Source organism: Salvelinus namaycush, chromosome 22 (genome assembly GCF_016432855.1).
Source record: "Salvelinus namaycush isolate Seneca chromosome 22, SaNama_1.0, whole genome shotgun sequence".
Lineage (NCBI taxonomy): Eukaryota > Metazoa > Chordata > Actinopteri > Salmoniformes > Salmonidae > Salvelinus > Salvelinus namaycush.
In genome coordinates this window covers 17,370,410-17,442,498 of record NC_052328.1, presented here as the reverse complement: position 1 = coordinate 17,442,498, position 72,089 = coordinate 17,370,410, and the positions used below count along the sequence as shown (strand labels likewise).

The window sequence follows — 72,089 nt, the reverse complement described above, 5'->3', positions numbered from 1 at the left end:
GCTGCCCACTGCACTGAGGCTAGGAAACACTGTCACCACAGATAAATATACGATAATCGAGAATTTCAATAAGCATTTTTCTACGGCTGGCCATGCTTTCCACCTGGCTATCCCTACCCCGGCCAACAGCTCTGCACCCCCCGCAGCAACTTGCCCAAAGATCCCTACAAATCAGCTGGGCTAGACAATCTGTACCCTCTCTTTCTAAAAATGATCCTCCGAAATTGTTGCAACTCCTTTTATTAGCCTGTTCAACCTCTCTTTCGTATCGTCTGAGATCCCTAAAGGGGGAGACACTCTAGACTCAAGCTGTCAGACCTATATCCATCCTGCCCTGCCTTTCTAAAGTCTTCGAAAGCCAAGTTAACAAACAGATCACCGACCATTTCGAATCCCACCCTACCTTCTCCACTATGCAATCTGGTTTCTGAGCTGGTCATGGGTGCACCTCAGCCACACTCAAGGTCCGAAACGATATCATAACCGCCATAGATAACAGACAGTACTGTGCAGCCGTTTTCATCGACCTGGCCAAGGCTTTCAACTCTGTCAATCACTGGATTATTTTTGGCAGACTCAATAGCCTTGGTTTCTCAAATGACTGCCTCTCCTGGCTCACCAACAACTTCTCAGATAGAGTTCAGTGTGTCAAATCGGAGGGCCTGCTGTCCGGACCTCTGGCAGTCTCTATGGGGGTCCCACAGGGTTCAATTCTCGGGCCGACTCTTTTCTCTGTATATATCAATGATGTCGCTCTTGCTGCTGGTGATTCTCTGATCCACCTCTACGCAGACGACACCATTCTGTATACATCTGGACCTTCCTTAAACACTGTGTTAACAAACCTCCAAACAAGCTTCAATACCATACAACACTCCTTCTGTGGCCTCCAACTGCTCTTAAATGCTAGTAAAACTAAATGCATGTTCTTCAACGGATTGCTGCCCGCACCCGCCTGCCCGCCTAGCATCACTACTCTGGACGGTTCTGACTTAGAATATGTGGACAACTACAAATACCTAGGTGTCTGGTTAGACTGTAAACTCTCCTTCCAGTGCCACGATCGTTGGTTGAATTAATGGACCAAGGCACAGCGTACTTAGAGTTCCACATGTTTAATAAATATGAAACTCACCAAAAACAATACAGAAGAAAACAAAACGTGACGTTCTGGGCTGCTCACAGGCAGCTACACAAAAACAAGATCCCACAAACAACAGGTGGGAAAAGGCTGCCTAAATATGATCCCCAATCAGAGACAACGATAAACAGCTGCCTCTGATTGGAAACCATACCAGGCCAACAAAGAAATAGAAAACATAGATTGCCCACCCTAGTCACACCCTGACCTAACCAAATAGAGAATTTAAAGCAGGGGTGTCAAACTCATTCCACGGAGGGCCTAGTGTCTGCAGGTTTTTGGTTTTTCCTTTCAATAAAGCCCTAGACAACCAGGTGTGGGGAGTTCCTAACTAATTAGTGATGTTAATTCATCAATCAAGTACAAGGGAGGAGCGAAAACCCGCAGACACTCGGCCCTCCGTGGAATGAGTTTGACACCTGTGATTTAAAGGATCTCTAAGGTCAGGGCGTGACATCCAGACTCACATTAAGCATTTCCAATCCAAAATTAAATCTAGAATCGGCTTCCTATTTCGCAACAAAACCTCCTTCACTCATGCTGCCAAACATACCCTCATAAAACTGGCTATCCTACCAATCCTTGACTTCGGCGATGTCGTTTACAAAATAGCCTCCAACACTCTACTCAGCAAATTGGATGTATTCTATCACAGTGCCATCCGTTTTGTCACCAAAGCCCCATATACTACCCACCACTGCGACTTCTGGTCCCCACAAGGATAGTAAAACCAAAACCAAAAACACACACACACACACGCACGCACGCACGCACGCGCACACACGCACACACACACACTTACAAAGAAAGACACTCTCAGGAAGATTCGTGAAGTTCCTCCTTTGTGAGGATTCTAATCGTAAATCAATCCAACACTTTCTATTTGAGCATTCTTTCTGATTTGTTGGCTAAGCAGTTTACTCTTCTTTTCCCATCTCTCTTTAAACACAAGTAATCACACTTTTTTTGCATATCTAAAAAATATATATAATAAAGAAAAATTCCTGAGGTTATTATCATCCATGCCAGGAACAAGTGATATGTCAAGTTGTAACACAACCCCAACATGTCAGTGTAATTAAGATAATTAAGCTGATTCGGAACAGGAAACACTTGTTTTGTGGTATATGGCTGTCATGAAAAAAATGCCTTGTAAAAACATAGACAGGCATCTGGCCTTTGATAGCTTGATGTAGATGATGCCTTTGTGAACCACAGTATTTGGCAAAAGTATGACATCGCTTGTGGCCTAATGATACAACAAACAGTACGATAGATTGAGATGATGTAATTAAAATGTTGACAAACAATGGAATGTTTATTGCATCAAGCATGGCTGTCAATCTCAGTGTCAAGTGCCTGCCCTTCACACTGTTGTCAATGTTCACCAACCCCGACCCCCTGCCTACCAACCAGAACGGAGCTGACCAGAACGGAGCTGACCAGAACGGAGCTGACCAGAACGGAGCTGACCAGAACGGAGCTGGCCAGAACGGAGCTGACCAGAACGGAGCTGGCCTGTCAATTACAAGACTGTTGGTATGGAAAAAGCTCTAAGAAAGTCAACACTTAATTGGTAAACCTGAACCTACATGGAGTTGCTGGCCCCATTTTCCAGTCACAGCCCCAGTAATGATGCAGTAATGTTTTTGGTGCTAACCATTTGCAGATGTACACATAGTGGGATATAATCTTACTGTATACTGTCTGTTAATTGAAGGACTGTTTAAGTGGAGGGTCAGTTGAATTGGTAGCTTCAGGAATGCCTGTTCTGTTCTAGGGTTGATTTTGTGTTTGTCAGGATGACGGTGCTGGCTCTACAGCTGTAGGATGACCTTTAACCTGTACTGTCTTGTTCAGTTTTGCACCGAGGTACGTCTGAATCCCTCTGAACTCTCTGTAAATTTGCATATTGACTAGTGACCTCGCGGGGAGGGGGTGGCTGGCAGTTGCTAAGGTCAGCTCTGCCTTCTCAGCCTCTCACCTCTGTAGTGTGCCTGAGAGACGGGTTCACTGGCTACAAACAAAGAAACCCCATCATTATACAAACTATGTTTATAAACTGTGGAGAACTACAAGTCCTCTTCCTTCACACTGTAGTTTCACTAGTTTTAATTTGGCATCTTTTTGGAGATTCTTATGTTGGAAACTTGGAGTATACTGTATGTGTCTGCTTATACGTATAGATCAAAACAAAGGTCAAAATGACCATCTTTCAACAGGTTAAACTAACTTTTCACCTGGTCTCCTCTATTTACTCAAACAAGTTGACCTCCCTGTTGCCATTGGAGTGATTGTCCACACTAGACAAAGGAGCAGGGGGTTAACAAAATATATTCTATCTCAGGCAATTTTTCACAATGAGGAATGTAGACTGAAACAACAGCAGCAGAGTTTCACAAGTGGCTAAAGGATGTGCTATAAATAGGGTTACAAAGGGAGGGTATATTAATGATAACTCTAAAAGTTTATCAGTAAACTACCTGAATTTGGGAAACTTTCAAGGATTTTATGGGATTTTCATAACATGTAAAATATATAGAAAATAATAATACATGATGATTTTTATATTACATTTTTTTTTATGACAAAGCTGTAAAACATTACCCTAAATATAACCCATCGACTTAGTGAATACCGTTGGTGTTTAATATGAGAGTTTCAGCATGAAATATATTTTACACACGTATTTATTTTACAATTACAGTGGGTGCATTGCAAACAACAGGCAGAATGTAGCGCTGAGCTACACAATACAACTGGATTACTTAAAACGTTACTAACGGGGGATGATTTACACTTGCATGTTAAAACAAAACCCTCAACAATAAATCAGCAGATCAGTTAATCTCCCATTGTTATCTTGTCAAATGATTGTGGTTTTGAAAATAAATGACCGTACCAGACACTTCTATTTTAAAGACAGTTGTATGTATTTAATGGATTACATAATCAGAAACAAATATAATAATAAGACTGAGTAGGCTACACCAACATTTGTTTGCCACAAATTGCCACAGTAGATTTGCCATAGTAAACAAGGAAATCCTTTATTTTATTTGTACGGAATGGTTGTCAAATATATACTGTAAATCTCCCTTAGTCTGCTCAAACAGTAATACTAAATTGGTCCGATGGAATAAGGCCTACCCACCAGAGGGCAAACATATCTTGAAAGACTTTGGTAGCAAGCCTAAGGTAACACCGACATCAGCTTTTAGGGAGTGGAAATTAGGTGACCAATAATGGTTGCAATTGAGATCAGCTGTAAGGATGCATTTAACGCATGGTGATGGTTTCACGAGAGATACGCTGGCAATAATCTTGTGGCCATTGATGGTTGCAATTGGCCCAATATGTCTTTGTTGTAAATGGTTTGGCTCCAAACTCGTGGCAGATTTGGAAAAAAGTAAATAGTTGGAGAAGTTGCAGAGTTAATCGTAAATTATGCTTTTGTGTATTGGTTGAGTCTCTCTATGCATGGTTTTAAAATTTTTCACATTTCACAGTATCAACTTCGCTGTGCGTTCATGGCTTCTTTCTACAGTCTATGGCTCAAGGAAACTGTGCAGACACGGTGATCTGAGCTGATTGGCCAGCGGTAGCCCTATAGGTGCACTTGATTTGCACTCTGGGTCTGCCAGGTAGGTGGAGTTCTACCTTCAGACACATGAAATGGTTCAAAATGCGAACACTTTGCCTAGGGCTGCTGAATCAAGTGCACCTACCGTCAACAGCGCGAGACTAATAAGAAAAATGAGGAAAGCAAGGCTTTATCGTTGGGTTCTTTACAGAAATGTTTGGTGATCGACTAGGAATGCCTTGATGATCAACCAGTCGACCGCGATCGACCGCTTGGCCATCATCACTAGAAACTCATGGGCAATATGGACACAGTTATAAAGATTAAGATTTTTTTTATATGAATACATTTAAAAAATGTATTCAAATATAAATTACCAATGTTACCATAGGTTGCCATAGATGACCTGTTAATTACCTGACAATTCTGGTAACTTTGGTAAATTACCGATAGTTTTGCCATCCTAGTTATAAAGAATGTACGTTTGTGCAGCCATCATGTTTGCTAGTGTTTTCTACTAGGAAGAAAACTATATTTGCTTGTAGTGCTAGCTAGACGATAAATACTGTAGCTACCATGTTTACGGCAACATCCTCATGACCACAGTACATACAATGTAGTTGTTTTTTATACACAAATACATGGTACAACACACATTACATACACAATCATAAGGTATATTAAATAAAACATTACATACAAGTACATTCAAATACAAGTACAATCTGTAACACTTGAATCTTCAAGTTTCTTGTCATTAGCTGTCATCAGCTGTCATAGCTGTCGTATGAGTAGGGTTTATGATGGAGGGTCCAAGTAAAGGCTTACTGTAAGGCCCAGTCTGACAGAAGAGATGCACATCAGAGGTACAGTCAGGTCCATAATTATTGGCACCCTTGATAAAGATGTTCAAATAATACTTTATAAAATAAATAATACAAATACTATACTATACTGTATACAAAAACATATATATAATTGTACACTAATATAATTGTTCAGAGAAAGAGATTTTGTTTAACAAGTAATATTTCTTTTTTTCAAAGATAGGGGTCAAAATTATTGGCACCCCTGTTTTCAATACTCTAGCACCCTCCCCTTGTAAGGATAATGACACTGAGCCTTTTTATAATATGTTTTATGAGATTGGAGAACACATTGGGAGGGATCTTACACCATTCCTTCATACAGAATCTTTCCAGATCCTTGATATCCTTCGTCTGCTCTTATAGACTGAACTCATCAATTCAAACCACAGGTTTTTAATGGTGTTCAAGTCCGGAGACTGAGATGGTTGTTGCAAAATATTGATTTTGTGGTCAATTAAACCTTTTACTGAGGATGTTGATTAGTGCTTGGGGTTATTGTCTTGCTGGAAGATCTACTTATGGCCAGGTGTCAGGACTAAGATCATCTTTAGTCCATTTATTTTCAATGGAATTAAGATGCTCTTAGTGCTATGATGCTTTTGGGAAACCTAGCCCAGGTTTTTGTCTAAAATGTCCTCATACTTGATTAAGTTCATGATGGAAGCAAAATAGCCACATAACATCAAAGATCTACCACCATATTTTAACCATAAGTATGAGGTACTTTTCTGCATATGCTTCTCTTTTTCAACGCCAAACTCAAAGAGATCTATTTTCATGTCTTCTGACCATAGCACCGCTTGGAGTTTGATGAATGGCATTGGTACTTGGATCAGAAGCGATGCTATGTTCAAATGACTTGAAAATAGAGCTATTTGGCTATTAGTCTCCCCGGAATTGAACCCCATTGAAAACTTGTGGTTTGAATTGAAGAGGGCAGTCCATAAGATCAGATGAAGGATATTAAGGATCTGGAAAGATTCTGTATAGAGGGATGGTCTAAGATCCCTCCCAACATGTTCTCCAATCTCATCAAACATTTCAGAAAAAGGCTCAGTGTCGTTATCCTCGGAGCATGGTAGAGTACTGAAAACAGGGGTGCCAATAAGTTTGACCCCTATCTTCTTTTTGTGTGACCAAATCTTTATAATGTTTTGCATTTCTTGTGGGCTACATGCACAATGCACAAATGCATATAATGGAATAGTTACTGCGCATCACAGAGCCAAAAAGGAAGAATAAATTGAGTAGCTATGAAAGAGAAAAACAAAGTGAGCCTCTACCCTCAACCTCCCACCTCATTACTCCAACCCCACCCATCCTACAGTACATGTCTCCCCCCCAACCACCCACCTCATTACTCCAACCCCACCCATCCTACAGTACATGTCTCCCCCCCAACCTCCCACCTCATTACTCCAACCCCACCCATCCTACAGTACATGTCTCCCCCCCAACACCCACCTCATTACTCCAACCCCACCCATCCTACAGTACATGTCTCCCCCCCAACCACCCACCCGGAAACCATGTTTTCCACCCCTTCCCACCCCCCTAGCAACCAGAAAACCCCTCCTCATACCACCCTTCCCCATGGGCCTAAAAGCAAAGCAAGGTGCCAATAAGTACAGACCTGACTGTACATGGTAAAGGTAGATATCATGGGGAAGGTTCTGAAAAGTACAACTTTTATCCTCAAGACACACTAGCTGTCCCACCTCTCCCTCTGCACATTTCCTCAAGGAGATTCAATAAAGTAAACTGGGAGGATTAGGTCACTTCTTCCCGCCTCCTCTGCTGCAGTCTGAACAGCTGTGCCAGTGTGTGCCGTACCTCCATGTTCCGAATACCGTAGGCAAGTGGGTTGATGCATGGCGGTACCATGAACGCCACTAACACAGTTAAAAACATTGAGCGCTCCGCCAGTGACAAATGATAAGGAGGTGTCATGGACATGGTTTTCCTTAGCACCAATCTAGCTATATTCCCCATGATGGGCAGCAGCTGCAGGAAGAACATGAAGAAATAGAAGGTGATGGTGTGACGGGCGAGACTATTGTCAGAGTGGAAGGGTTCCACGGCTCTGCGGGCCGCTTGGTACATGCGTCTGTAGCAGATGGAGAAGGTCAAGATGCAGACGAGAAGTACAACAATGATAGTGACTGTGTGGAACATCTTCATTGCCCAGTGAAGGCCAGGTAGTTTATCCATGATTATGGGATCGCATAGTAGCCCTGGAATGGCTCTGCCAAAAGAGGTCTGTCCAGAGAGTAGAAGACCCACTCGGACAACAGCTACGGTCACGGAAAGTACCCAGGTCAGCGCTATGGCCACATGTAGTCGCCTGGAAGTCAAGATGACCATGTAACGGAGGCCGTGGCATATAAAGATGAAACGCTCCACGGCCATGAGGGTCAGAGTGAGCAGAGAGCATAGGATGCCTGTGCTACAGACAGTGACCTGCAAAATGCACCAGCCTCCAAACACCAGTGTGTGCCTGGTCAACAGGCAGCGGAGCACGGTGGACGACAGAGCGAGAGACAGCAGCAGGTCACTGACGATCAGATTCTTCAGCAGAGTATAGCGAGGCCACCAGGAGAAGCTATCTTAGCTCTTCAGCGCGATCAGCAGGTAGCTGTTCACCATCACAGAGAAGAGGAAAAGAGTCATGAACAACAAGACCAAAAGGACCAGTGATGTCTCATTCTGTACGATTTGCCAAAAGAGACACGAGGAGACATGGATTTGCCTTGTTGAAACTGATGTGCTCTGGTTGAGAGGAGAGAGGACCATGTGAGAGCAGTTGGTAGTATTCAGCTCCTTGGAGTCCATATTGCAGTTACAACTGGGCTGTAGACCTGGCAGTCTTTTATTTGGACAGTATCTGTCTCCTTTTGAGCGACACAGATTAAGGAGAGTTTAGGGGAGGAGTTAAAAGGTGAAAAGGCAGGTGGCCTCGAGCATCCTTAAGCAACAGGACTTCGTCAATTTGTTAGCAGTAACTTAAAACCAATTAATTTTGGTCCCTTGTGATGTTGTTTATTCATAATCGCACAACCTACCTTTTCATCTTAAACATTTAGCCGCATGCAGTATTTGGTTCTGGGTCACAAGACCAGAACCAAATAATCAGTGAATTCAGGTGATTTGCAAGTGCAAATAACCACACTTCCATTGTGTTCTGGAAATCAGGCAGTGCCTTTAGGTGAGTGATGACTACTGAATATACAAGCAAGTACAAGTTTGACATGGACATTTACACCTCATTTATAGAGCAGCCGATAAGGACATTTTTTCAGTCTGTTAAAAATGGCAAACATCAACAAGACCAACGGCAACCCTCACCACTCTCATCACGGTTGTTAGCAATAGTAGCATCCCCACAGTTTCAGTTTGTTATAAGAAACTTGGATTTGGGCATTGTCTTCTGACAGGTGGAATCATTAGTACGCAACGCACAATCGCTCAATCGACGGAGCAGACGACTGTCACCCTGACATAAGACAGTGGGGTTTGGGCTGAATGATCCATCACAAGAACCATGGCCAGAAGAGACAGCAGATGGTATTGTTTGCATATGTAAAAAGCAGTTGATTAAACAAGGCTACAATTGTAGAGGGTTTACAACAGTGCTCAGGTGTCCACTGAAAATCATCATTATCCACAGTTTCACCTGTTTGGCCTGTGATCTTCTCGCGCATAAGCGTATTCAAGAGCTCTTGTCAGCTCTAGCTATGGCCATGTACTGTAACTTTGAGCTACACAATCAATTTCAGACACTTTGGAATGATTTGGACATGAAATATGCCACAATGTTTGTTGCCATACTGTCCTTCAGAGTGACTGGAGAATAAAAAGATAGAAAGAAAGAAAAAAAAAAGAAAGAAAGAAAGAAAGAAAGAAGAGAGATACTGACCTATAACAGCAAAAAAGATTTATAATAATAGATTCATCCAAGTGACAACACCCTCACCTCTTTATACAAGTTGAACCCACATCTTTATTTTCCCCAGAAGATGAAGACTAGGAATGGACAAATGGTGTTGATGGTTATATATAGCCACAGTTAATCATTATATTTGTCCTTATTGTCCTCATCGGACCTTGGACCTGGAACGAATAACATTCCCAGAACAACAAATGCAAGAAGAAGTGTGATCAAATGTTATTACTGTAATAACAAGCACTTGTGGATTGATGTTGACATACTGTACATAGTGATGCACAACCTACTAAATTGCATGCAATTTCACACAATATATGAATAAGCTTTAAGACTAGACCTCAAATGTTGAAGAGACATGAGGAGGCCTTTCTATAATAGAATAGAAAACCATGTGTGGGCAGCAGTAGCTTTTAATGAGCGGAGGGTGTTTGTGATCTAATTGACAATGTTCCAGTTTCATTGATACAGACGATTTAATGCAAGTCAGGCTCAGCTAACTGATTAATATATGGTGCTTCATATTGAACCGTGAGTCCCTCTAGCTCCCTCTGCTGTTCCTTCTCCTTACTTATAATGAGAGAGTTTCTGCACATGGAGGCGAAAGAAACCATTTCAAGCGTTACAATGTTGTACAGTTAATGAGAATTTATGCCTCAAAAAATTGCCCCGACCTCTTTTACAGTTGCTTGTGTCAGAGTGGGCGGGTTTTACACTCACCAGAGAAATTAAATTGTGAGGAGTTATGGAATATAGGATGTAAGTGGAGAGGTGGGGAGAGTGAAGAAGCATGAACCAGCATGAAATTGAATTAACATGGAGAGAGGGTTTGAATGAAATGATTCACCTTGGGTAGGATTTAAGAAGCTTTAGGATGAGGAGCAGAGTTCACAGAGGCCTAAAGGAAGGGGTCAGTGCAGTGTCAGGGATTTAACAGTCATCAGCAAGGGGCAGTGATTGGGCACTGAAAATCCGTAGTCAAATACCTTCTACAAATGTATCCTCCAACATCTATTAAGCCTCAGCAGTAGTTGTTGCTTCCATACAAATTATGTCTATCCCAATTAGAGCAGTAATTTGGAACAGAATTGTGTAAACCTTTGTCCATGTAAAAACTGTTATGCAATTTTTCTTTGTCAAAGTCAAGAAAAGTTGAAATGAAAATGTATTGCACCTCAATAGATGTACAAGCCCCAAAAAAGCTTCTGGAAACACAAATGTAAAAATACAATAAACCTCAAGAAAAGACACAGTTGGAAGAAGCTTTGCTGCTTTTAACTTCTTAAGAACTCTTTCCTCCCATTACTCTTTGACCCTCCCACTGCCTCCCTTGCGGTCAGGTGCATATTTCAGGCAGGTTGACATCGCCTGTAGTCTTTGATTCGCCAAGACTCACGCCTGCTGTAAAGGGGAAAACATATTAGGTAGAGAAGTTATTCAAATGTTATGATTTGGACTCTGTACCTAATAATGAAGCTGCAAAGGTCCTCAAAGGCCCTCTTCCCATGGTTTCCTTTCATATTCATCATTGACATGAGGCTGTTGGTCAGGATTCTGTATAGAACACCAAAAATGTACTTTACAATCAACACAGCATGACCTCATTTGAAAGTTAAACAAATATGGTAATAGTTTACCGGAGCATTGCTCTCTTCACTCGGTCCGGGGATGTCCCCCCCCAGCTTTGAGATTTGAGCGGTCATTTTATACTAATGCATTACACATGTACAGGATTTTTTCATCCAGTACTACATGGCAAAACAATGTCATTCAACTCATACCAATGAAACATTTCATTTCTCACCATGTATTTTTTGAAAATCATTCTCCGTTAGCTGCTCTTCTACCTTTAGTAAATCTTCCTCTGTCTCGTTCAGGTTGAAGTCAAATTCCTCAACCAGAGTAGGGCGACTTTCCTTTAAAAGGTCACATTTTAAAAATGTATTCTGAAACAAGGTATTTTAGATTGATCCACTTCCAAATATAACATTCTAAATGGAGAGTTTCATACTTGTGTCTGTCACAGGAAAAAGGTCTGATTTGGTGAGGGAGATCCCTCAATTAAGAAGGCAGAATGAGACCTCAAGCCTTCATGCTTCGTTGTTAAACCACGTGAGAGATCAAGATGATTCTCTGCAATTAAAGATTGGACAACATCATGGCAATTGTTTTTACAATTAGAATACCTTTCTCAAATGCAGCTTGTGCTGCTTTTAGCCTTTTGCTTCTTGGTAGCAGAGGCACAGGTTTTCTGGTGCATCAGGGCATATTTTGGTGGGCCTTGGGTAGACCTTTTCCTGAAAATTAAGGCTACCTTCTCACTAGCCACACATATTTGAAAGGATCACATAAAGTAATATGTTAAAATTGTCTCCCTGTCAATCAAAAGGCAAGGTGAATGTTCAGTGGCTAGGGACAAGGGGTCGATTAGTAATCAGCAATGCAGGCTACCATATTTACATAACTTGGAGGCAGTAGTGGCTGGAGGTGGGAGTTACATTCCTCATGCAATTCTAAACACACAATATAAAGAATAAAAACCATTCCAAGTAAACTGAATGTACAAACTGTCAATGTACTGTATGTTTTAACATACCAGTTCTAAATTATTTGAATGTAGTTCTCTTTCAGTTTCTCTTGGAGATTTCGACTTCACTGGCTTCTGTGATTTTCAACGTCTTCACATTGCAGTTTTGATTCTGAATGGTGGGGTGAGGGTTTGAACAATGTAAGTCAGTTGTAACAACCAGCAGTTTTGAATTATTGCATTTTCAACTATAATCTGGGAAAGGTGTCTTCCGCATTTAACCCAGCCCCTCTGAATCAGAGATGTGCAGGGGACTGCCTTAATCGACATCCACGCCAATTAATTGCCTTCCTCAATTAAATCTGGAATAAATCCGATAATCTGCACAACCAGAGTCTTCACCATACCCTGCTCAACGGTGTTGTACTCTCTGGGTGTATGCATAAGTGTGTGTGCATTTTTTGGAACATTCAGCCCCTCTTCTCTGAGAATTACCAATAAACTACATCTTGCTCCCCTGGTGAGGTTGTTTACATTAGCCCAAGATGCCAGCTTCACAAATATACCACCCTTTGTTGCAGTTTGAGATGATCCTGCTTCACACACTATCAGACGACCTCTCAATCTCATCACTATCAAACAACCTTTCAGTATGATCACATGTTGTAACACTGGAGGTGTCACTCAAGTTACCATCTACATCAAGTACAGTAGGTGGTGGCATGCACCTTTAACGTTTGTTTGCAGACCGCCACCTACTGTAGTAAACAAAAAAAATATTGCGATACAAAAATAAAATAAATCCAAAACCCCATCCCACTCCTTCAGTCTTAGTCCAAATCACATCCCTACACAGGCTCAGGGGCCTCTGAGGACCGAACATTCGTCGACAGGATTCCGTGTAATGCCTCCGCTGTAAAATCCCACAACAATGCCTACTTTCTCAGATTTTCTTCTTTGTTTGAGCTGTGTAGTTTCTAACCAATGCAATAAACAATGCAAAGTCCACCATTTTAACATGCAACATGTCAGGATCCTGTTGGCGAGTAACATTTACAGTTTTTTCTAATCCAACTACCATGGTTTCTTCAATGTTACTCCCTTCTTGCACTCTTCTCACCACCTCCAGATAGGAGACATGCTGGACAGCCCTTACTCTTGTCTGCTTGGTCTCCTTCACCCTAACAGGGCACTTCATGAATTTGGGCACATGCTCACCACCACAATTGCAGCATTTCGCCTCAACTGGCATACGATACTCTTCCTGTCTACATACAAATGGTTTACATTTATTACACTGCATATGTTTGGGCACATAGGTTCTTACAGGGTATCTGACATAACCCAAATATACTGTATATGTGAAGGAAGAATGGATGGAGTGGGCTCACTCTATCAACCATACGGGTCAGTCGGCGTGCACCAATCACGGCATCTACTTTTTCAGCTACATCCTTTGAACTCACGTCTAGCGCCACTCCAGAGATAACCCCCTTGATAGGCAATCTGTTACACACAACACATTCCAATCCGATATATTTTTCAGTTGCAAAGCACGCTCCTTCTGCTCCTTGGACACACAATAAAACAAAACAAGCCCACTTCTTGTTATCCTCACTGACGCAATCTTATCCAAAGCATCTATGATATTCATGGATGTCTAACGGATCTCCCAGATAACGCCATTGGTCCAAAACCCTCACTCCAACAAAAAAAAAGAGTCAGGTCAAGACTTGGCTTGACTAGATTCCACATTACCCCTCATATACCCCTCATATACCAGTAGTAGTCACTGTTCAGGCAGGAATAGTTGGACTGTGACTTATTTCAATATAGGTATCTGTTTGTTTAGGTTGATGGCATGACATTGAGACAGTGACGTTGATTCAAACATACCATTTTACAATCAACATTTAAATAAAGTCAAATAAAATATGTCTAATCAAATATGAAATTCAACATAATTTCAACCACCCAAGTATATTGAATATAGGATGAAAAACAGACATTGATTAAACAGTGAGAATATGCAAAAATGTCAACATCTAAAATATGATGAATATGTGGCGTAGATCTGATGTAGCATGTTAAATCTATTTACACACATGACATGAATTATGTTGCAATTTCCACATACATTTTTAACCATTCTATGTGGAATTTTCTACGCAATTTCAACGTACACATAGTTTTGATGATTACGTTGAAATTAGATTGATGTAACAACCTGTTAGTCAGGTTAAGTTATTGTATTTCAATTGAAGTTTTACCCTAATTTCAATGTTTGCAACGCTGGTGGAAATTGAAAACAGTACTGGTTGATGACTTTTTGCAAATCCAAATGTGTTTCAAACATAGATTCAACATCACAATACGTTGACAAATTACGTTGAAACAACGTTGATTCAACCAGTTTTTGCCCAGTGGGCATGCAAAGAGATAAAGAGAACTGCTGCAGGAATTGATGTTTTACCACATTGTAGCAAGTTGACTTAAACAAGATCAAATATCTTGTTATAAGCCATATGAGAGCTTTGGGATTTGACTCTGAGTGTAGAAATCACAGGCTGTGCAAGTTTTTGCATAATGGTCCTGCAATTAATGAAACAGGATAGCTTTGAGGAATTCATCAGTATATATCAAATCTCTCCGATGAATCAGTTTACAGCTTCATCTGTCAAAACTACACAGCCTCGGCATCTATATAAGTGAGTTTGAAGGAGATTTATCTGACAGAGCCTCAAGAACTGGCACTCTCAAATCTCTACAGTCCACATGAGAGCAAATTAAGAAAAGGGGTGTGTGCTTCCCCCTTCATCCAGTCTTAAATATGCAGTTCTGAGTATAATGTTGGGTCGTCATTATATTTCAAATGATTTGCATGATGTGGGTACTCTCCAGGGGGATGAAGGGGTTCCTGTGTTTTGGTGCTTTTGAATATTTGATGAGGGCGTAAGGTCTGTGAGCTGTCTCAGCTGGCACAGGGGGTAACACCCCGACAGGGGGAGGGGGGCGGAGGACCCTTCCTCTGATCCACCATAGAGCCTTGGTCCACCACCCCAGCTGTCAGAGAGAAAGAGAGAGAGAGAGAGAGGAACCCCACCCACTCACTGATAAACACTATAGTAATATGAAGGAGGAGACTTTATCAAATGTCCAGTTTGAACCCATTAGAGTACTTATTGCATTGACAACCATTTTATTTACACTTGTTATGGGACTGTCCTATACGTCTCAACAGATAGTTGTTTTTATTTGAATGAATGTTATCATTTAGTTGGTAGTTATTTTCTAGGAGGCTGTAGTAAATCACACTGCATCATGACAGGCCTCTTGGGCAGCTAAACAGGGAAAGGCATGAGCATGTACAGTATCTCCAATGTCACTGCCTAGGGTAAAAGACAAAAAGAAACAAAGCAGGGTTTCTGGGTTGGTGAAAGAGATGGAATAAGGAGAAAACAGAGAAACGAGGGAGAGAGTGAAAGAGAGTGGGCACAGAGTGTTACACTACGTACTGTCTAGGTTGGAAAGTGATGTCTGGGAGACTGAATGGATTAGTCCAGGACAAGGCCATTAGCTAATGAAGGCTGTCTGGGAAAGACAAAAGCACCACTCCCAGAAATTACCTTCCTTACCTAACACTGGATTTATCTGGCCAGTGGAGGGAGTCCTGACAACACTACAGCATCCACTATTATTGTCAAATACCATGCGTAAAATAGATCATTCAGTTTGGACCAGATGTGATTTTCTGACACAAACTACTACAGTACATAAACTATAGACAGTTCTATGAGGGAATTTAGAGTATGCCTGATCCGCTGACTTTGACGTCATGCAGAAGGGCACAATGAATCACTAAGCTGCCCTTATGCTCTTGTGCATTAATGTGAATAATGTCTCTGTTATAAGGCATGACATGAGGAAGGAACGTGTGAATACGAATGACCGCTTCTCTGTCATAAGAGCTGATGCACTTCTGAAGTGCTCCTGGATTCTTCTCTTAGAATACCCCAGAGGTTGATCTTATCTTGCTCTGTCCATGAAATAGAGTTATCTGAACTGTAGCTCCAATTAGAATGTCTGGTGGATAATTGAATTACGTGTTTTCTCTGCGGCAGGCACACGTGCTATGAATAAATGTTCTTGGTTTTGTTTCATCAGTCTAACAAAATAGGATTCTCTGTCTATGTATGGAGCATTTAACATAAAAATGATGTACTTATCAATAGAATGCATTTTATCTGGGTCTAGGATATCTATATCACTGAATAAGATGTATTTATTTAACTCTGAAGCTTAACCATTGGTCGGAATCTGTCAACAGGACACAATAGAGACTGTGAGACTAAATAGTCCCTCTGTGCCCAGTAACTCCATTAACATGACCTTCTAGACCATTTTCAGACCTTCCAGTACATTTAGCTGACTTGTCTGAGGCACAATCCCTAATAAGTTGTGTCAGAGAGACCTGGGTCTCCCCATGATTGTCTTGTGATAACGTGTCTTGTCTGGTCATGATGGATTCTGTTCATTGGGTTAAATTTAACAGATAGACGGCCATGTTGAAAGTCAATAAGAGGGAAACTATTTACAGACTTCTTTACTTAGTCGTCTTTGTCCCAGGTGGGACATAACTCGTAAACAAAGAACAGGCCTTGATATTGTGTCCACATTATTAGTACAGAGTGGAGGAATCAAACAAGCCACTAAAGCTTTGGACAATGGCATTGCCATTTTTACATGACAGTTTTTCACTAGACACCGCAACTGTCACGAATATTGATAAAGGATCCAAGTTGGGGAGACAAAATGTTATCATCAACCTTGGAGTGTAAAAAATGTATTTTAGTGATCTGTCTTACACTGCCACCTGCTGATCAAAAGCAGGCTAGCAGAAATTGAACTACCTATTCATGTGGCTCTTAGCCGGAGGTCTTTATGAGTTAATGTCCTCTGCTGGTGACTTCTATGCACATCCATCGACATGGGAATTCAATTATTCTTGGCATCAATTTGGTTTTGAAACTCCCCACACAGTATCGGTATGGATCATCTTGCTGACAGAAACTCTTAATGTGTACCAGCAGATTCTGGCACCGCCACAGTAATGGCTTCTATTTGTATTTCTATCTTTAATTGTATTCATTTACATTATGTGTCGCCAGTGTGGCCTCATTTTGCTACTTCTTATGAAATGAATGTCTCTTGCTCTGTTGAGCAAGTCTTGTCGATAGGATGGAATTATGATGTAATAAGATGTATTAAAATGAGGTCAGATAGATAGTCCAATCACAGTAGCTTACCCGTTGTAGTTTATATTTGCATTATGACCTTTATTCAGCAATCATTTTCTATTTCTTGTTCTTGTTCCTTTCTAAAGTAATCTTAAAAGGTCTACAAGGAGGCTGAATCCGTAAAGGGAATCAGTTTTTGCGTCATTGTTATGGCTTCTTGTATTTCAGTCTCAGTGTCTCCTAGGAGCTATTAGTCGACTGATGAGCTTTGGAGAGATTTAGGATTTAGAGCCTATTAGAAAGGAAGCGAGAAGGAGGGCTGGATGGAGGTAGAGAGCATCGAAAGGAGAGAGAGAGAGAAAGAGAGAGAAACATTAAATTCTACAACCACCTAAAAGGAAGTGATTCCCAAAGCTTCCATAACTAAGCCATCACCTGCGGAGAGATTAACCTAGAGAAGAGTCCCCTAAGCAAGCTGGTCCTGGGGCTCTGTTCACAAACACAAACAGACTCCACAGAGCCCAAGGACAGCAACACAATTAGACCCAACCAAATCATGAGAAAACCATAAGATATGTACTTGACACATTGGAAAGAAATTTAAAAAAAATAGAGCAAACTGGAATGCTATTTGGCCCTAAACAGAGAGTACACAGTGGCAGAATACCTGACCACTGTGACTGACAAAAGCATTGAGTATGTACAGACTCAGTGAGCCTTGTTATTGAGGGAGGCTGCTGTAGACAGACCTGGCTCTCAAGAGAAGACAGGCTATGTGCACACTGCCTACAAAACGTGGTGGAAACTAAGCTGATCAATTTTGATAAACTCCAATATCTACTGGGTGAAATACCACAGTGTGCCATCCCAGCAGCAAGATGTGTGACCTGTTGCCACAAGAAAAGGGCAACCAGTGAAGGACAAACACCATTGTAAATACAACCCATATTTATGTTTATTTATTTTCCCTTTTGTACTTTAACTATTCACACGTTGTTATAACACTGTACATAGCCATAATACGACATTTGAAATGTCTCTATTCCTTTGAAACTTTTCTGAGTGTAATGTTTTTTTAATTGTCTATTTCACTTTTGTTTATGATCTATTTCACTTGCTTTGGCAATGTAAACAACTGTCTACCATGCCAATAAAGGCCTTTGAATTACATTGAATTGAGAGAGACAGAAGAGTTGGGGTGGGGGAGGGGGAGGGATTGTGTGAAAGAGAAGGAGAAGGAGAAGGAGAAAGACGAGAGAGAATTAGAAAACAGAGGCAGGGACGGAGCGATAGAGACAAGACCGACAGTGTTCCGAACCCTCATTGGTTTTGAATGGTGTCAGCAATTTTTATCAAGAATTCTTTTGAACTTAACATGAATTGGGGTATTGAGAGTACTATATAGGTAGAGAACATTGAACAGAACAAGGCTACGTCAACAACTACATTTTGACAAAAATACAGAGAACCCTCTAGTCCCAAGCTCTGGTACTGTGTGAGAGAGAGACCGAGGGAAATAAAGACAGAGAAAGGGAGAGGGAGAGAAGGAAAGAGAACGCAAGCGCAGTGGTGAGAGGGGGAGCAGGGTGGTAGAGCAGAGAGAGAGGGAGGGAGACACAGGCTGCTCAGCTGACTGAAGCAGAGCTGGGAGAAGAGGCACGCCTGGCCTGAAGGAGGGCTGCTCTTCTCTCATTACTAAGCCAAACACACACACATACACACACTCACACTCACACACACACACACACACACACACACACACACACACACACACACACACACACACACACACACACACACACACACACACACACACACACACACACACACACACACACAGCCAGGGAGCCGGGAAATAATCCTAGGGAGACAGAGTGAGCGCCTGCCGACCTGCAACCATGGCCGACATGGGTGAGTAGAAAAACCCTTTCTGAAATCCTCTCTTACAGCGTGTGCATGCCAATGAGTGCGTTTAGCAATGGAGGCGTTGACAATATTTGGTGCCGGGTGGGGATGTACAGTGCAGTAGGGATCGACAAGGACGTAGCTCAGGCTAGACTCCAGGAGACAATGAGTTTTCCTTTCCTGTCTTGTGTTCAAAGGTCATAGAAACATAGGCTGACATTACCAGCTCAGGTGAGCCTGTTGGGATAGACAAAGGTAGCAGGGGGCTGTTGCCGTAGAAACCCTGGCGACGGGGAGAGGAGTGGACAGAGAGCCTGTAGGGCTGGAAATGTCTAAATGGAAGCGCACTCCCTCTGGTTGAATCAACATCGTTTCCACGTCATTTCAATGAAATTGATGTCTGTGCCCAGTGGGCTGTTGTTGGGATGTCAGTGGCAATAAGGACCATGGGGGGGTTCCTATATCGCTCGGTGGGACAGATTAACACTCTGCTGTAGGCAGCATTTCCCCTGTCTAGACACGCACACACATATACACACACACACTGACTGACAAATGGAAACAGGGAAATGTGGGTCTGTATGATAATTGACACTGTGCATATAACCCTGATAGCCCCCCACTGCAGACTCTATTTCCACACTGCTTACCAGGGATTAGCCAAAGTGATTACTCTCTGTGCTGTGACTCTTTCTGTGCTGTGACGCTCTCTGTGCTGGGACTCTCTCTGTGCTGTGACTCTTTCTGTGCTGTGACGCTCTCTGTGCTGTGACTCTCTCTGTGCTGTGACTCTTTCTGTGCTGTGACGCTCTCTGTGCTGTGACTCTTTCTGTGCTGTGACGCCCTCTGTGCTGTGACTCTTTCTGTGCTGTGACGCTCTCTGTGCTGTGACGCCCTCTGTGCTGTGACTCTTTCTGTGCTGTGACTCTTTCTGTGCTGTGACGCTCTCTGTGCTGTGACTCTTTCTGTGCTGTGACGCCCTCTGTGCTGTGACTCTTTCTGTGCTGTGACGCCCTCTGTGCTGTGACTCTCTCTGTGCTGTGACGCCCTCTGTGCTGTGACTCTCTCTGTGGCGCTGCTCAGAAAGTCTGTCAACAGAACAGCACAGTGGACAGCTGATGGTCACACCCACACATTGACTAGGCTCTGCCTTTCTCTCTGCTCTGGTTCTAGGCTCTTTTTTTTGTTCATATGGCTTTATTTTCAGATCGGTTAAATGAAGTTGGAAAGGGATTTACGGTCAAGACTATAGTAATCAATAACAGTCTTGGCTCCAAAGTATTGTATGACAACTCTTTGATTAGTCTACAAGTAGACTATATGGGGAGACCAATGGAGAGCCTGAATGGCGAGACCGCCCCCATGCACACGTGCCGCACCCACGCACACTGTGTCCCCTGTCACAACAACATCCTCAAGCAGAAAAGTGTGTGACGTGACCAAACACTGTCGTGCACCAAGCGGTCAGATATTTGCTAGCTGGAGGGGACAGAGGCATGTTAGAGAAATGATGTACACACACACCTTCCCCTCCTTCTCTCCCTAGCCTCTGGCACGGGGGACACCATTGCCAGACATCCCTTGCAATCTCTGATGTAAAACGGCTTGATGCGACTTGATCTCTCTGCCTGTGTATTCATATCTTCATGTGACTCTGGTCCTATACAGTATGTGCCAATATGTATTGCTGAGGTGCATTGCAGCAACATTTATTTGCGATCACTGCAGTGTGTTTGGGGGAGTCACTAGAAATATCCAGAATTCACAGAAAAGCACCTTTATTGTAGCTTGTGTTGGGTTTGCATTTATTGACAGTAGGCAGGATGATGAATGAGTGCAATTCATTTATACCAGTACTGACGTGTATGCGCATCGGCAAGCCACTTTGAGATTGGAATAGCCTGAAGATTCATGAGGGGTTTCAGTGTAGATGTTTTTGTGTGGGTGTGTACAGTGTACAACATCAGAATGTACAGTACCGGCATGTATTGTTTCTACAGAAATATTATGTAGTACATGTAAACAGTGTAGTTGTTCTGCAGGAGGATGTGACTAATATACAATGTGTGTGCGTGCATGTGTGTATGTGTTGCAGACTCTCTGACAGAGGCGTTGAGTGCCATCAGCGTGAGCACCGAGCTGGTAGAGCAGGAGTTGAAGCCTCATCTGGACACCCTGCTGGCTGTGCTACTGGAGAAGAGTGAGTTTGTACTCTACACACACACCACTCTACACACACCACTCTACACACACCACTCTACACACACCACTCTACACACACACCACTGTACACACACACACACACACACACACCACTCTACACACACACCACTCTACACACACCACTCTACACACACACACACCACTGTACACACACACCACTCTACACACACCACTCTACACACACCACTCTACACACACACCACTCTACACACACCACTCTACACACACACCCCTCTACACACACCACTCTACACACACACCACTCTACACCAACCACTCTACACACACCACTCTACACACACACCACTCTACACACACACCACTCTACACACACCACTCTAGACACACCACTCTACACACACCACTCTACACACACCACACCACTCTACACACACACACCACTCTACACACACCACTCTAGACACACCACTCTACACACACACACCACTCTACACACACACCACTCTACACACACACACCACTCTACACACACACACCACTCTACACACACACACACCACTCTACACACACACACACCACTGTACACACACACCAATGTACACACACCACTCTACACACACACACCACTGTACACACACACACCACTGTACACACACCACTCTACACACACCACTGTACACACACACCACTCTACACACACCACTCTACACACACCACTCTACACACCACTCGACACATACACACCACTCTACACACACCACTCTACACATCACTCTCTACACACTCACCACTCTACACACACCACTCTACACACACACACCACTGTACACACACACCACTCCACACACACCACTCTACACACACCACTCTACACACACCACTCTACACACACCACTCTACACACACACACCACTATACACACACACCACTCTACACACACCACTCTACACACCACTCTACACACACACCACTCTACACACACCACTCTACACACACACCACTCTACACACTACTCTATACACACCACTCTATACACATTACTCTACACACACACCACTCTACACACCACTCTATACACACCACTCTATACACATTACTCTACACACACACCACTCTCCCCACACCACTCTACACACACACCACTCTACACACACCACTCGACACACACACCACTCTATACACATTACTCTACACACACACACCACTCTACACACACCACTCTACACACCACTCTATACACACCACTCTATACACATTACTCTACACACACACCACTCTCCCCACACCACTCTACACACACACCACTCTACACACACCACTCTATACACATTACTCTACACACACACCACTCTACACACCACTCTATACACACCACTCTATACACACCACTCTACACACACACCAGTAGACACTGACCTCTGATTCATCAATCTCACTCCTGTCCTGTTCCCAGCAGTTAGCTTTTATGACATTGCTTTGGCCATGGCAAGCAAGGCCAGTGCATTTAGAAACGATATATCGTCTCAGCTTCAATTATCTCAGCATATTTATCATGTTGTTTAGGGATCTATCGTTCACCCCTTTTTTGATTTGCTGGGCTGAGGCACAAACGTTCTCTTTTTTTATCATATTTTGGATGCCTGACGTAGTCTCGGCACAAATCTGAGACTGAGTGTTACAGCAGTGTTCAGAACACCCCTGCTGTTTCTCATCTGTATTCATTAAACATCACAGTGCTATGGAGAGGGGGGGGGGGGGGGTCTTAAGAATTAAAGGAAGGAAGTGTGAGAGTGACAGGTCAGGTTATTCTCCAGCTCTCCCTCTTTCTGGTTCGGCAAATATCCAATTTATATGAGGTTGCACTGTGCACAAGCAGCCACATTTGGTTCTCCTCAAAAACGGGCAAGGGGACGTTACCATAGCAGCGCGGCCTAGTGCCTGACAACCTGAGCTGCCTCCTCGGCTGTTGTGACATTCTCTGAAAGGAGAAATACTAACATTAAGTCTTCCTCTGTGTCTATTGCATCTTGCTGCTTTAATAATCACAATGAATCTCCCTCCCAAGCTCAACAGAGGAGGATTCTATTTTAGTTTCTCTCTCCGGTCTTCTCTTGACATCACAGATGGTTTAGAGTCACTGTTAATCGGAGAGAGGAGAGGAGGGTCAATCTCATCAAAGAGAAGGGGTGGATCAGCTTTAATATTGTGGATAGATTGTTGCTTCCATCAATGTAATTGTCTGCATCATTTCCAATCCCCCATATATTTTTGGGGTAAATATATATATATCCATGTACAGTGCCTTGCAAAAGTATTCATCCCCTTTGTCATTTTTCCTATTTTGCTGCATTACAACCTGTAATTTAAATTGAATTTTATTTGGATTTCATGTAATGGACATACACAAAATAGTCCAAATTGGTGAAGTTAAATTTAAAAAATGACTTGTTTCAAAAAATATAAATAAATTAAAATGGAAAAGTGGTGCGTGCATATGTTTTCACCCCCTTTGCTATGAAGCTTCTAAATAAGATCTGGTGCAACCAATTAAGTCACATACTGTAAGTAGTTAAATAAAGTCCACCTGTGTGCAATCTAAGTGTCACATGATCTGTCACATGATCTCAGTATATATACACCTGTTCTGAAAGGCCCCAGAGTCTGCAACACCACTAAGCAAGGGGCACCACCAAGCAAGTGGCACCATGAAGACCAAGGAGCTCTCCAAACAGGTCAGGGACAAAGTTGTGGAAAAGTACAGATCAGGGTTGGGTTATAAAAAATATCAGAAACTTTGAACATCCCACGGAGCACCATTAAATCCATTATTAAAAAATTTCAAGAATATGTCACCACAACAAACCTGCCAAGAGAGGGCCGCCCACCAAAACTCACAGACCAGGCAAGGAGGGCATTAATCAGAGAGGCAACAAAGAAACCAAAGATAACCCTGAAGGAGCTGCAAAGCTCCACAGCGGAGATTGGAGTATCTGTCCATAGGACCACTTTAAGCCCTACACTCCACAAATCTGGGCTTTACGGAAGAGTGTCCAGAAAAAAGCCATTGCTAAATAAAAAATAATAAGCAAACACGTTTGGTGTTCGCCAAAAGGCATGTGGGAGACTCCCCAAACATATGGAATAAGGTTCTCTGGTCAGATGAGACTAAAAGTTTGCTTTTTGGCCATCAAGGAAAATGTCTGGCGCAAACTCAACACCTATCATCACCCTGAGAACACTATCCCCACAGTGAGGCATGGTGGTGGCAGCATTATGCGGTGGGGATGTTTTTCATCGGCAGGGACTGGGAAACTGGTCAGAATTGAAGGAATGATGGATGGCACTAAATACAGGGAAATTCTTGAGGGAAACCTGTTTCAGTCTTCCAGAGATTTGAGACTGGGATGGAGGTTCACCTTCCAGCAGGACAATGACCCTAAGCATACTGCTAAAGCAACACTCGAGTGGTTTAAGCGGAAACATTTAAATGTGTTGGAATGGCCAAGTCAAAGCCCAGACCTCAATCCATTTGAGAATTTGTGGTATCCATCCAACTTGAAGGAACTGGAACAGTTTTGCCTTGAAGAATGGGCAAAAATCCCAGTGGCTAGATGTGCCAAGCTTATAGAGACATACCCCAAGAGACTTGCAGCTGTAATTGCTGCAAAACGTGGCTCTACAAAGTATTGACTTTGGGGCAGGGGTGAATAGTTTTGCACGCTCAAGCTTTCTGTTTTTTGGTCTTATTTCTTGTTTGTTTCACAATAAAACATATTTTGCACCTTCAAAGTGGTAGGCATGTTGTTTAAATCAAATGATACAAACCCCCAAAAACCCATTTTAATTCCAGGTTGTAAGGCAACAAAATAGGAAAAATGCATACATACACACATACATACACATACAGTACATACCCATATATATATATACATACATAAACATTCATACATATACACATATATACATACAGTACATACACATACATATATACATACATATACATACTTTTTTTTGAATATACCTTTATTATTCCTCGCAAACCCTACCACCCTTCCCCCAATTTGAAGTAAACTATTAAACAATAACACTTAGGCTTTTACCTTCAGTTTATACATATTATACACATTTTACAGACACAATTTCTGAAAAAGAAATAAATCATTCTCTCTGCTATTATTCAGAAATGTCACATTCTTCAAATGAAGTGGTGATCCTAACTGACCTAAAACAGCGAATTTTTACTAGGATTAAATGTCAGGAATTGTTAAAAACTGAGTTTAAATGTATTTTGCTAAGGTGTATGTAAACTTCTGACTTCAACTCTAGATCCTCTATGAGGCTGTGGAGGGATTCTAATTGTGGTTTTAAAATAAAACATGAATCATCACCGTACAACGACACCTTTGTTTTTAAGCCACGGATTTCTAATCCCTTAATATTATTGTTGGATCTAATTTTAACAGCTAACATTTCGATGGCAATAATAAATAGATATGCCGACAGTGGACAACCTTGGTTTACTCCTCTTGACAGTTTAAAACTTTCTGAGATGTAGTCATTATTTACTATTTTACACCTAGGGTTACTATACATACAGTAACTTTGACCCATTTTATAAGAGATTCTCCAAATTTGAAATATTCTAGGCATTTATATATATATCTAGCCAGCAGCATACCACCCTGCATACCACTGCTGGCTTGCTTCTGAAGCTAAGCAGGGTTGGTCCTGGTCAGTCCCTGGATGGGAGACCAGATGCTGCTGGAAGTGGTGTTGGAGGGCCAGTAGGAGGCACTCTTTCCTCTGGTCTAAACAAAGATCCCAATGCCCCAGGGCAGTGATTGGGGACACTGCTCTGTGTAGGGTGCCGTCTTTCGGATGGGACGTTAAACGGGTGTCCTGACTCTCTGAGGTCATTAAAGATCCCATGGCACTTATCGTAAGAGTAGGGGTGTTAACCCCGGTGTCCTGGCTAAATTCCCAATCTGGCCCTCAACCATCACGGTCACCTAATAATCCCCAGTTTACAATTGGCTCACTCATCCCCTCCTCTCCCCTGTAACTATTCCCCAGGTCGTTGCTGCAAATGAGAATGTGTTCTCAGTCAACTTACCTGGTAAAATAACGGATAAATAAATAAAATAAACTCCAGTCGTACTTCATCAAAAGCCTTTTCAAAATCAGCTATGAATACTAGGCTTGGTGTCCCCGATATTTCATAGTATTCTATTGTTTCCAGTACTTGTCTTATATTATCTCCAATGTATTGTCCATGTAAAAAACCTGTCTGATTAGGATGAATAATATCTGACAATACCTTTTTAATTCTGTACACCAAGCATTTAGCTAGAATTTTTGCATCACTACACTGAAGTGTAAGAGGCCTCCAATTTTTTAAATGGACTGGATCTTTATATATACCAATTGGATCCTGTTTCAGTAATAATGAAATCAGACCTTCTTGTTGCATGTCCAATAATCCAGCATTTATATAGGAGTGGTTAAAACATGCTAAAAATGGTCCTCTGAGTATATAAAAAAAAAGGTTGTTGTACTTCCACTGGTATGCCATCCAGCCCTGGAGTTTTCCCAGCCTTAAAGGCTTTAATTGCATCAAGAACTTCCTCCTCTGTAATTTGGCCTTCACTTGAGTCTTTCTGTACAGATGTTCATTTTACATTATTAATAGGGGAAAAATCCATACAATTAGCTTCGGTTAGTGGAGATGGAGGAGACTGAAACGAAAACCAATTCTTAAAGTACTTTACTTCCTCTTTCAAAATATAATTCGGTGAATCATGCATGACTCCATCATTTGTAACAAGTTTCAATACATTTTTTGGGGTAGCATTTCTATGTTGAAAATTGAAAAATTATTTGGTGCATTTTCCCCCATATTCCATCCAGTTTGCTTTATTTTTATAATATATTACACTGGATCTTTCTTGAATAAGTTCCTCCATTTCTTTTTGTTTTTCCTCTAACTTATTCTGTGCCTCTATGGTACAGTTTTTATTGCTATCTAACTGTACTGTTAGTCCTTCAATTTCCTTTGTTAATATGAACTCTTTTCATATAAATTGCTTTTGTTTTATAGATGAGTACTGAATTGCATGGCCTCTAAAGGCACATTTAAAAGTGTCCCATACAATAAGGGGATCTGCTGTACCTATGTTATGTCGGAAAAAGTCAGTTAGAAATTATTCTGTCCTAGTTATAAACAAGTTATCATCCAGTAGGATTTGATTACATTTCCAATATCCTCGCCCACGTGGAAATTCTGTAGGAGTAATATATATGCCAATTATGTGATGATCCGACCGCATTCTATCCCCTATCAACACTTTTTAAACTTTTGGTGCCAGAGAGAATGACATAAGAAAGTAATCAAGACTAGCTTGATAAGCCTCTGCCATGTATATTTTACTAGGTCAGGATATTTAAGCCTCCATATATCCACTAATTCCAATATATCCATGACATTCATGATTTCCTTAAGTGCCTGAGGGTGATAGTTTGTAGTGTGATTTCTTTTACGGTCCATAGAGGAATTTAAAACCGTATTAAAGTCCCGTATTAAAATATATAAATTCTTAAATATATTTTCAAAGAAGCTTGGATCATCATTATTTGGACCGTATATGTTAATATGCCATATCTGTTAATTGTCCAATAACATATTTAAAATATTCCATCTACCTTGATGATCTGTTTGGACAATTTGCACATTTGTGTCACGCCCTGGAGTGGCCGGAGTCCGCACCTTTGGGGGGGGGGGGGGTACTGTCACGCCCTGGCCATAGATAGGCTTTTATTCTCTATTTTGGTTAGGCCAGGGTGTGACTAGGGTGGGCATTCTAGTTTCTTTATTTCTATGTTTTCTGTTTCTATGTTTTGGCCGGGTATGGTTCTCAATCAGGGACAGCTGTCTATCGTTGTCTCTGATTGGGAATCATACTTAGGCAGCCTGTTTTTCCACCTTAGTTGTGGGTAGTTGACTTTGTTAGTGGCCTGTATAGCACTAGTAAGCTTCACGTTCGTTTTTGTTGTTTTTTGTTTTTGTTGGCGACATTTTAAATAAAGTGAAATGTACGCTCACCATGCTGCACCTTGGTCTCATCATTACGACGAACGTGACAGAACTACCCACCACAAACGGACCAAGAGGCGTGGCCAGGAGGAGCAGTGTTTTCTGGAGGAATGGACATGGGAGGAGATCTTGGAAGGCAAGGGACCCTGGGCAAAGGCTGGAGAATATCGCCGTCCAAAGGAGGAGATTAAAGCAGCGAGGAAGGCGGAGGCAGCGAGTAAAAGGGCCCAGGATTACACAGGGTCACGGCTGGCACGAAAGACCGGGAGGCCACTCCCCAACATTTTTTGGGGGGGCACACGAGGAGATTGGCTGAGTCAGGTTGGAGACCTGAGCCAACTCCTCGTGCTTACTGTAGGGAGCGTGTTACTGGTGAGGCACCGTGTTATGCGGTGGAGCGCACGGTGTCTCCAGTGCGCGTTCACAGCCTGGTGCGCTACATTCCAGCTCCCCGCATCTGCCGGGCTAGAGTGGGCATCCAGCCAGGACGGATGGTGCCGGCTCAGCGCATCTGGCCGCCAGTGCGTCTCTACGGCCCAGGATATCCTGCGCCGGCTCTGCGCACTGTGTCTCCGGTGCGTCTGCACAGCCCAGTGCGTCCTGTGCCAGCGCCCCGCCTTTGCCGGGTGAAGGTAACCATCCAGCCAGGACGGGTTGTGCAGGCTCTACGCTCGAGACCTCCAGTGCGCCTCCACGGCCCAGTGTATCCGGTGCCTACTCCAAGAACCAGGCCTCCAGTATGTCTCCCCAGCCTGGTGAGTCCTGTGCCTGCTCCCAGAACCAGGCCTCCTGTATGTCTCCCAAGCCTGGTGAGTCCTGTGCCTGCTCCCAGAACCAGGCCTCCTGTATGTCTCCCCAGCCTGGTAAGCCCTGTGGCAGCTCCACGCACCAGGCTGCCTATACGTCTCCTCACTCCAGTGATGATCCATGGCACGAAGCCTCCAGTGATGATCCATGGCACGAAACCTCCAGTGATGATCCATGGCACGAAGCCTCCAGTGATGATCCATGGCACGAAGCCTCCAGTGATGATCCATGGCACGAAGCCTCCAGTGATGATTCATGGCCCGAAGCCTCCAGTGATGGTCCATGGCCCGGAGCCTGCAATGAGGATCCATGGCACGAAGCCTCCAGTATGGATCCGCGGACCGGAGCCTTCAGCGACGGCCTCCAGTCCAGTCCGGAGCCTCCAGCGACGGTCCCCAGTCCGGAGCCGTTAGCGACAGTCCCCAGTCCGGGGCCTGCAGCGAGGGTCCCCAGTCCAGAGGCGCCACCAAAGTGGGGGGAGCCAGAGGTGGAGCGGGGCCTGCGTCCCGCACCGGAGCCACCACCGAAGTAGATGCCCACCCGGACCCTGCCCTATAGAGTCAGGTTTTGCGGCCGGAGTCCGCACCTTTGGGGGGGGGGGGGGGGTACTGTCACGCCCTGGCCATAGATAGGCTTTTATTCTCTATTTTGGTTAGGCCAGGGTGTGACTAGGGTGGGCATTCTAGTTTCTTTATTTCTATGTTTTCTGTTTCTATGTTTTGGCCGGGTATGGTTCTCAATCAGGGACAGCTGTCTATCGTTGTCTCTGATTGGGAATCATACTTAGGCAGCCTGTTTTTCCACCTTAGTTGTGGGTAGTTGACTTTGTTAGTGGCCTGTATAGCACTAGTAAGCTTCACGTTCGTTTTTGTTGTTTTTTGTTTTTGTTGGCGACATTTTAAATAAAGTTAAATGTACGCTCACCACGCTGCACATTGGTCTCATCATTACGCCGAACGTGACAATTTGGATCAAAATTACTGTTAATTAATATCATCATCCTTTTGAATTTATTTGCCCATGGGAGAAATATATTTTTCCCCCCCAGTCCTTTTTCCACAAAACTTAATCTAAAATTGTTGAATGACATAACTGTAAACAATAGATTTTATATTCCTTCTCTTTTAGCCAGGTAAATACTGATGGTCTTTTCTTATTATCTGCTAAGCCATTACAATTATAACTGGCTATACTTATTTCACCACTTACCATAATGAGACACATGTTTCAATTCTATTTATTAAAATATATGTTTGTAAACGTACCATTAAAAAGTAACATGATGATTGAGTGTCTATATAGCTGTACCATGATATTTGCATTGCTACTAAGTAAACCTTCAAATGGTCCTCACTATTCCACCCGCTAAAAGCCCTCCTCATCCCGAGTTGGGTTGTCATCCCAATGCCCGGCAGACCACCCCCGAACCCTCGGATCCCATAGCCACGGAGAGACCGTGACCTATCCTTCGAAAAGAGCACACAGTGCCACCCACAGAACAGACGCAGAGAAGAGACTTGGCACATGAAATGGCATTACATCTAATGCTGGGACACTTTCATTTGCAAAAGTTGTGTCTGAATTCATTTCTGGGTAACAATTAGCTGGTTTGTCTATAGGTCAATAAAGATGATTTATGTTACTATAAAGCCATTTGTCATTTTCCGTCTTCAGTTATATTCCATTCTATTGTATCTCCATGCCAAGGAGTAGTTGATATATAAGTATGTGTATGATCTGTCCCCAGAGAAGGGTGCTGCTGAGGAGATCGCCTCCAGTGGGATCCTTCCCATCTTAGCCCAGTCCCTCAGGGTGAAGAGTCCTCTCACCAACCAAGTGGCGTTGGTGGTGGCAGAAATGGCCAGGGAAGGTGAGATGAGATGCCAGCCCACAAGACAGAGGAACAGGGGGCATGAATACCAATCTGAGTTTAATGGAGAGAACCAAGCCCTTAATCACAACTACTCTGACTCACACTGTGTTTGAAAGACTCACTGATTAAAATAAAATAAGTTGATTTTATTGTCTGGCTGCAATCAAACTATTACCATTGATGGACAGTTTTGACAGAAAAGTGGTCTCTGTGCTACCTCACCTGCTCCTACTCCATTACCTATCAACTAATATTCATGACCTCTACTATGTACCCACTGGGCACAGACGTTAATTCAACTACTATTCCACATTGGTTCAATGTAATTTCATTGAAATGACATGGAAACAACGTTGATTCAACCATTGTGTGCCCAGTGGGCACTTGAGGTTCAAAGTGCCCTTTCAAAAGAAGTTATGCAAATGTGCTATTTTAATTAGCTTTATGTAGATGATATCTATGCATAATATATGTTACTGATGTGCCCTCTGCTTCCTTCACTATCCTTTGTTCTTTAATCTATGCATGTTTCTATGCATAAAGCAGAACTTCTGCCACTGACTTATGTGCATTCTGTAAGAACCGCTCCCTGAACCAAAAATGACTACTTTCTATTTGCATCTACCAAGATCCAGTCCTCCGTTTACAAACACAACAATGCCATAGGCTTACTGTGGGTACAAACAGAGATTGAGGAAATGCTGTCCCTGTGTTCCAGCGGCGGTGAGGGACCCGTGCATTGATGCTGGGCTGGTGACGGTTCTGGTGCCCCTGCTGAACAGTGCAGACGAGGAGCTGCTGCTCCACACTGGCAGAGCCATCGGACGAATCTGCTTCGACAACAGTGAGTGGGACTGACTCTCGCAGGCCCTTCCCAGGGGGAATCAGGCTTTACCTGCAGTGATAGGATGAATCTGAACCAGAATCTGCCTACTAAATGAATATGTAATCTTACTACGCAATGCTTGTCCTGATTGATTTGCTGTGTGTGCCTCCACCTCTCCAAGTCTATTTATCTCAGTCTCACTCCATTACTCTCTACCTCCTTCTCTCCCTTCCCCTTTTATCACTCTCCTCCTCCCTCTCTCAGCGGCCCAGCAGGATCAGCTGGTGCAGTGTGGGGTGATCCCCAGGCTGGTGGCCATCATGAGGGAGAACCTAGAGAACGACCCACTGGTCAACGTGTGTCTGCTGGCCCTCTGTAACCTGGCCGACATGGGTGAGGAACACCAGAGGAACTTTAGTATACTCTAGACAGGGTCACAGAGAGGACCCACTGGGCACACACTGGTTGAATCAATGTTGTTTCCACGATATTTCAATGACATTATGTTGAACCAACACGGAATAGACGTTGAATTGACCCCTGTAGCCAGTGGGGAGGAAAGCCTGTTCGTTTTTGTTTTTTTGGTTACATTTCTGAACCAAAATGGTGTGCTTGTCTCATTTGTTTACTTGGAGACTGTGTATACTGAGTTGAACCAGTTATTGTGTTTCTCACATTCTTATCTGTGAATGAGAATAGTTTCTTAACTGACAGGCCTGGTTAGATAAAGGTGACAATTCAAATATGTGGCCTCTGACCCCTGCAGACACGACGCGGGAGGCTCTGGTAGAGGTGGGCGTGGCAGAGGTGCTGACGGCCCAGCTAAAACGGGCTACTGACGCAGAGAGAAGACACATCATACTGGAGGTTCTGGGATCACTGGGAGAGAGTGGTACATCTGGGCAAGGGCCTGAAATGTGGTCATTCAAATGATGATCATTTATACAGACACGGATGAGATTAAATAGGCTGCAAGTGAGGTTTAAGCTTTTCACATGGAGGGTTGAATGAATGTGTGCTCAGACTAACACACTCCTCCTGTGCTGCTGTTGTCAGACGTTCTGAAGCTGCAGTTTGTGGAGTCGGGGGTTCCTGAGGCTCTGTCCGAGATGATTCGGGGGCTACAGGGTGGCTCTGACCCCCATGACCTCTGCAGCATCAAGATCGCCTCTAACCTCATCGTTTCCCTCCTGCTGGGAGGTAAGGAACTCAACCTGACCTGGAGGCACCGGAATCCCTCTATGGTTCTCCCCCATAACCCCATAGTCCATTCCTCACTCACCCACACCCCTTCACTGTCTGTCAGCTCACATCACTCAATTTGATTGATGTTTGATTCCGAATGTAATCGAGCAAAGATACTCTCAGACTAAGAATCACATTTGTATTCATAAAAATCAGCTCATGTGATGTGTTGGTAATGATGATATGTGGTTTTCTGGTTTATTTGTCTTTTATCTGTTTCGATTTCTTTGCTAAATGAAATATGGATGATTGGTGACTGACTAGTTTGATGTGCTGCCTGTCCCTGTGTGCTGTGTTTGGTGCATTAGATGAGTCCATGCAGAAGTGTTTTGGCGAGGGCACGGGGGTGGTGTACCGGGATGTACTCTCTTGGCTGCAGTCCTCCAACACTCAGCTGCAACTGTCTGGAGCCCTGGCCATCGCCAACTTTGCCAGGAATGGTGAGATGACGAAATGCCTTCAGATTGACTGCTTTAGTTTTGAGAATTGATTCTCCTCAGTCTCTGATGTTCTTAGCCCATGTCTATATTCATATTCTATTACCTTATAACCTCTCTTCACCTTTCTCTCTCTGTATCTTTTCTCTCTCTCTCTCTATCTTTTCTCTCTCTCTCTCTCTCTATCTTTTCTCTCTCTCTCTCTATCTTTTCTCTCTCTATCTTTTCTCTCTCTCTCTCTCTCTATCTTTTCTCTCTCTCTCTCTCTCTCTATCTTTTCTCTCTCTATCTTCTCTCTCTCTCTCTCTCTCTCTCTCTCTCTCTCTCTCTCTCTCTCTCTCTCTCTCTCTCTCTCTCTCTCTCTCTCTCTCTCTCTCTCTCTCTCTCTCTCTCTCTCTCTCTCTCTCTCTCTCTCTCTCTCTCTCTCTCTCTCTCTCTCTCTCTCTCTCTCTCGTTCACCCTTCTCAGACAGTAACTGTGTGAAGATGTTGGAGTTAGGGGTGGTTCCTCATATCCTTACCCTACTGGAGCAGCATGTGGACGAAGGCGACGTGTCCGTCCAGCATGCCGGACTGAGTGCGCTCAGAAACCTGGCGATCCCAGGTACATAGTAGGATGGATAACCACAAACACACACGCGCACGCACAAACAGACACACACACACACAAGCTGACGCCACTGAACCCACCACTGAATGACAAACTGGCAGCGGGAAATTCATGACTAATGTGTTTATCTTGTAAGCTCTTCTTACACGGAGGACTCTCAGCTCTGAGACCACTGTGACCCCTCTTCTCCCTGGTGTTTCAGCCAGTAATAAGGTGAGGATGCTGGAGGACGGGGTGACAGAGAGAATCAGGACCTTGCTGCGCTCTGACATGCCCCCAGTGCAGTTCAAACTGCTGGGCACCCTGCGCATGATGGTGGATGGACAAGGTTCGTGGGAAAGGTGTATGGTGAAGAAGAATGGGATGTGTGCTTAATGTAGAAGTCTGGGTTATACTGTATGTGACTAAACTAAAATCACATAGGTCAAATGCATTTATCTAGTGCAGAGTTAACTAAATGTGTGTTGGAGTAATTTTTATTTATGATAAACTAAGAAACAGGGCTGTTGTTCCTACCACCAACCACCTGTATAGGATAGTTATTTCAGCCCCAGTAGATGCTGTAAAATTATTCCATGGCCAAAGGCACAGTTGGAATCACAGCCTATTTACACTGTATGTGGGATATAAAATCCACCACAGGCACTACTATGACCTGTCACAGTAAATTGCAGGGTACTGGCTCCCCTTGATTACTGTAGTCTACTGAGGTAATACACTCCTATAAAGGGAATCACCACTCTGAGTCTGCTTTCTCACTTCTAATCCTTTCATTGTTTCTTCCCCCCATTTCTCTCTCTCTCTCTCTCTCTCTCTCTCTCTCTCTCTCTCTCTCTCTCTCTCTCTCTCTCTCTCTCTCTCTCTCTTTCTATCCCTTTCTGTCTCTCTCTCTCTCTCTCTCTCCCTCTCTCTCTCTCTATCGTTCCCTCCCTTTCTTTCTGTCTCTCTGTCTCTATCTTTCTCTCCCTTTCTCTCTGTCTCTCTCTATCCCTTGCTAACCATCTTTCTCTCATCTCTAATCTCCCCCCTCACTCAATTTCTCACCCCCCATTCTCTATCTCTGACTCCCTCCTCCTCCACTCCCTCCTCTCGTCCTCTCTCAGAGGAGGCAGCTGCATTGCTGGGTAAAGATGAGGTTTTGTTGGCGAGGATCATTGAGTGGTGTGAGGCACGGGACCATGCAGGGGTCAGGGGAGAGGCCAACCGCCTCCTGGCTGCCCTTATTAGACACAGCCGTGCCCCGGTGAGTCACTCGTGGGCACACACACACACACACACACACACACACAGTATGAGGACTACATACTGTATGTGTGTAATACTCATCTCTTCAAGAGACTGATTCTCTCCATTCCGACTCTTACAGGAAGTCATCAACGCTGTAACCAAAGCAGATGGGGTGCGACACCTCATCTCCATGGCAACCAGTGAACACTTGATCATGCAGAATGAAGCCCTGGTGGCCCTAGCGATTGCATCTGCCATTGACATCGGTGAGGGATTCTACTATCCTTTGAGAGCAATCAGAGGGAAAGATAAATACATCTTAAGCTATCCTTAGGACTGACAGAACGTAGCTAGATACAGGTTTACTGACAGAACGTAGCTAGATACAGGTTTACTGACAGAACGTAGCTAGATACAGGTTTACTGACAGAACGTAGCTAGATACAGGTTTACTGACAGAACGTAGCTAGATACAGGTTTACTGACAGAACGTAGCTAGATACAGGTTTACTGACAGAACGTAGCTAGATACAGGTTTACTGACAGAACGTAGCTAGATACAGGTTTACTGACAGAACGTAGCTAGATACAGGTTTACTGACAGAACGTAGCTAGATACAGGTTTACTGACAGAAACCAAAATAAATAGATTTGCAATAATATCTGTATATATTATGTCAGCATGTAATAATATACAATGTAATAATATCAGCTTATATTTTACAATGGTGATTACTGTATGCTCTTTTTAGGTTATACTAATTATACACTCCTTGCGTGTGTGCGTGTGACATGTCCTTCTGTTTTCCAGCCTCCATGCAGGAATCATTCCGAGAGGCAGAGCTCTTACCCACACTGCAGAAGATGCTGGATGACCCAGTGGGGACGGTGGAGTTCAAGTTCAGTGCCCTAGGGCTTATCTGTAGCCTGGCCAACTCCAGTAGGTACCCCACGCACGCACGTGCACCCACACCCACACCCACACCTACACCTACACCCACACCCACACCCACACCCACACCCACACCCACACCCACACACATGTTCTCTCGCTCCTTTTTTCTGTCTCTCACTCTCTCTCTCTTTGTCTTTGTCTCTATACTCCTCGCTCTTAGGCTTGATGAAGGAAGAAATGGAATCTCTTAACTTGAAGGAGACGCTCAACAAGCTCTCTGGTCACTCCAGCACCAACGTAGCCACACAGGCCGACACAGTGCTGGCCATGCTTTCTGAAACCAGCTAGACTGGCCTGACCGGACCACTGCCCTGGTCAATGTGACCACAGACTCTCAGCACCACGTGCCACCACAACCTCCCCTACTATCGTGACTACACCATCCTCTCCATGAAAAGAAGCAGATATTGAGTCTTCCAAAGCTGGGCCTCCATTCACCTGGCCTACGGAGAGCACAGCTGGACAGAGCTATATTAGGACTAACCAACCCAATCTGACAGAGAGCTAACAAGGTGATAGACTATGTTCTAAGCACAAGCTGAATGAGCCAACCCATGAAAACGCACACGAATCACAACAACCCCGGTTCAGTCATCATGACCATCTGTATAAAATAGTGTTTATGTGTGAAATAGCTCTTCTAATCAGTACTCCAATCAATTCAATGTATGTATGATTTCCGATAACGACCAGTGTATATTATCAAAGGAAACGTTTGCTTATGTATGCGCCACATGGCTACTGTTTCATAGCATCTAATGTGCTTACCCTCAATGGAAAACACAAAACTAACGTCTGACACTGTTTATCCATGTGATGTTCTATCTATACTCTGTATTGACCAATGTACATGGATGTAAATGTTCCTAGAATAGAACCTGTCTCTTCTCTGTGGATCTTGCATAGTGAGATCCCCTCTGTCATATCTACAGTTTACAGCTCAAGAAAAGCATTCAAAGCCAATATCTCTGATATTTTACCAAAGTACATTTTAATTAGTGCTAGTTATCTGAGAGCACAGGTGGGTGGGCACTGGGGATAATCATTACAGAGCGGTGAGAGTGTCAGGCAGCTCCCCCACTGGCTGCCAGCTCCAAAATTCAGACTAAAATTCAGACTAATATGTTATGTTGATGCTGGGCCAGCAAAGGGCTTGTGATGAAGGGAGCTGTAATGTTGCTCTCAGAGTCCTGCTGATTCAACTCCTTTTAACACCAATTTGTTAAGGGGTCTTGAGCCCAACAGAGACTGACTGGCTATTTCAAAAGGATTAATATAGCTAATAGCAACTGAAAACAGCACTCCATCTGTCTTTCCTTTTAGTACCTAATAGGCTACTCAATGGGAGCTGAGTTGGTAAATTAGCTTTTAATGTTGAATGAAATTATGAAAGAGATTGGTGGGTTTTCTCATTATCTAATCGTGGCATGTGGTTGTTCAATGACAGACATGTATTTGTTTAAAATCTATAACTTTTTCATTTCAGAGAGACACATAATCATGTTTTTTTGCAAAATGCTAACAAATATGTAACAAATAACTACATTTTTAATAAAGAAATGTACAAATTATACTTTTGTGACATCAATATTATTTAATTTTCTAAATTTTTATTTATCCATTATTTTACCAGGTAAGTTGACTGAGAACACGTTCTCATTTGCAGCAACGACCTGGGGAATAGTTACAGGGGAGAGGAGGGGGATGAATGAGCCAATTGTAAACTGGGGATTATTAGGTGACCGTGATGGTTGAAAATAAGTTATTCAATACAGTAATATGAGATCTGTATGTAAAACATTTACATTTTACATTTTTGTCATTTAGCAAATAGCTCTTATCTAGAGTGACTTACATTAAGTGCATTCATCTTAATTAAAATAGCTAGGAGAGACATCCACATATCACAGTCAAATACACAGGACACGAACATTCCATTCCAGCTAAACAATGGATATATAGCGTTTTGCAAATAAACACATTTTCATACACATCTAATATCTATTATATACAAATCTGAGAATAGTAATAGTTTACACACACATGAAGGTAACCATAAGCAATCATTTCTGATGCAAAAACACAAATGTGAAAAATGTGTGGATATAGCGTTATGGAAATAAACTCTTCAATTGATCTTTGAAATAACTATGTTTTGTGTTTTAATAAAAAGGATGGCTTACAGAAACAACTGGCAATGGCCTGTAACTTATCTGTTCATTGGAGTATGTACTGTATGACTGAATGTGGGTGTGTTTCAGGTCTCTAAAACACTACATTGGACAGGTAAAGCAATTTGGAGGAAGGCTACTGGTCATTTTCTTCCTCCAGTCCAATACTTTCAGATCAGTATGGGTCTGCTGTCTGTTTGTCGTTTTTCCAAACACAATGGCTACCCTTCTCATTCTGCTAGCGTACTCGGAACACTGATAAACACATTGTCTCAGACTCCCTAAGCCTCTTTCCCATGTGGGAGGAGAACATATTTTGCCTCATCCATATTCAGATAAACTAAAGTCTCAGTGGTTACAGGAGTGGTAATGTTTTAGTCAGGTGGTAAAGGCCCATACTGTGCTTACATCCATACCTACTGTGTGAAAAGCCGCTACATGTCCAGGCTGTAGAAGCACAGGGAAACAACGTGCCACATTACAGAGAAGACAACCACTCTAACCACTAGGTGGCAACATTGTCTTTACACTACAGTCAATGCTTATTCATAGCTCTTTATTGAAACGAGGCACAGTATGTACACAATTACAGGACTCAGTGTGTGGGTGTGTGTTTGTTTGTGTGTGTGTGTCTGTATGTGTCTGTTTACTGTGTGTGAGTATAAGCTTGCGCGTGTATCATTGGGTAGCGGCTGATTTACAGAGATTGCACTGTAAAATGTTTGATCTCTGCACACTGCCGGCGAGTGGGATTCTGGGCCAGGAGCCCAGACGTGTGTGTGTGTGTGTGTGTGTGTGTGTGTGTGTGTGTGTGTGTGTGTGTGTGTGTGTGTGTGTGTGTGTGTGTGTGTGTGTGTGTGTGTGTGTGTGTGTACGTGCCTGTGTCTGCACATTCAACTGCCTGCTATTTCCTGAGCAATCTGTTTCCTGTGCAAACAGATAAACATCAGTTGAACCAGAGAAAACAACAGCAAAACATGGGACTGCTATCAATCAAACCACCGCTAAAGAACTGGTGTTGGGAAAAAGATTGTGTGTGTGTGTGTGCACTTGCGTGTGACTCACACCAGGCAGAGCACAGCTGAGTCCCGAGTGTGTCATTAACACTTCTATACCCTGAACCAATCGGATAACCACCTCTATAATCACTATGGTTGTGTACCAGGTTGTATTTGTTGCAGTCGCACTGCACATCTCACATTGGAATTACAACCTGGAATGTGCCTTTCATGTCAGTGGCATCCATTTCTATTGCAGTATTTACTGTTTGGGATAAACATTTAGGAACGCATAACCAACTAGTAATAGACGTCTATAATAGTCACCCAGTTGCAAGATGGCGCCGACAGAGATGGTCGCCTCGCTTCAGGTCCTTAGGAAACTATGCAGTATTTTGTTTTTTATGTGTTATTTCTTACATTGTTACCCCAGAAAATCTCAAGTGTTATTACATACAGTAGAAAGAGGAGGAAGGGAAGCGCTACTAAGGTACACAATAGTACATTTTGGTAGATAGAAGGTGCTCTTTGGTAAAAGGGGTAAATTGGTCATCAAAAAGAAAGGAGGACCAAGGCACTCGTCATATAATTAATTTAAATGCCTTTATTAGTATGGCATGTTCAATAGAAACAACTTTTTTTTTAAACCGACGCGTTTCGGCTGCATGGCCTTCGTCAGGGTGTACTCCCTGACGAAGGCCATGCAGCCGAAACGCGTCGTTTAAAAAAAAACTTTGTTTCTATTGAACATGCCATACTAATAAAGGCATTTAAATTAATTATATGAAGAGTGCCTTGGTCCTCCTTTCTTTTTGATGTTATTACATACAGCTGGGAAGAACTATTAGATATAAAAGCGATGACAACTTACCAACATTACGACCAGGAATGCACCTTTCCCGAAGCGGATCCTTTGTTCGGACCTCCACCCTGGACATGGGATCTTCTCCCAGAGGCTGACCCAAAACAACGCGGTCGTGGCAGGAGAGGCAGACGGAGCGGCCTACTGGTCAGACTCAGAAGACGAGCTCAACATCCACCGCTTCCGAGCATATTACTCGCCAATGTCCAACAAGGTGGACGAAATTAGTGCACGAGTTCCAGAGAGACATCAGAGATTGTAACATTCGGGATATGTTGTCAGAGTCGGTACAGCCACCCGGTTTCTTCACGCATCGCACCGACAGAAACAAACATTTCTCTGGTAAGAAGAAGGACGGGGGTGTATGCCTTATGATTAAAGACTCATGGTGTAATCACAACAACATACAGGAACTCAAGTCCTTTTGTTAACCCAACCTAGAATTCCTTACAATCAAATGCCCACCGCATTATCTTCCAAGAGAATTTTCTTCGATTATAGTCACAGCCGTGTATATCCCCCCCAAGCAGATCCCTCGTCGGCCCTGAAAGAACTTCACTGGACTCTATGTAAACTGGAAACCATACATCCTGAGGCGGCATTTATTGTAGCTGGGGATTTTAGCAAAGCTAACCTAAGAACCATACTTCCTAAATTCTATCAGCGTATCGAATGCGCGACAAGAGCTGGTAACTTTCTAGATCATTGCTACTCGAACTTCCGCGACACATACAAAGCCCTCCCCTGCCCTGCCTTCGACAAATCTGACCATGACTCCATTTTGTTGCTCCCTGCCTATAGACAGAAACTAAAACAGGAAACGCCGGTGCTCAGGTCAATACAATGCTGGTCTGACCAATCAGATTCCACGCTTCAAGATTGCTTCGATCACGTGGACTGGGATATGTTCCGGATAGCCTCAGACAACAACCTTGATGTATACGCTGACTCGGTGAGCGAGTTTATTAGCAAGTGCATCGGAGATGTCGTACCCTCTGTGACCATTAAAACCTTCCCTAACCAGAAACCATGGATTGATGGCAACATTTGCGCGAAACTGACAGCACGAACCACCGCTTTTAATCATGGCAAGGTGACCGGAAAGACGACTGAATACAAACAGTGCAGCTATTCCCTCCGCAAGGCAATCAAACAAGCAAATCGTCAGTATAGAGACAAACTAGAGTTGCAATTCAACGGCTCAAACACGAGACGTATGTGGCAGGGTCTACAGTCATTCACGGATTACAAAAATAAAACCAGCCCCGTCGCGGACACCGACGTCTTGCTCCCAGACAAATTCAACAACTCCTTTGCTTGCTTTGAGAAAAATACAGTGCCACTGACACGGCCCGCTACCAAAGCCTGTGGCCTCTCCTTCTCCGAGGCCAACATGAGTGAAACGTCCTTGCAAGGCTGCCGGCCCAGACGGCATCCCTAGCTGCGTCCTCAGAGTATGCGCAGACCAGCTGGCTGGTGTGTTTATGGACATATTCAACTAATCTCTAACCTAGTCTGTTGTCCCCACATGCTTCAAGATGGCCACCATTGTTCCTGTTCCCAAGAAAGCTAAGGTAACTGAACTAAATGACTATCGCCCCATTTCACTCACTTCTGTCATCATGAAGTGCTTTGAGAGACTAGTCAAGGACCATATCACCGCCCTACCTGATACCCTAGACCCACTCCAATTTTCTTACCGCCTCAGTAGGTCCACTGACGATGCAATCGCCATCACACTGCACACTGACATATCCCATCTGTGCAAATGGGTCCTGGACTTTCTGACGGGCCGCCCCCAGGTGGTGAAGGTAGGAAACAACATCTCCACCCCGCTGATCCTCAACACTGGGGCCCCACAAAGGTGCATTCGCAGCCCTCTCCTGTACTCCCTGTTCACCCATGACTTCCTGGCCATGCATGCCTCTAACTCAATCATCAAGTTTACAGACGACACTACAGTGGTAGGCCTGGTTACCAAGAATGACGAGACAGGGAGACAGGGAGACAGGGAGGAGACAGGGAGGAGGTGGTGTCAGGAAAATAACCTCTCACTCAACATCAACAAAGCAAAGGAGATGATCATGGACTTCAGGAAACAGCAGAGGGAGCACCCCCCCCCCCCCCCCCTTCCACATCGACGGGACAGTAGTGGAGAAGGTGGAAAGTTTTAAGTTCCTCGACGTACAGATCACGGACACACTGAAATGGTCCACCCACACAGACAGTGTGGTGAAGAAGGCAGAACAGCGCCTCTTCAAACTCAGGAGGCTGAAAAAACTTGTTTTTTCATCTAAAACACTCACAAACTTTTACAGATGCACAATCGAGAGCATCCTGTTGGGCTGTTTCCCCGCCTGGTACGGCAATTGCACCGCCCTCAACCGCAAGGCTCTCCAGAGGGTAGTGCAGTCTGCACAACGCATCACCGGGGGCAAACTACCTGCCCTCCAGGACACCTACAGCACCCGATGTCACAGGAAGGCCAAAAAGATCATCAAGGACATCAACCACCTGAGACACTGCCTGTTCACCCCGCTATCATCCAGAAAGCGAGGTCAGTACAGGTGCATCAAAGCTGGGACCGAGAGGCTGAAAAACAGCTTCTATCTCAAGGCCATCAGACTGTTAAACAGCCATCACTAACATAGAGAGGTTGCTACCAACATACAGACTCAAATCTCTGGTCACTTAAATAAACGGACTTAATAAAGGTATCACTAGTCACCTCAAATAACGCCACTTTAATAATGTTTACATATCCTACATTACTCATCTCACATGTATATACTGTATTCTACACCATCTACTGCATCTTGCCTTTGCCGCACACCATCGCTCATCCATATATTTATATGTACATATTCTTATTCATCCCTTTACATTTGTGTGTATTTGTGTGTATAAGGTAGTTGTTGTGAATTTGTTAGATTACTTGTTAGATTTTACTGCATAATCAGAACTAGAAGCACAAGCATTTCGCTACACTCGCATTAACATCTGCTAACCATGTGTACGTGACCAATAAAATTTGATTTGATTTGATAGATACAGTATGCATTCCACAGTATACCAAGTTATCTATGGAAGTGTATGAATTGCATATTTGAATGTCATTCGTATATCATGTTTAATGAGAATTCAGACCTCAGATAGCACCTCAGGCTCTAATAAATGACTCCTACATCTTCTATGTCCTCTAGCAGAGCTTTCCCCAGAAACTCTGAGCACTAGACAGACAGGAATTGTGAGTGATGTCCAGTGATGTGCAGAGAAAGTCTCTCAGCAGCATCAGGTAACATTTGGAAAATGTTGACTTGTGGCCCTCAAGGTTGTTCACATACTGATCTGCACAGATAAAAAGACAACTCTGAGTCAACAGAGGGATGTTATTCTCAGCATGATTTCCTGTCTTATCCTTTACCCAACATTATCCTCAAATCTTCTTTTCTCTACAAAGAGACTGTGGGGTGTATTGTATAAACGCAAGACCCACTTAACAGAGACCAAGGACAAACCCTGTCACTTGAGACCTGTGTGGAAACTACAGTGAACTACAAAAGTATTGGGACAGTGACACATATATATTTTTGTTGCTCTGTACTCCAGCACTTTGAATTTGAAATAATACAATGACTAGAAAGTTAAAGTGCAGACTAACAGTTTTCATTTGAGGGTATTTTCATCCATATCGGGTGAATGAACCGTTTAGGAATTACAGCACTTTTTGTACATAGTCCCCCCCATTTTAGGGGACCAAAAGTATTAGGACAAATTCACTTATACGTGTATTACAGTAGTCAAAAGATTTGTAAAAATGTATTTGTCCCATATGCCTAGTGCGCAATGATTTCATCAAGCTTGTGACTCTACAAACTTGTTGAATGCATTTGCTGTTTGTTTTGGTTGTGTTTCAGATTATTTTGTGCCCAATAGAATTGGTGGCTCTCATAGGGGGCTTAGCAAGCGTAAATCTAAAGAAGGTCAAACAAAAGACGCTTGTATGTGATCGCTCACCTCCTGTGGTAAACACAAATGCTGGGTTATCGTTTTTGCCCGCCATGTTAAGGTGTAAGATTAAAATTTTGACCAGTATTGTCGCAGAAAAATAATCCCGCCGCAAAAGGATTTGAATGTTTAGTGAGTCCATTCACTCATTTCCGCCAATGTAATGTTGCTTGATTGGTGGTTAGGCCATCAGCTGGCTCAAATTAGGCTACATGAAAAGTGCAATACTGTTAATTTAACCTTGTTTTAGTACAAGTTTTCAGTGAATTTATGTAAATCCTTTATGTAAAACAGAGTGATCAAATTCAGAACCTACATCTGTATACTGTCTGTCTATTATAGCTCCATGGCTTTAATATCAATTTTGATTGGTGCTGTTGATCCTCGCCCTTTGACCTCAGTTGATTACAGGCCATGGTATCTTATAGGGGATGATCCTAAAGCTTTGACAACTTCTACTGTCAATCTGAAAGGTGGAGATAAAGTGTGACAAAGCAACCCGCAATAAAAACACATTCAATATCTATAGTTTATGAGGAGTCACACTCTGTAGAATCTGCATACTGCGACTTGCAATGTAATATAATTTGCCCGTTTTTGATCTGAATTCCTTTATTTCAGCTCATAATGTCATTCTAGGTTTCAAAATGAAACAGTGCTTTGTATGAATCACAGAAAGCCATCAGACGAGAATCATGCATGCTATGCAGATTTCTTCTATCAGGCAGTGTGAACTGTGAAGCCAGAATAGGAAAAACAAACGGGCTTAGGAATGCATTCTAGGTCAAGGTGAGTCTGTGTGTGAAACTGAATAAGCAGATATACTGTAGAGTAGATGTGTCTCAGGGTTGTGTGCGTAGGCGTGTTTGCAGGGCCAGAAAACAAGGAACTGAGCTCTAAAAAGCACCTGTGAATGAACAACAGTGCACTTTGGAACTGCTGATACGCTCTACACTGAATCCACAGTTTTCGCAGGATCAGGTATGAGCCCCACAGTCAGAGTGGGGTGTTGTGGCTAATGCAGAGGTCGCTAAAACAAGAGAACGAAGAAACCAGAGAGGAGCATTGGAGCACCACAGATCTGACCCTGTAATATGAAGGTAATACTAAAGATGAAATGGGACAGGACAAGTTACAACGCCTTCCAATTTGTTCAATTGCCACATACCTGCATGGCTTTGTATGTTCTTCAGTTGGTGAAAGGTGGTTATACTGTATAAGATAGTTATTGGTTTGAATCCGGATAAGAATTTCAAATAGTGTACAACAGGTCAAATGTTTTGTTGTGTTGTATGTGTGTTGTATGTGTGTTGTATATCCCATTACCATATGGTGCTGTTCCTTTATGTGCACGTAATTATGTCCTATTTCAGCGTTTCCCAAACATGGGGTTGTGATAGAAACTATGAAATAAACCATTTTTAAAATGTGCTTGGTTCACAGAACCGGGGTTACCTCAGTAACCTCCGGTAGCCGCTAGATGTGGTTGTAATAAACAGAGCGGTTTCTATTTCCTTCCCACAAATGTGACTCTATCTTTTGAATGGTTTAAGCTACAAAATATTATGACCCCATCACTGAAAGATAAGACTCTAAGGAACATGCATGTTTCCCTCTACAATGCCCACAAGCCGCGCAGGACTCATTAAAACAGAGTGGACAAGACAAGGCACTAAAGCAGACTGGGGAGAAAATAACATCATCAATGAGGATGTTCTATTCTACATAGAAGATCTTACAGAATTATTGCCTGATGATCTTCTGAACTTCCCAATACCTTCTGATGCATCTCAGTCACTTCAAATCATACCTCTTTCAGATTGAAACGCTGTAAAAAGTCAGACTGATTTGTAATAGACTTATAGCGCCAATTAAAAAAGTAAACATTGGCCACATTTTTGACATGGTGTGTAAACATTTTTTTTGTAATATCAAGATTGGTTCGCAGGCCAAGAAAGTTCAGGAACCCCTTTAGTTTAGTTTTAGTTTATTAATTCAACCATTTTAAAAAACAAGCACACATAAAACTTGAAAAAGCCATACATGCACATGAATAAAATCATTGAGGATAACACACAATAAAGTCTGGGACTTATTTCCATTGTGGTCCTCTTGAGACAAGATGGCTAGACAAGATCCAACACAGTATGGCAGTGATAATAAAACAAAAACAGAGAAGAAGAACATCTATCTCATCATTCCAGTTACATCATAGGGGTTATTCATATGGGTAAAGAAGACATCAAAAATATTTGTAATTTATTTTTAAAGCTCCCCAGAGAGGACGTTGTTTTTATAAGCAGAGGCAACTCATTCCATTCTGATGCTCCAGTATACAAGAAAGTACCTTTCCCAGCATTACTCCTGAACCTGTATAAGCACACATCAGCAACACCTGCTCTGGTGCTGTGATTGTGTGCATCCCTAACACGAGGAAAGTAATCACTTAGATATCTGGGTGCAGGACCATAAATACTCCTGTAAACCAAACCTAGTCTAATCTGGGACACCCTAGCCTCAACAGGCAGCCAGTTTAGTTCCTGAAAGCAGCTCCTGCCTATATGAGTACGTGGACTCACCTTCAATACTACCCTGATCAGCTTATTCTGGGCTATCTGGAGCTTCCCCTTCATAAGTTTAGATAAGCCCCCAAACCAGGAAGTACTAGCATAGTTAAAATGGCATTGAATGAGGGCAGTAGCTAGCACTTTCATGGAGTCCTTATCAAACAGCTTGAACTTTCTAGCCAAAAACTTAGTCCTGGCATTAACCTTCCCTAGCATCTTATTGGCTATGCTCACACCTCCCAAGCTTCCATCAAGGATACATCCCAAGTAGCTAACAGAGGTTTTAGTAGTCAGCACCTCACCCCCTAACTCCACTCTGATTTTAGACGACCTACACAATTTAGGTCTGGATCCCAATGTATTGCTTCAGTTTTCTCTAAGTGCAGAGATAGCTTATTATCTCCAAGCCATTTGCTAATGTTAGTAAGCTCTGTGCTAAGTATGCTCTCCAACATAGTTTTACTTTTGTGAGACACCAGAAGTGTAGAGTCATCCGCATAAAGAAAAAGACAGCAAGAACAAGCATCTTTCATATCGTTAATATACAATAAAAACAGCAGAGGCCCAAGCACGCTCCGTTGCGGAACGCCACAAGTCATTGGTTTTGCCTGAGACAGTGAACCATTAACCGCTACTACTTGCTCCCTTCCTGATAAATAGGACTTTACCCAGCCTAGAGGGATACTGCTTAATCCCAGTGCCTCCAGTTTGGAGATTAGGAGACAGTGGTTAACTGTATCAAAGGCCAAGTGTAGGTCAAGCAGTACCATTCCACACAGATTTCCCTCATCAATCTATTTCCTGATGAAGTCAGTCAAGTAAAGTAGACATGAATCAGTAGAGTATGTTTTTCTAAAACCCAACTGAAAATCATACATTAGACCCTGTTTGTTAACATATTCATACATTTGCTCATGTACAATTCTCCCCAGGATCTTTGATGTTACACAGAGGATAGATACAGGCCTATAATTTCCAGGGTCAGACTATCCCCTCTTATACAGAGGTATAACTTTAGCTTGTTTCATGTCCCTGGGAAAGGTGCCTTGTTCAAGAGAGAGATTAACGATATGCGTAATACAAGGGCCAATTTGCTCAGCAGAATCTATAAGAAACCTTGCAGGAATATTATCCAGGCCTGTGGCTGGATAAACTCTGCCAGCATACTGACTATTTTGGCTGTTGCTACCTTTGCAAAAGAAAAAGAGTTTGGCTGAACCCCTAATAATACTTCTTGACTTGGTTGCTTCCACACAAACCAGAACTGGTGGGAAGCTTGCTAACCAGCTTGCTGGCAACAGAAGTAAAAAAAGAGTTGAATTCATTGGCAACCTCTGCTTTTTCATATACCATCTCCCCCTTGATGTTCAGTCCAATACTGTTTAGTTTGTTTTTGGTAGTACTACTACAGCCTATGTAACAGTATAACTTTAGTACGTCCCCTCGCCCCGACCTCGGGCGCGAACCAGGGACCCTCTGCACACATCAACAACTGACACCCACGAAGCGTCGTTACCCATCGCTCCACAAAAGCCGCGGCCCTTGCAGAGCAAGGGGCAACACTACTTCTATGTTTCAGAGCAAGTGACGTAACTGATTGAAACGCTACTAGCGCGTACCCGCTAACTAGCTAGCCATTTCACATCCGTTACACTCACCCCCCTTTCAACCTCCTCCTTTTCCGCAGCAACCAGTGATCCGGGTCAACAGCATCAATGTAACAGTATAACTTTAAACCGTCCCCTCGCCCCGACACGGGCGCGATCCAGGGACCTTCTGCACACATCAACAACGGTCGCCCAAGAAGCATCGTTACCCATCGCTCCACAAAGGCCGCGGCCCTTGCAGAGCAAGGGGCAACACTACTTCTAGGTTTCAGAGCAAGTGACGTAACTGATTGAAACGCTATTAGCGTGTACCCGCTAACTAGCCATTTCACATCCGTTACACCTAGTTCCTTAAATGATTTCCAAAGCTTTTTAGGGTCATTTTTGTTCTCAATTATTTTCTCAGCAAAGTAACCCCTCTTAGCTTCATCCATCCTGCTCTGTGCTTCATTTCTGTGGTGTTTATATAGTACAAAATCATGTTGCTCTTGAAAGTTCATTTTTTACAGGCCTTATTCCTTGCTTGGATAGATTCTAGAATCTCATGATTAAACCAAGGGCTATATCTCTGCTTTACCCTGACCCGTCTAATGGGAGCCATCACATTCACCACATCAACGAATCTACATTTAAAGACTTCCCAGACACAGTCTACCCCTACACTCTCTACCACAGGTGACCAGTCAATTTTACCCACTTCCTCCCTAAACTTTTCTACACAGTATTTTTTGAGTCCTCTAATTCTAACGGTTTTGTGACACTATAATATATCTTAAAAATCCTCCTTGTGCAAAATGTAATAAAATGATCACTGATTCCATATACTATTACTCCACTCTGCGAGTCCCTGTCATACAGTATATACAATATGTACACAGCACAAGAGCTCAAATGCAGCATATGTGGCACTTTCATTTTGTTCGCTGTCGTGAACACAAACATGGATATTAGAGTGCAGGTCCGCAGATTAAACTGTCCCCAAGGGGAGAACAGCTTTACTGAATATGCAAAATGTTGTAAAGTGAAACTTGACCGAGGAGAATGACCTATTATGACAGATAATGTTTAAGGCACATACAAGTGGGGAGAATAAGTATTTGATACACTGCCGATTTTGCAGGATTTCCTACTTACAAAGCATGTAGAGGTCTGTAATTTTTATCATAGGTACACTTCAACTGTGAGAGACGGAATCTAAAACAAAAATCCAGAAAATCACATTGTATGATTTTTAAGTAATTAATTAGCATTTTATTGCATGACATAAGTATTTGATCACCTACCAACCAGTAAGAATTCCGGCTCTCACAGACCTGTTAGTTCAGACCTGTTAGAAGCCCTCCTGTTCTCCACTCATTACCTGTATTAACTGCACCTATTTGAACTCGTTACCTGTATAAAAGACACCTGTCCACACACTCAATCAAACAGACTCCAACCTCTCCACAATGGCCAAGACCAGAGAGCTGTGTAAGGACATCAGGGATAAAATTGTAGACCTGCACAAGGCTGGGATGGGCTACAGGACAATAGGCAAGCAGCTTGGTGAGAAGGCAACAACTGTTGGCGCAATTATTAGAAAATGGAAGAAGTTCAAGATGACGGTCAATCACCCTCGGTCTGGGGCTCCATGCAAGATCTCACCTCGTGGGGCATCAATGATCATGAGGAAGGTGAGGGATCAGCCCAGAACTACACGGCAGGACCTGGTCAATGACCTGAAGAGAGCTGGGACCACAGTCTCAAAGAAAACCATTAGTAACACACTATGCCGTCATGAATTAAAATCCTGCAGCGCACGCAAGGTCCCCCTGCTCAAGCCAGCGCATGTCCAGGCCCGTCTGAAGTTTGCCAATGACCATCTGGATGATCCAGAGGAGGAATGGGAGAAGGTCATGTGGTCTGATGAGACAAAAATAGAGCTTTTTGGTCTAAACTCCCCTCGCCGTGTTTGGAGGAAGAAGAAGGATGAGAACAACCACATGAACACCATCCCAACCGTGAAGCATGGAGGTGGAAACATCATTCTTTGGGGATGCTTTTCTGCAAAGGGGACAGGACGACTGCACCGTATTGAGGGGAGGATGGATGGGGCCATGTATCACGAGATCTTGGCCAACAACCTCCTTCCCTCAGTAAGAGCATTGAAGATGGGTCGTGGCTGGGTCTTCCAGCATGACAACGACCCGAAACACACAGCCAGGGCAACTAAGGAGTGGCTCCGTAAGAAGCATCTCAAGGTCCTGGAGTGGCCTGAACCTGAACCCAATAGAAAATCTTTGGAGGGAGCTGAAAGTCCGTATTGCCCAGCGACAGCCCCGAAACCTGAAGGATCTGGAGAAGGTCTGTATGGAGGAGTGGGCCAAAATCCCTGCTGCAGTGTGTGCAAACCTGGTCAAGAACTACAGGAAACGTATGATCTCTGTAATTGCAAACAAAGGTTTCTGTACCAAATATTAAGTTCTGCTTTTCTGATGTATCAAATACTTATGTCATGCAATAAAATGCTAATTAATTACTTAAAAATCATACAATGTGATTTTCAGGATTTTTGTTTTAGATTCCGTCTCTCACAGTTGAAGTGTACCTATGATAAAAAATGACAGACCTCTACATGCTTTGTAAGTAGGAAAACCTGCAAAATTGGCAGTGTATCAAATACTTCTTCTCCCCACTGTATATGTTGAGTTTTCTCTTTCCAAGAGAAAAGGTTTAGCCTACAGTTGATGCTTGAACAGTGCTATAAAGTTTCTGGTCTTACTCAATCAATCAATCAAATTTATTTATAAAACCCTTCTTACATCAGCCAATGTCACAAAATGCTGTACAGAAACCCAGCCTAAAACCCTAAACAGCAAGCAATGCAGATGTAGAAGCACGGTGGATAGGAAAAACTCCTTAGAAAGGCCAGAACCTAGGAAGAAACCTAGAGAGGAACCAGGTTCTGAGGGGTGGCCAGTCCTCTTCTGGCTGTGCTGGGTGGATATTATAACAGAACTATGCCAAGATGTTCAAATGTTCATAGATGGCCAGCAGGGTCAGATAATAATGATCACAGTGGTTGTAAAGGGTGTAACAGGACAGTATTACCTGGTAGAGTTTCTCACACCACAGATGTTTTACCGCTGATGCACCTCTTTTGTGTTTGCTTCAGGCCAATGGAACCCAAGGAGATGGTGTATATCTTTTTTTATTATATTATTTTACCTTTATTTAACTAGGCAAGTCAGTTAAGAACAAATTCTTATTTTCAATGACGGCCTAGGAACAGTGGGTTAACTGCCTTGTTCAGGAGAAGAATGACAGATTTTTACCTTTGCAGCTCAGGGATTCAATCTTGCAACCTTTCGGTTACTGGCCCAACGCTCTAACCACTAGGCTACCCTGCCGCCCCATGTATATCTTTATCTCTGATGGTCATTGTTGGGAATGAGGCATACTGAAACAAAGCATTATTCGGATATCAATGCCTGCTCCAATGTTTGTTTATACACAGACATTGTTGATAAAAGGTGTTTTTGTAATGTTTGTTCAAATTTTCACGGATAGTTTGCATAAAGAATTGGAGAGTTGGGGATCTATTCAGTGAGCCGAGTGTGTCAGTCATCCATACTCTTTTCAGACAGTTTTTTTCTTAGTGCTCTTCTCTGCCGGTAATTATATCTGAATGCAGCTCGGGCTTTCTTGTCTCTAACAATGCCGGGAAGATAACACGACCATGTTAGGGCATTGCTGTTGCTGAGATCCCTTGTCGTAGCAGGGTTGTATGATAGTGTATCTAATTTAATTTCAGTCTGAAATTCAACAGACAATTTATCAATCTGTCTCATCACCCCTTCTGTCTGATTCTATTCAGGTCCTGAAACTGTTACTATAATTGGAACAGGAGTTCTGACATCATTCTTAGCAGTGTAGGTTGTCGGTCAGCAGGGTAACACACTATGGGTCTGCCTCAATCCTCCATCCCTCGCTTACTGTCACTCTTTGAACATAACCCTTAATCCCCACCTATATGTCCCTGGTACAGCCCCCCTCCAGATGTTCAGTCTGTCTTAATGAGACTGGTGCTCCTAATAATAACTCTTCCTCCCTCCCCTCCCCCCAAGGTCGCTACAACAACCACTGAGATACAGACACACAAGCCTAGCCCATCCGATCAAACGCAACCCCTTTCCACACCTCGATGAGACTTGTTAACAATGCTACTACAGGCAATGTGTGAAAATGATGTTACCTTTTTCATAAAAGCATGAAACTTGGTACACTTGTATAGTTTTGGGTCCTGGACATTTTCAGAAAGGGAGCCATCGCAAAAACGCCTCTTGGCAGCCAATTTTATTTTCTGCCATAGCCAGTCAATCCATTTTCCTTCATATGATTACAATGGTAATATGAATAGTCAGTACAACATCATAAACAGTTTCAATTATTATATAATGGTCAACGGGGTTGAGCCATGGCAAAGAAATCAAATTAAATCTCTGTTTCTGAAAACGTACAAAATACAATATCATTTTTTTATACATAATGCTGGAAAGTGAAGCTCAGTTTGGGGGTAATGCCATCAACCATTTTTTAGTCAACCATTTTTGATTCTGCATCACCAAAAATGTATGGAGTCAGCCATTGACACCAAGCCGAAGGCAGGAGCAAGCAGGATTCTAAACGGGACAAGAATGTATGGTCCCCCCACTTCCCCATTCTCACTTCATAGACTTCAAGGCTTTTGCTAGTATACATGGCGAAACTCTCTGGAAGATCTTGAGATCCGATTCAATATATACTAATCAAGGTATACTATTTTGACCACTTTGAATGCAGTGTCATTATGGGCAAGTCTGCGCGGTTCACTGTGCAGTCTGGAGTGAGACAGGGTTCCATCATCTCTCAGATCCTCTTCCTTATTACTATTGACTGGATCATGACCAAAACCACATCATACAAACCCAGAGATATTCACTGGACCCTGTTCTCCCAGCTGGAAGATCTCTAAACTTAGCCAAAAACCTCACATTGTGCATATGCCCAAGTCATCCCATCTGGAGATCTGATAAATTCAGCCTCAAAACAAATACCCCCTATATAACAGCAATGTCAAATCAGTTCTATTGTATGCTTTGCCCGTGTATGTCGACAACTCTCAGGCTAGGGTCTTGTACACTCTGATCTACTATGACCCTGTTGGTCATCCATGTGCTTATTATAATTCGTCTTGCCTAAATGAACAACTGTCTGGTGGTCAGATGTACTCTGCTGTACTTTCTTGCCTAAATTGACAGCTTGTCACAGCTCGCACTCCAAACTTTTACTATGTACAGCTAAAGAAGGTTTCTTCCAGCCACATAGCTGCTGCTTGCTCTTTGGGGTCTCGGCCGGGTTGTTGTAAAGCACTCTGTGAAAATTGTTGTTGTGAAAAACGCTATGTAAATAGCCCTTGTATTCATTGATTTTGATGTGATGCGAAATGAGCTTGATTGATGTTATATTGACTGCTAGTGCCATCATAAAGAAGAATTGGGAAGTGTTCAAAAATGAAAATGTTCTGTTCTGAAATATAAGTTGAGGAGTGGTGAGTGGCATTTGGGTCCAGCAATCACTTGAGGTACATACCTGCCCATGAAATCACCCAATGAGCTCCCTGGGTGCAGACCAATCAAATGCCCTTCCTGTGTTCTGTAAATTGAAGCAGTGTCACACAGTATCCACTTTCATAACCAGGGGCAAGAAGACAGCAGCTGTATGGCTTTCTATGCCACATACATGATATTCTATTGTGTTGACATTGTCAGAAACTGCACTTTTATTGGATATTCTTCCATGGCTTACCATAGTGGTCCACTAGTATATAATCATCTGAACAATTTATGATGTTGTACATGGCAACATTGTAATCCGTGACCATCAAAACATAGGTGTACACATCACCTTTTCTGTGTTCAACAAATACGAAGTAAAATACATTGTCCGGTTATGGCAGAATAGAAAAATGTCCGGAACGGCCACCAGGAGGCATTTATGCGATGGCTCCCTTTCTGAAAATGTTCATGCTTTTATGAAAAAAATTAGGCACATATCACCTGGACTATAAACAACAATATTTTTTATCTATCTCAGCAGCATGCACTAGGCACAGCTAATTAGGAAGATCAAAGGTTATTTTTGTTCCCTCTGCTAGATAAATATAATTACATAATTTGACCCTCAATTATACAAATACAATTACAATATCCCAAACAAGGACATTTGATATCAATCAATCAATCAAGTTTATTTTATATAGCCCTTCGTACATCAGCTAATATCTCGAAGTGCTGTACAGAAACCCAGCCTAAAACCCCAAACATCAAGCAATGCAGGTGTAGAAGCAGGCTTTGTCATGACTTCCTTTTGTTTGATCACACATTTTCTGTCTTCCAATCAAACACCCTCTCTGCCTGTATTTTTCACCAGTTACCGTGGTGAGGATAGGTCCTTTACTGAAGGTCCCCATCCCCTGATCTTCACCCTCCTCTCGCACAGCCAATGGACTCACACTGTTGCATTTGAATGTTGTCCAGGAGTGTCTGACTCTCATGTTATCAAAGCAGGATATAGTATGTTGGTTGCCCCTGGATACTAATCTACAGTCAGTTTTGCATTCCCAATTGTTAAGGTTATGATTTGGGAAAGGTAAGCTGATCCTAGATCTGTGCTGAAGGGAAACCTTATGAATTACAATAAATACTGTTTTATAGTGTCATAGCTATCTAATCCATTCTACCACATAGTACTACAATACTCCCATACTCCCATTACTTTTCATCTTAATATGCCATCTCAAGCAAGTTACATTCATGCTTTTCATTCGTTGTCATGCAAAGACGGACATACAGTACCATGGCATGTGACATCCCTGTAGAAGAAGTAGACTTAAAATCACATTGTTCTCTTGTAACTTGACAACTATGAGCACTGTCAATTCCAGGTGGACATGTTTTCACTGTCTGTCGCCACCCAGCAACTTAGAACATTAACATTCATCCGGGTCCCATTGAGTATTGCAGTTTCCATAGCAACAGGGACAAAGTGATGGAGAGTGGTTGAGAGTGATAGGGAGTGTGTCAGGGAGTAGGCGAGGTAGGAGTCGAAATAATGTGTGTGTGTGTGTGTGTGTTCATGTGTGTGTGGGGGGGGGGGGACCAAGAGAGAGAGGAGGATGAGAGAGAAAGAGGAGGATAAGAGAGAGAGAGAGAGAGCGAAAGAGGAGGATGAGAGAGAAAGAGGAGGATGAGAGAGGGAGAGAGAGTGGAGGAAGAGAGAGAAAGAGGAGGATGAGAGAGGGAGCGAGAGTGGAGGAAGAGAGAGAGAGAGGAGGATGAGAGAGAAAGAGGAGGATGAGAGAGGGAGCGAGAGTGGAGGAAGAGAGAGAGAGAGGGTAGGATGAGAGAGAAAGAGGAGGATGAGACAGGGAGCGAGAGTGGAGGAAGAGAGAGCGAGAGAGAGGGGAGGATGAGAGAGAGAGAGAGAGGAGGATGAGAGAGAGAGAAAGAGAGAGAGGAGGAGGATGAGACAGAGAGAGAAGAGGATGCAAGAGAGACAGAATGTCTATGTGAGGGGGCGTTTTTTTCGCCATCAAACCTTCTATTTTTGCCAGAGCATTCATTCATGCAATTTCCTCTCTCTCTCTTCTTCTTCCAGGTGGATGGAGTGGCAATGAAGCTGTCTGCCTGACTGAGCATCTCCTCATTATCATTCCCCCTCCCCTCTCTTCATCCAATTCCCTAGTCCTATCTGCCATCCCCCTCTCCACCACATACAGAGCCAAACAACTACCACCACCGATCTCTAACACCGTTGCACACACACATAGAGACACACACACACACACAAACACACACATACACTACCCCTCTCTCCTGGGATACGATTTGAAGATTCGCAAGTGCAGCCTCTCATTTGTAATCAGATGAAAGAAAGGATTATCTCAAGGTTTGCCCCATCTTGTTCCCGGCCAGGATAGAGGGACGGAGGAGGAAGAGGAGGAAGAGACTGGAGAGGAGAGAGGGAGGAGTCTGTGGATGGTGCGTGGCGAGAGGAGGTCACCTGTAGAGAACCACTTTCCTCTCCATTCAAACAACCTGGACTAACAGGTGTTTATCCTGGGATCCTGGGGGATAACTTGACTCTGACACACACACACAGAGAGAGAGAGAGAGTAAATAAAGAAGAGGAACATAAGGCACGGATCTTATATTTTTTCTAAAAGGTAAGCAGGGGTTACAACAGAGACCTTTCAGGGTGAAAAAAGTGAAATCTCTGTATTCCAGAGGTGTAGAAATGTTGTTGTTGTTGTGTGTGTGTGTGTGTGTGTGTGTGTGTGTGTGTGTGTGTGTGTGTGTGTGTGTGTGTGTGTGTGTGTGTGTGTGTGTGTGTGTGTGTGTGTGTGTGTGTGTGTGTGTGTACATGGTTGGGAGTGGGTGGGTGGGTGGGTGGGTAGAATTTACCTGCAGGTTATTTGGGGGAAGAAATGAATGCAGGCCTTGAGTGAGTCATTCAGTCCCCATCTGGCCCTGGTCTCATACACACTTCAGATACTTGGGGCATTATTATTGTTTAAGTGTGTCTATAGCATAGTAGTAGGAATATCCAGTTGTTGCATTGCGTGAGGTACATTCTGAAATATTCGAAGCATTTATGTAAAAAGAAAAAAGGCAACTAATGCATTTATCTGACTTCTCACACCTCTATTTTCAGACTACCACACATCAGGTGTTTGGTTCTGGTGTCAGTGGGCAAAGTGTTGGCATTCCTTTCTTTATTACTGACTGGCCGCATGCTCCTAAACCTTTAGGCCATTTCATCTGCCTGCTTTGTCTATTTCCAGAAGTGATCTAACCTCTGCTTTTAACCAGCTTAGATGTAACCAATTTATAGGAGACAGATGACTTGTTGTGCCTCTGTGCTTAGTCACACTTTATTTGGATAGTCCGCATAGTCAACTATCTGTTCATAAGCAACTGCTAGCTAAGGTTAAGGTTGGGGTTAGGGTAAGGGTTAAGGTTAGGGTAAGGGCTAAGGTTAAGGTTAGGGTTAGGGTAAGGGTTAAGGTTAGGGTAAGGGCTAAGGTTAAGGTTAGGGTTAGGGTAAGGGTTAAGGTTAGGGTAAGGGCTAAGGTTAAGGTTAGGGTTAGGGTAAGGGTTAGGGTAAGGGCTAAGGTTAGGGTTAGGGTAAGGGTTAAGGTTAGGGTAAGGGCTAAGGTTAAGGTTGGGGTTAGGGTAAGGGTTAAGGTTAGGGTAAGGGCTAAGGTTAAGGTTAGGGTTAGGGTAAGGGTTAAGGTTAGGGTAAGGGCTAAGGTTAAGGTTAGGGTTAGGGTAAGGGTTAAGGTTAGGGTAAGGGCTAAGGTTAAGGTTAGGGTTAGGGTTAGGGTAAGGGTTAAGGTTAAGGTTAGGGTAAGGGCTAAGGTTAAGGTTAGGGTTAGGGTAAGGGTTAAGGTTAGGGTAAGTGCTAAGGTTAAGGTTAGGGTAAGGGTTAAGGTTAGGGTAAGGGCTAAGGTTAAGGTTAGGGTTAGGGTAAGGGTTAAGGTTAGGGTGAGGGCTAAGGTTAAGGTTAGGGTAAGGTTAAGGTTAGGGTAAGGGCTAAGGTTAAGGTTAGGGTAAGGGTTAAGGTTAAGGTTAGGGTAAGGGCTAAGGTTAAGGTTAGGGTAAGGGTTAAGGTTAAGGTTAGGGTAAGGGCTAAGGTTAAGGTTAGGGTAAGGGCTAAGGTTAAGGTTAAGGTTAGGGTAAGGGTAAGGGTTAAGGTTAAGGTTAGGGTAAGGGCTAAGGTTAAGGTTAGGCTAAGGTTAAGGTTAGGGTTAGGGTAAGGGTTAAGGTTAAGGTTAGGGTAAGGGTTAAGGTTAAGGTTAGGGTAAGGGTTAAGGTTAAGGTTAGGGTAAGGGCTAAGGTTAAGGTTAGGGTAAGGGCTAAGGTTAAGGTTAAGGTTAGGGTAAGGGTTAAGGTTAGGGTAAGGGCTAGGGTTTAGTAGATAGTTGAAATGTTACTGATGGTCTGTAGAGCATCACAGATGGACTATCCAAAAAGTGTTACTCTGTGCTCTGTACTTCAGATTAGCTTATCCACTGACACCAGGCCCTACAGTGATTCCATTGCACAATGTTAAATGACTTACACAAACACATAATGTTGGAAATGACTGTGAAAACATTCAGCTTTGAGCTGTCAACACAGATAAATTCAAGAAATATATTGAACGACTCACAGAGACCATCATGCATGTCATGCATGTTATCCCAAAAAGACTGTTCATGTTGCAGCTGCTTTCTTATTCAGTCTGTAAAGCCCTCACAGAGCCCCTACATGTTACTAATGAGGAGGTGTACCATGGGACTGGGGTGGGATGGAGAGCTACCATGGGGCGTTAGTCTCCCAGGGTAGAGCAGGCTCATTGGTGATGCTTTTAAAGCTAAACTGACCCTAGAGGCCTCTTATGTGAAGTAGAATAACAAGACACTAAATGGGAATGAAATGCAACATTTTAAAAAGCCCATAGAAGGCTATATAGAAAGGTCAAATTCAAATTCTATTGTTAATGTGCACCAGTCTGGTTTTAGATCAGGACATAGCACCGTCTCAGCAGCTACGCTAGTCTTAAACAATGTGTTAAATTGCTTAGATCATAGGAATCACTGTGCTGCCTTATTTACAGACCTATCCAAGGCCTTTGATACTGTCGACCATCCCCTCCTCATTCAAAGGTTGTCTGAAATGGGCCTCGGCCAGATGTCTCGCATGTGGTTTGGGAGCTGTCAGAAAAGGACACTGTGTGCTTTCTGATGGTGTCAAGTCAATATCACTAAAGGTCTCCTGCAGGGGATGATTTTGTGACCGGTCCTCTTTACTATTTATATCAATAATATTGGTCTATCTGCAAAAACCTGTTACATTCATCTGTATGCAGATGACACTTATGTATGCTGTTGCTCCTACTGCTGACCAGGCTATGTTGGAGCTGCAATCAGATTTTGTTGCCTTGCAGAAAGCCCTTGTTGATTTAAAACGTGTACTTAATGGGGGAAAAACTAAATGTATGTTGTTTTCTAATTCTCGTAGAAATATTTCAGATGGTTCTCTCAGCGAGCAGATTCCCGCCTATAAATATCTAGGCTTTTGGATTGACAATGTGAGATTTTTTAAAAATGGATGAGCTAATTAAGAAGCTGAGATTTAAAGTAGGCTTCTTTTATTGAAGAGCACATAAAGAACATGTACGATACATACACAACGTATCTTTGCTGTCTTACACAGGAGCGTAATTACATTTACATGTTAAGGGTACATTTTGGCTGTATAGAACAAATATTTCAAGAGTCTAAATAAGAATACAATTTGGATAAAGCCACAGAAAAACAACAGAAACAAACAAAAAAAAACTGAAATTGTAAGTGTCGACGCTGGTAGAGACAGGAAGCAGGTATAGGGAGTGATGGTGACGGACATGACAGCGTCTGGACAAAACACACAACGACATTAATGCAGACACAGGGAACAAACGGGGAAGCAGACAGTTATAGACGGGGCAATCAACAAAGGGAAGTAGTCCAGGTGAGTCCAATGAGCGCTGCTGCGCATAATGATGGTGACAGGTGTGCATAATGAAGGGCAGCCTGGCGCCCTCGAGTGCCAGAGAGGGAGCGCGGGAGCAGGCGTGACAGAAATGACAGATTAAGACCAGTACGATATGTCAGGAACTCTGACCAGACACCTGGTCATACCTATGTTGTCTATGTTGCAAGATTGATGTAATTCTCTTCATATCAGCAAGTTTAATAAAGTAGGCTTATTTTATATAAATAAATTATATCTCTCCCTAAACAGCAGGAAGCAGGTTGTACAGGCAACCTTCCTGCCAGCTCTTGATTATGGTGACAGCATTTATCAGAATGCAACAATCACTGCACTGTACCATAGTGTGCTTCGCTTTATCACAGGTAACAGGTTAAATACTCATCACGGCATCATTAATCAGAAGGTCGGCTGGACCTCTCTAAATTCCTGTAGATCACTTCATTTCTACCTTTTTGTTTACAAAGCTATGCTGCACAAGTTTCCAACTCACTTCTCTGTTAAAGTAGAAAAATATGAGGCACCAAACCCGCTCACAGGGTTGGTTAACTTGAGGTCTCTTGTGTCTCTACCGACCTAGGTATATCAGCGTTTAGTTTTAACACAACCCCATGTTTGGAATCATTTACAATCCTCATTACATCTTGAATCCCTGGTGCCAATAGGGCAGTTTAGAACACTGATGAGGAATACATTCACTGAGGTGTGTTAGGGTTGAAATCATTTCTTTGTGAAATGTAGTGTATCTGTAACTGCTGTATCTTGTAGTTGATTTTTTTGCTGTTTTATTGAATTAGCATGTTGATTTGTGAATTGTTTGTTCTTAGGGCACTATTGAGAATGAGACCCTGGTCTCAATTGGGCTCCCCTGAATAAATACAAGAAAAAAAACACATACAAAAATAAATACATGTTAATAGATTGAGCAAAACATCCTTTTAATCATCATTCCTGTGTTGGGAAGCTTGTTGTTGGTTAAGTGAAACCTGTTTCGTGTATACAGTATAAGGGTATTTGACTTAAAGGTTATGTGACCGAGGTTTAGCACTGTAGCCGACATCGTATCATCACGCCATGTCACAAGTTAACACATCCAGTACCAAAGCTTTAGAGAGGCTACATTGGAGACATCCCTTAATGCTCTCAAAGAAGACACAGACAATCTTGTGTTTCTCCTTTAATCTAATGGAACATTGAGGGGCTGATCCAGACCTAATCTGACGGGCTAATCTCTGACACTGTGAGTGAGGGACACCTGACCAGTCTGCTCATGGTGTAACAGATGTGATTGTACTTCGTAACTCAATTTATTTATTTATTTTTATTTAACCTTTATTTAACTAGGCAAGTCAGTTAAGAACAAATTCTTATTTACAATGACAGCCTACCAGAAGGCAAAAGGTCTCCTGTGGGGACAGGGGCTGGGATTAAAGAACATTTAAATAATAACAATATAGGACAAAACACACCACGAGAAGAGAGACACCACAACACTACATAAAGAGAGACCTAAGACAAGGTAGCAACACATGAAAACACAGCATGGTAGCAACACAACATGACAACAACATGGTAGCAACACAACATGGCAGCAGCACAACATGGTAGCAGCACAAAACATGGTGCAAACATTACTGGGCACAGACAACAGCACAAAGGGCAAGAAGGTAGAGACAGCAATACACCATGCGAAGCAGCCACAACTGTCAGTAAGAGAGTTTTTGAATGAAGAGATGGCGATAAAATGGTCCAGTTTGAGTGGTTGTTGCAGCTCGTTCCAGTCGCTAACTGCAGCGAACTGAAAAGAAGAGCGACCCAGGGAAGTGTGTGCTTTGGGGACCTTTAACAGAATGTGACTGGCAGAACGGGTGTTGTATGTGGAGGATGAGGGCTGCAGTAGGTATCTCAGCTAGGGGGGAGTGAGGCCTAAGAGCGTTTTGTAAATAAGCATCAACTAGTGGATCTTACGATGGGTATACAGAGATGACCAAAAAAAAATTTTTGGGGTATTTGTTTCATTAGTCCATTGTTGATATAGTCCCAAAATGTTTTGCATGTCAGCAATCATGTTTCCAAGATAAGTAACTTTCAAAATACAGAAATACAGCCGGTAAGATGCATTTAGCATCATATTTTGCATCATCGCAAACGTCAATATATTGATATGCAAGCAGTAGGTCCTGTTCCGAAATAATGCATTCCATTTTCATATTTACAATGTGTATGAATTTAAAAAACGCATTATACAGGCTGTATTTCTGTATTTTGAAGAATATATATCTTGGAAACTTGACATGCTAAACATTTTGGGACTATATCAACATGAACTAATGAAACAAATACCAAAAGATAGTTTTGGTGTGGAGTTTCCCTATAACGTGTCAAAACACTTGGGCTAGACTTGACTTCAATTATTTAAAAAACATTGAAATTCTAGCTGTCAAGTCTGTCGTTACAGTACACTAGCTCCCAGCAGGAGGATGAGTCATCTCATAATGAATCAATTAGCATAGTACCAGATCACTGGTTTCATCAGAGAGTCCTCATGCATAGACTGTGTACAGTAAGCTCCCATTGACATAAATAAGAGCTTATGTCCCTGTCTGTTTCCATTGTGTTCCAGGGCTTTCTCATGGCAGAGAGTGGGCATCCCGTGTCAGCACTATACCCACCAGGGGGCAGTGTTTCCCCTGACTCTGCCCTCTGCACCGACCCCCTCCTACCTCTCTCTAAGAGCTCCACAGATGGGCTGACAGGTCCTCTGAGGCAGGAGGAACTCAGGAAGGGCTCCAGTGAGCATACGGCTCCATGCTCCCAAAGAGACAGAGAAACAGGCAGACAGGGGCCTTCTCAGGCCGTCCAGAACAACATCCAACCGCACACATCTGACCGCGTGGACCCCAGGAATGCTGTCCGCCCTCACACAGCCCATCACCACGAGGAGGGCGTCACCAATCATGGTCACGAAGCCTTATCAGCCTTCGGAGAGAGCCAGGCGCCCCACCCCTTATCATCATCACAGAGAGACCTGGGAGGACTGGATCTATCCAGGCTGCCTGTCCAGAGGAGTCACTCAGATACGCTCCACATGCTCAGGGAGGTCCCTGCCCCTCCACCTCACAGTGAAAACAGCTGCCCTTCGTGCCCAGGGAGAGACTACCTTTCCCAGGTTGCCTCTCGTAAGGCTTTCTCCACCTTAGCCTGCAAGCAGCCCTTGCAGCTCCAGCACTGCAATACAACCACAACCAACCCCACTGCCTGCAGACGGGGAAACGGCGGGGGAGGCAGACCCACACAGCAGCCTCAGGCCGGGTGTGTCAGGGTCGGTGCCCCTAGCCCCTCTAACACAGCCGCTAAGGTCGGCGGTGAGGCCCAACGCCTACAATCATGTGAGGAGGCCATCTGCTACTGCACTTTCGTCCACCCCCACGGGACGTTGAAGGACACTTTTGCGGCATACTGCCACCCCCAACCCATCACCACCCCTGCCCAGCTGCTGCCACACCTTCCGTGCACAGAAGCTGAGTTCAGGGACCAGAGGGTGCTCCCGCCTCACCTGGCGCCTACCCTCCTCTCCCTCCCTCGCCTCATGTCCTCCGTCAGCGAGACAGGGCTGGATGCCAAGCGCCTGCTGCAATGCTGCAACCTCAATTGCAACCTCAACTGCTCCTGGGCCAACACTCTACACCCTAGTGGAGCCCTGCAGCAGGACATTCAGAAATATAGCTGTATAAGCAGCAACAATAGAGCCACCAGGGACACAGGGACCATGATGTCCCCCAGGGAGCTCAGGGACGTGGGGGTGCAGACGGGCCAGGTCCACGAGACGTGTCCGGCCCACGTGTTCCCCCAGGTCTGCCTGGTGGAGGAGAATGGGAATGAGAACGGGAACGGGAACATGAACGAGAACGGGAATGAGACAGACACGTCCCAGAAGCCCCCAGTGAAGGAGGTGAAGTGGGATGCGGAAGGGATGACATGGGAGGTGTACGGGGCTTCTGTGGATCCTGAGGAGCTGGGCCTGGCCATCCAAAAGCACCTGGAGCTGCAGATCAAGGAGACTGCTGGCCGCGCTGCCAAGCTGTCCCGCCAGGATCCAGCTACATCCAGGAAGAGCAGCGGTGGTGCCATTGGCTGGAGGAAGAGGAGCGGGGTGTTGGGCTATATCAGAACCCCAGCCTGCTGCGCACGCTCCAGCACGGCCGTGGACTGAGAGGGGAAACACCGGGTTCCATGGTCAAGATAGCTGTTGCTTTATTACACATCAAATGTGACTCCAATACACCAGAGATAGTGTGACCAGTCTGGATTAAGAGAATCTGTGTGGCTGTCAGAAACATGGCATGTGTACAACAACCTACCATCGTATTGCTGAAAGAGGTGAATGGAAAGACAGTGAAAGGTTCCATTTGGATGGACTTTATTGGTAACGGTACCTTCATCATCACCGTAGATGCCAAGTGATAGAACAGAGTGCTGCCATAACAGTCATACAAAGTGATATAATGGTTTCTTACTCATTTAAGATTGAGTTTTTTACTGGGGGGGGGGGGGGGGGGTAACTCGATCTGAACAAGAGGTTTGTGTAAACGAACATGCTAAAAGATATAAACAACACAGTATAGGAAAAGAAAGCTCCAATACACCACAGACTTCGAATCACCATGGCTAGAAATATGTGTCTATCTTCCTCTCATTTCTGATGCTATGATTCAGTCAAATTCTGTGTGAATGTTTGAAACATACCGTATACTGTATAGGATTTAGCACATGGTAGAGACCACAGAAATGTATACCGTTTCACAATCACTTCTACCGCTCCGTATTCACATGGAAAATATAGAAAAGTTATCGCAATGCTGAATTGACAGTACGTCATTAGACTAGCATAGAGCAAGACTTAAACTGACCTTCGAGGATTCATGCAACACTGTGATGCAGAGGAGAATACCGTGACATAGAGAAGGGGTTAACAGACTGGAGAATGTTTATCAAGAACGCAAACATCTCATCACATCATACAATATATTAATGCACATAACAATAGGTGAAATGGCCTGTTTGTGAATACATTTTTCATTCCATTTTTCAACTTCTCTTATATAAACAGTTATTGCGTTTGACCCTTTAATAATGCCAGGTAGACAAACTCATTCCATGGAGGGCGTAGTGTCTGCTGGTTGTTGATTTTCCCTGTTAATTAAGACCTAGACAACAAGGTGAGGGAAGTTCCTTATAATCAGTGGCCTTAATTAAACAATAAAGTACAAGAGAGGAGCAAAAACCCGCAGACACTCAGCCCTCCGCGGAATGAGTTTGACATGTGCTTTCATGGATATGTTCTGTGTGATGATTGTCTTGTGGACTCAAAAACACAGCCAAATAATTATTTTAGTCATATATCTAACCAGAGGGTTAAAGGTTAACTATTAACCACTAAACAGTCATGGTGTTTATCAAATAACAATCACTGAAAAGACCCACACCTCTACTCTGAGTCTGAATTCTATCACTACTGTAACAGTATCTTGTCAATTTACTGTGCCATAGCAATGTACTGCATTGGTATTGTAAAATGGATGAGTTACAACTAGCCGGTTAGATTGATAAACCTGTCAAGTATGTAATTTACAACATATTGCATTCGCAAGAGATTTTGACCAATCACAACAAACACAACAGGTGCTATAACCTGATTTAAAGTTGCTTTTTACTGTTGCTACAATGCAGGAAGAATTGTTTAATCATGATATCAGTTGTATAATGTTGAAGAAAGTTATTGTTGTTTATTAAATAATGACCAAGCTTAGCATTAAAGGGCTCTTTTGTTTTTTACAGTATAATTTGAATACAATTAATTTATCCTACTTTAGTAATAATCACAAAGTTGCCATTTCAGGTCACAGCACAGGTTGTTCAGTATTGTTGGGTTTCTATTGGAGGCCGTGAGACCAGATGGCAGGTTAAATAGGAGTCCTTATCAGTAGAATATTACTGCTGTTATCAAGTCTTTAAAACTCCCACCTGTATTGATGGTTATGTCCAATGTAAGTCGATTTGTAACTTGGCAAACCCAGTAATACCACAAATGAAGGGTCTCAGATAATGTGTTCTAGGCTACTGTTGATATCAGCAATAAAGTATCTTAGATGAAGTTGTGGTGGTGACATCAAGGAAACTGTGTTTCCCCCCTCTGTATTACTGAGCCTAAACTAACCCCTGGTGACACTAATGTTAGTTTGTAACACTAAGGCAGTCACTACAAATAAAAATATGTTTTTTCTCATCGTTTACCTTGCTGTAAAGTTATCAGAATCAATGTCACTGGAGTGGCAAAATTCACAAAATGAGAAATATTTTTATACTACGGAAGGTTCAATCTGCAATTGAGAGCTTGGTAAATGTAACCATTGACCATGCAGGATATCAACATTATAGTTTTAACCATGTTTTGAGGCTATACAGTGTTCATTTAGAATCAAGGGAGTGAAACATGCTTATATATTGGGTTCTGATGGTGCACAACAGTTGAACTAAGCTCATGAGGCATTTATACGTTATTTTCCTTAAGAATCAATGGTTGTATTTCAGTAATAAAAAATCAAATAAAAAATACGTACCAATCGAAGATTGCCCCTTTAAATGAAACTGCATGGTGTGTGTGTGTGTGTGTGTGTGTGTGTGTGTGTGTGTGTGTATGCACATGTGTGTGTGTGTACGTGTGTGTGTGTGTGTGTGTGTGTGTGTGTGTGTGTGTGTGCACATGTGTGTGTCCTCTGCTCCTGAGGAGGAGGTCCAGCTGTATGAGTTGGTACAGGAAGCCAGAGTTTGGTCCATTATGGCATCCACCAGAGAAAGGTATATAATCAGATACGCCAGAACACCACGGCGGCTGATGCCCATAGCACAGTGGACAAACACCTTGACTCCAGGACATACATAGTATTATACCTTAATAACCATTTTGTTTCAGAGCGGTGTATGTGTGTGTTTGTGACTGCACTCAACGTCTTGCTTCATGGTGGTATAAATTAAATCTGCAGTGGGGTTGAAGTGAGGATGAAGGTTAAACTCTGTATCATCTGGAGCCTCCACCACACCATAGTACTCCACCGGCAGGTCGCTATAGTAACCTGAGCCAGTGATGATCCGGTGACAGCCGTCCTTACTGTTTACGATGTGAGTGATACCCAGAGATGACAACAGGGCTTTATCACGAGCCACAGCCCTGCGTATTACATACTGTTCTATAAACTATAGTTCTACACACACAACATACTCACTCCGATGTAGAGGTTGGGCCAGACTAGGTCCTACAGGCTGCCTATTGGTCCACAAGATCTGACACAGCTCTGACAGATGAAATGTGTCCTCTTGGTTGGCTGACAGACCACTGCAGGGGCAGAGACCAGTGTGTGTGTGTGTGTGTGTGTGTGTGTGTGTGTGTGTGCGTGCATGTGTGTGTGTACCTACAGGTTGCCGATGTAGCGGTTGGGCTAGACTTGGTTTGAGGTGGCCGGTGGGCTGTCGGTTGGCTAGCAGGAACACCAACAGCTCAGGCAGACGGACGCTCACATCACCGCTCCCTCAGAGACATGCTGACACAGTCTGGAGAGGAGGTGTGTGTCACAGTGACAGCTAAACCAGAGCAGAGCAGAAAACAGTCTGGTCAGGTCAACAATTTCAAATAAAACGTCTTTCCCCTCTGATCCAAGTCAACTTACTTTTGACAGGCAGCATAGTCCCTCCTCTCACTGTGTCTGCTCCTCTTCCCACACACACACCTGCAGTTAGTTTCCATTTTTAACCCTCTGTAATTCTATACCTTCTCACCAATGACGAAAACATTTACTGGACAGCTGGACACTATTCAAAATGGAGAGGAGTTATTGTTCATAATATAGTTGTAGTAGACGTCTGAAAGTAATACAACAGACACCAAACTGGAACAAAAATTACCTTTTTAATTGTGTAATCTCATTATTAGTGTTTCAACTGATAGATTCCCAGGAGACAATGCTCAGCTGCACAACTCACAGCAGGTTCAACTATCACCACTGGCTAACACAGGGATGTTGAAAAGTTCAGATATTTTAGATTTTAAAAGGCATTGAGCATCGACATTATCTCCAGGGAATCCTGCTACCGCATTATATGGTTATTTACAGTATATACAACATGCTGTCACGTTCGTCGTAACATTTAAGTGAGGAGGACCAAGGCGCAGCGTGATAACAATACATTCTTCTTTAATGAAGACGAAAACGAAAATTATACAAACTAATCAAAACAACAAACGTGAAGCTATACAAACAATAAGTGCATACACTGGCAACTTACACATAGACATAGAGAATCACCCACAAACTACCTAATGACTATGGCTGCCTAAATATGGCTCCCAATCAGAGACAACGATAGACAGCTGTCTCTAATTGAGAACCAATCTAGGCAACCATAGACATACATACACCTAGACTAAACACTGCCCCATAAACATACAAAAACCCCTAGACAATACAAAACACATACATCCCCCATGTCACACCCTGGCCTAACTAAATGTGACACATGCTGTGCTTTAATACCAGTTTGTACCTACTGTAAAAGTCCTACAACTACATATTTTCAACCAGTATAAAGGATTGTGTGTGAGATGGATAGATAGATAAGAGGGGAGACGGATGAGGTGAGACGAGCGAGTGATGGGAGGAGAGAGGGATGAAAGAAGGGCTGTCAGAGAAGAGGACATAGTCTCCTCTTGCGTGTGAGCTGTGTGTCGAGGGTGAGCAGTAGTGACAGGAAGTGTCTGTTGGGGTAGATGGCGCGTCGCTGGGTCACATGTTTGAGCGCGGTGCGAAGCGGCAGATGACAGTGCATCATCAGGAACGCCAGCACCAGCGTGGCGGAACGACTTATACCCATGATGCAATGCACCAACACCTTCCCTGGAGAGGATAGAGAGAGTGTGGGAATAAAGAGAGAAGGAGGGAATGAAGGGAGAGGCAGAGTTTGATGAAGGAACTCAAATGTCCCTAGAGACAGTCTTAAATAAACTGTACAGAAGTAAACACATTCAGTACATAAACACAGTAAACACATTCAGTAATGTAAACACATTCAGTACATAAACACAGTAAACACATTCAGTAATGTAAACACATTCAGTACATAAACACAGTAAACACATTCAGTTATGTAAACACATTCAGTACTTAAACACAGTAAACACATTCGGTTATATAAACACATAAAGTACATAAACACAGTAAATACATTTAGTAATGTAAACACATACAATACCTAAACACAGTAAACACATTCAGTAATGTAAACACACAGTACATGAACACAGTAAACACATTCAGTCATGTAAACACATACAGTCATAAACACAGTAAACACATACAGTAATGGAAACACACACAGTACATAAACACAGTAAATACATTTAGTAATGTAAACACATAAAGTACATAAACACAGTAAACACATTCAGTAATGTAAACACACAGTACATAAACACAGTAAGCACATTCAGTCATGTAAACACATACAGTCATGAACACAGTAAACACATTCAGTAATGTAAACACACAGTACATAAACACAGTAAACACATACAGTAATGTAAACGCACAGTACATAAACACAGTAAACACATTCAGCAATGTAAACACACAGTACATAAACACAGTAAATACATTTAGTAATGTAAACACAAAGTACATAAACACAGTAAACACATTCAGTAATGTAAACAAACAGTACATAAACACAGTTAACACATTCAGCAATGTAAACACACTTTACAAACACAGTAAACACATTCAGTCATGTAAACACATACAGTCATAAACACAGTAAACACATTCAGTAAACACAAACATATACATACAGTAAACACCTGCATTAAAGTGCCCGTACCATCTTTAGTCTTCAGGGCCTTATGTATGAAGTCAGCTGCAGGTTTAAAGTACTGGCTGAGGTCAAAATGGGATGAGTCTTCTGTAGGGAAGCCACAGTACACACAGGTGTTTCCATAGTAATCCTGGTCACCGATGCTGCCCTGCTTAAAGTGAGCTGCGTTCAGGATGTGTGTGATACCAAGCTTCTTTAATGCACCCCTGTTCTGAGCTATGGCCCTAAGGAAAAGACAGAGGGTGAAATATATGGGGAGAGAGACATGTGAAATGTGAGATTGCATAACTGTTTGAACAGAAATAACATGCAGAGAACGGATTAATCAGTGAACAGCCTGGAAGAATATAGACAAGATTTAGGCAAAAAATGAATGCAGTAGTTTAAAAAAAGAGCAATATTCAGTAATTCCATGTTCAGTATGTGTTCAACAATGTTCTGTAAGGTTTAGTAGTGTTCAGCAGAGTTCAGTAGGGCAATAGAGTCCACTATAGGAACTTGAGATGCTGAATTCCAAATCAACCTCTAGCCTCTGACCCTGAGTCTCTACTTTTTAGCTCTTACTCATACCTCTATAGAACCGAAAGGATTGGATAGGGGGATCCAATAGATTTCATCTATTATTATCTCTATTGCCGTATTTCTAAAACCCATCCAACCCAGGGGCAGGGGTAAGGGAATTTAGAAAGAAAATAACTAAAATAAGAAACAAAATCTTACACGTTTCCGATGTAGAGATTAGGCCAGACCTCATCTAGTGGTGTCAGATCAAGCTTGCAGGACTCCAGGATTGACTCTAGTTCTTTAATAGCCACCAGGTCTTGCTGCTCTCCCTTTGACATTCTCCCTAGACAGTGGCACCACCTTGACTGACTCAACTACTGCAGCCCTCTGGCCGTGTGTGACCAACTCCAGCAGGCGAGGGTGTGTGTGTGTATGGGGGTGGGGGTAGGTGTGTGAGGGACATAAGCAGGTGGCTGCTGGTTGTCCACCGATTTAGCTCTGGGTTCAGCCTGTTCTTTCTCTCTGTTTCTTTCTCAGTCTGCCTCTCTCTCTCTTTCAGTCTCAGTCTCTCTTTCAGTCCCTCTCTATATATACAGTGCATTCAGAAAGTGCATTTACTCATCAATCTACATACAATACCCCATTTTTAACAAAGCAAAAACCATGTTCAGAAATGTTCTCAAATTTATTAACAATAAAACATTTAAATATCAAATACATAAGTATTCAGACCCTTTACACAGTATTTTGTTGAAGCACCTTTGGCAGCGATTACATCCTCGAGTCTTCTTGGGTATTCCGCTACAAGCTTGGCAAACCTGTATTTGGGGAGTTTCTCCCATTCTTCTCTGCAGATCCTCTCAAGCTCTGTCAGGTTGGATGGGGAGCGTCGCTGCATAGCTATTTTCTGGTCTCTCCAGAGACGTTCGATCGGGTTGAAGTCCGGGCACTGCCTGGGCCACTCAAGGACATTCAGAGACTTGTCTCAAAGCCACTCCTGCGTTGTCTTTGCTATGCTTATAGCTGTTGTCCTGTTGGAAGGTGAACCTTCGCCGCAGTCTGAGGTCCTGAGTGCTCTGGAGCAGGTTTTTATCAAGGATCTCTCTGTACTTTGCTCCGATTATCTTTCCCACGATCCTGACCAGTCTCCCAATCCCTGTCGCTGAAAAACATCCCCCCCAGCATGATGCTGCCACCACCATGCTTCACCGTAGGGATGGTACCAGGTTTCCTCCAGACGTGACGCTTGGCATTCAGGCCAAAGAGTTCAATCTTGGTTTCATCAGACCAGAGAATCTTGTTTCTCATGGTCTGGGAGTCTTTGGGTGCCTTTTGGCAAACTCCATATGCCTTTTACTGAGGAGTGGCATCCGTCTAGCCAGTCTACCATAAAAGC

General features: G+C 43.1%; 4 protein-coding genes across 4 annotated transcripts; 3 read left to right on the top strand and 1 right to left on the bottom strand.

Moving 5' to 3' along the window:
- The first annotated feature begins 20,525 nt into the window (after positions 1–20,525).
- On the top strand, positions 20,526–32,413 carry LOC120017422 (rap1 GTPase-GDP dissociation stimulator 1-like). Its single transcript, XM_038960169.1, has 5 exons — positions 20,526–20,631; positions 21,301–21,405; positions 31,034–31,156; positions 31,878–32,003; positions 32,250–32,413. The coding sequence occupies exons 1-5, from the start codon at positions 20,526–20,528 to the stop codon at positions 32,411–32,413; spliced, it is 624 nt and encodes a 207-aa protein (XP_038816097.1).
- Positions 32,414–32,729: 316 nt separating this feature from the next.
- LOC120017421 (rap1 GTPase-GDP dissociation stimulator 1-like) lies at positions 32,730–35,837 on the top strand. Its single transcript, XM_038960168.1, has 7 exons — positions 32,730–32,877; positions 33,042–33,185; positions 33,539–33,670; positions 34,136–34,270; positions 34,479–34,604; positions 35,380–35,519; positions 35,643–35,837. Exons 1-7 carry the CDS (start codon positions 32,730–32,732, stop codon positions 35,835–35,837), a joined length of 1,020 nt encoding a protein of 339 aa, XP_038816096.1.
- Positions 35,838–45,465: 9,628 nt separating this feature from the next.
- Positions 45,466–64,750, top strand: LOC120017924. Its single transcript, XM_038960879.1, has 3 exons — positions 45,466–45,597; positions 56,349–56,916; positions 62,892–64,750. Exon 3 carries the CDS (start codon positions 62,901–62,903, stop codon positions 64,479–64,481), a length of 1,581 nt encoding a protein of 526 aa, XP_038816807.1. The 5' UTR covers positions 45,466–45,597; positions 56,349–56,916; positions 62,892–62,900; the 3' UTR covers positions 64,482–64,750.
- Positions 64,751–69,004: 4,254 nt separating this feature from the next.
- On the bottom strand, positions 69,005–71,031 carry zgc:153981 (dual specificity protein phosphatase family protein). Its single transcript, XM_038960167.1, has 3 exons — positions 70,910–71,031; positions 70,196–70,413; positions 69,005–69,216 (listed from the first exon to the last, which is right to left on the bottom strand). Exons 1-3 carry the CDS (start codon positions 71,029–71,031, stop codon positions 69,005–69,007), a joined length of 552 nt encoding a protein of 183 aa, XP_038816095.1.
- Positions 71,032–72,089: the final 1,058 nt, after the last annotated feature.

Coding starts and splice junctions, on each gene's coding strand:
- zgc:153981 (XM_038960167.1), bottom strand. CDS start 71,031: ATGTCAAAGGGAGAGCAGCAAGACCTGGTGGCTATTAAAGAACTAGAG. Junction 70,414..70,909: donor AATCTCTACATCGGAAACGT/GTAAGATTTTGT, acceptor TCTTTTCCTTAG/GGCCATAGCTCAGAACAGGG. Junction 69,217..70,195: donor GGCCCTGAAGACTAAAGATG/GTACGGGCACTT, acceptor TATCCTCTCCAG/GGAAGGTGTTGGTGCATTGC.
- LOC120017422 (XM_038960169.1), top strand. CDS start 20,526: ATGGGGAGACCAATGGAGAGCCTGAATGGCGAGACCGCCCCCATGCAC. Junction 20,632..21,300: donor CAACATCCTCAAGCAGAAAA/GTGTGTGACGTG, acceptor TATGTGTTGCAG/ACTCTCTGACAGAGGCGTTG. Junction 31,157..31,877: donor GGCAGAAATGGCCAGGGAAG/GTGAGATGAGAT, acceptor CCTGTGTTCCAG/CGGCGGTGAGGGACCCGTGC.
- LOC120017924 (XM_038960879.1), top strand. CDS start 62,901: ATGGCAGAGAGTGGGCATCCCGTGTCAGCACTATACCCACCAGGGGGC.
- LOC120017421 (XM_038960168.1), top strand. CDS start 32,730: ATGTGGCCTCTGACCCCTGCAGACACGACGCGGGAGGCTCTGGTAGAG. Junction 32,878..33,041: donor GGGATCACTGGGAGAGAGTG/GTACATCTGGGC, acceptor TGCTGTTGTCAG/ACGTTCTGAAGCTGCAGTTT. Junction 33,186..33,538: donor CGTTTCCCTCCTGCTGGGAG/GTAAGGAACTCA, acceptor TTGGTGCATTAG/ATGAGTCCATGCAGAAGTGT.